Genomic DNA, 71,156 nt, shown 5'->3' on the forward strand with positions numbered 1-71,156 from the left:
TCCCTAATAGAAGCAAGTAAATTAGGTAAGAAAGGAATGAATAATGGCTTGCTACCTTACACAACCCTATGAATAGGTGAGAACCGAGCATGATAGGGCACCACAGGATCATGGCAAGAAAACTACAAGCGAGAGTAGCCAAGGAAAGAATCAAAAATAGTGCTAGACTTGTAGAGGCTTTCTATCGAGCACATAGGGGGCAGGCAGAGTGCTCACCCTGGACAAAACTACAGCGGACCAAGGAATTGTTAGAGCAGCGACTCTAGAAGTCAAGGCCATGGGCGTGAGGTCGCTAGGGCCATAGAGAACTGTGGTGCACCGATGGAGGAACGACGCTGTGATGGTGGTGGAGCGCGGCCAGGCATGGTCACGAGGTGGGCGCGAGTGCAGAGGGCATAGGCGCGCACCAGTGGAGAGGCAATGCGAGGGCATGGCGCGTTGGCGGTGGCAAGGAAGTGCGTGCATGGTGAGAGGCACAGGTGCATCGACGATGGTGGTGTGGCGGCCAGAGTGGCATAGGCATGGTGGTGGTTAGGGTAAGGGGTGAGAGTGGCGGCGTACGGAAGGCAGTCGGGCACGGGCGGTTGCCGAATAAGGAAGGAGGGGTCATGTTGGACCACTTGATAGAAAAGAGCAAGCACAGGAGCAGTTGCCGATTAGGGAAGTGCGGGCCCCATGTGTTAGCTAGACAAAAAACTTTACGTGCGAGCATTGTTGCGACCGGACGCATAGACACAAATGACCTAACGCTGCTCCTCTAGAGTCTGATCACAAACAGAGAGCTCCAGAATGCCTCCAATGTTGACCTAACGCATCTGATTTCTACCGACCGAACGCAGAACAGAGTCTGGTCATTCCCTATGTTGTTCCTTGCGTTGACCAGACATGGCTTCAACTTCTCACCAGACACGTGCGAAACACTATTCATCATTAGTTTCCTCAGTTCCTAGATGAACTGACCGGACACTCCAAAGGTGAGTCCGGTCCCTGCGTCCGGTCCTATGTCTGGTCCTAGTTTGGCAGCTATTTCTTCTTCCTCCTTCGCGACGCTTTCTCCCTATTAAGTCCCAACTTCAATAAGACCCAAATAAACACCAATTAGGACAGATATAAGAGACCTCTCTCAAACCCTCAAATTTTCAAAATATTTTTCCTTTGGCTATAATTCTTTTTAGAAAAATAGGCAACAAGAGAGGTGAGGAGTAACATGTGGCCACATAATAGAGATTTTAACCATTAGGAGCTTCAAATGCTCTCCCTATTTATGGACGAACACAGCGGATGCTCAAAAGATAACAAAAAATGATAAAGCAACACACATGCATATGCAATGCAATACGAGAAAGGTAAAGCTAGTTGCTTGTCAAGTTTGATCCAATGTTAAGCTTTTTCACACACTTTTTGGTGGTTATCATAACCATGTTAGACAAGCCCTAAGTGCATTATTAAAAATTAAACATGTTTTATAATACAAGGCAACGTAAGGGGCAACACAAGCACATTTTTTAGTGAGGTTACTTAGATCAAGCACATTGAGCTCATTCCTCAACCGACAAAACATAGCCTCATCTAGCGGTTTTGTGAAGATATCCGTCAGTTGATCCTCAGTCCTTACACCTTCTAGTGATATATCATTTTTAGCAACATGATCTCTAAGAAAGTGATGATGGATATCTATGTGCTTGGTGCAAGAATGTTGGACCGGGTTATTAGCAAGTTTTACCGCGCTCTCATTGTCACACAAAAGAGGTACCTTTTCTAGAGCTACACCATAGTCTAGAAGAGTTTGCTTCATGTAAAGGATTTGTGCACAACAAGCACCTGCAGCAATGTACTCTGCCTCGGCGGTGGATAAGGCCATAGTATTTTGCTTCTTAGAGGTCCAAGACACTAGTGATCTACCAAGCAAATGGCACCCTCCGAATGTGCTTTTTCTATCAATTTTACAACCAGCATAATCTAAATTGGAATAGCCAACTAGTTGGAATCTACCTCCTTTGGGATACCAAAGACCAATGCTTGGTGTGTGCTTAAGGTACCTAAGGATTGTTTTAATGATAACCATGTGAGCCTCCTTAGGATTAGCTTGAAATCTAGCACACATACACACACTAAACATGATGTCGGGCCTAGATGCGGTCAAATATAACAAGCTACCAATCATAGAATGGTAGAGAGTTTGATCAACCGATTTACCTCCCTCATCTAGATTGAGATGTCCATTAGATGGCATTGGTGTCTTGATTGGCTTATATTCATCCATTTAAAACCTCTTTGAGAAGATCCTTGGTATACTTTTCTTGAGAGATGAAAATCTCTTCTCTCATTTGCTTGACTTAAAAACCAAGAAATAATGTAAGCTCTCCAATCATAGACATCTCAAACTCCTTCGATATCAATTCACCAAACTCTTTGCAATAGTCTTCATTTGATGAGCCAAATATGATATCATCAACATATACTTGACAAATGAAGATCTCTCCATCAAGCTTCTTGGTGAATAGTGTGGTGTTGACCTTCCTAATGGTAAAGCCCTTTTCAATGAGGAAATCTTGAAGACGCTCATGCCTAGCTCTTGGGGCTTGCTTTAGCCCATATAGCGCCTTGGACAACCAAAAAACATGATTAGGATATCTAGGGTCTTCGAACCCAGGAAGTTGATCAACATAGACTAGTTCATTTATGAAGCTATTTAAAAATGCACTTTTAACATCCATTTGATATAATTTTATTTCATGATGATATGCATATGCAAAAAGGATACAAATGGCTTCAAGTCTTGTAACCGGTGCAAAGGTATCTCCAAAATCCAACCCTTCAACTTAAGAAAACCCCTTTGCAACTAGCCTTGCCTTATTCCTCACAATGATGCCTTGATTATCTTGCTTGTTGCAGAACACCCACTTTGTTCCAATGACTCTTGTGTCTTGTGGTTGCTCTTCAAGTGTCCAAACTTCATTACGGGTGAAGTTGTTCAATTCTTCATGCATGGCATTTATCAAATCTAGATCTTGAAGAGCTTCTTCTACATTCTTAAGCTCAATGCAAGAAACAAACGAGTGATATTCAATAAAGGAAGCAAGTTTTTTAGAGCGAGTCATTACACCCTTTGAAGGACTCCCTATAATGAGATCTTATAGATGTGCTTGAAGTATAGGGGAATTTCTTCTATCAACCAAATGAGGAGGAGGTTGTGGAGCATCAACATCTTAAGCTTGTGCCACCATTTGGTCATGAGAGACATGAGTATCTTCATTTTCTACTCTTCCATCTTTATCATCATCTTGTGGCACATTTGATGAAGAGGGTGGATCAATCACTTGTACATCATCTTTGGGCTTGATGTCTCCAACCAGAATGTTCTTCATGGCCTCCCTCAATGGTTCATCACCTACATCATCAAGATTCTCATATGCTCCTTGGGAGCCGTTAGATTCATCAAATTCCACATCATATGTTTCTTCAACCAAGCTGGTGGCATGATTAAATACTCGATATGCTTTGGACTTTGATGAGTAACCAATAAGAAAACCAATATCACAACATCTTTGGAACTTCCCTAGGTGTTGTCGCTTCTTGTAAATGTAGCATTTGCAACCAAACACTCGAAAGAATGAGATGTCCAGCTTCTTCCCATTGAGCAACTCATAAGGGGTCTTGCCAAGAAACTTTTGAAGAAATAGGAGGTTGGATGCATAGCATGCGGTGTTGATAGCTTCTGCCCATAAATCTTGTGGTGTGTTGTACTCATCAAGCATTGTTCTTGCAAGGGTGATTAGTGTCTGGTTCTTTCTTTCTACTACACTATTTTGTTGAGGAGTGTAGGTTGCGGAGACCTCATGCTTGATCCCAACTTTATCACAATATGCTTTAATATTTGTGTTGTTAAATTCTTTCCCATTGTCACTTCTTATCTTCTTGAGTTTTACTTCAAATTCATTTTGTGCTCTCTTGGCAAACTTCTTGAAACATGCGGCCACTTTGGTCTTGTCATGAAGGAAGAACACCCAAGTGTATCTAGAGTAGTCATCAACTATCACAAGACAATAGAGATTGCCTCCCAAACTCTTGTAAATTGTTGGTCCAAATAGATCCATGTGGATAAGCTCTAGCACTCTTATTGTTGACACGTAAGCTTTGTTAGATGAGTGTTTGCAACTTGCTTGCCGGCTTGACATGCACTACAAAGCTTGTCCTTCTCAAATTTCACATCCTTCAAACCTCTCATCAACTCATTTTTCATTCACTTTGTGAGTGAGCTCATTCCAACATGTGCAAGTCTTCTATGCCAAAGCCACCCAAGTGATGTTTTGGTGAATAAGCATGTCTTCAAGTTTGCATCTTTGGAGGTGAAATCCACTAGATATAGGTTGTTGTATCTAAAGCCCTTGAATATAACTTGATCATCATCTTTCTTTGACACAACCACTTCCTTCTTGGTGAACAAACATTGAAAGCTAAGATCACACAATTGACCGATGGATAGCAAGTTGAAGCTCAATGAAGCAACATATAGTACATTTAATATTGAGTGGTCATTTGATATTGCAACTTTGCCCAACCCTTGTACTTTACCCTTTGAATTGTCACCAAAAGTAATCCTTTCTTGACCATCTACTTCTTCATCTAGTGAGGTGAACATATGAGGATCATCGGTCATATGTTGAGTGCAACCACTATCAATAACCCAATGACTTCCACCGGTCTTGTAGTTCACCTACACACACAAGAGATCAAGCTTGTTGTTTAGGGACCCAAACTTGGTGAGGGGCCCTTGACTTTCTCAACTAGTGACTTAGCAACTTAAATTTGCTTAGGCCTATTCTTGTTGGGTGGACCTAAGAACATGACTTTCATCTTTTCACTAGAATCTTTTCTAAGCATGTAGTGAGCATTGAAGGCAAATGGTCTAGCATGCTTGGGCAAGGGTTGTGGTGGTAGAGTTTCACACTCATGAGCAAAGTGACCTTCTTCAAAGCATCTGTGGCAGAACCTCCTAAGTTATAGGGCCCACATGCACCTGTCACTGTCCGACGACCTTTGACATCTATGCATATGTTTCCATGAACTTAAAAAGACTGTCGGGTGTCCTCGGGGAACCCCGAATCATCCACGATTTCTGAGCAGGATCACGTTACAGAGTCATTGCAGTATTACAACATTTATTCAAATATCAAAACCAGAGTAAAATAGCGGAAGTCTTACGGTAACTTAGTTTACAACCAGTTATTTCAAACCTTACAAACTAAGTTCGATAATTATTACAAACCAAAGTAGTAGTGGAGTGGCATAATTAATATAGACATATCACACAAAATAAACATCCTGCCCAAGGATCACACATTTACTTCTCATCGTCAGAACGAACAATAGTCATGCAGCACGATCCAAAACAGATCTGCTCATGAGGCTCACCTGCAACAAGGGGTCAACGAACCCTGAGTACAAAAGTACTCAACAAGACTTAACCGAAATGAAAACTGATAAGACTCAGGAATGCAGGCTCAGGGATTCAAGGTATGGTTTTAACAATAATCAAAGTTCTTTTGCGTAAAAGCTCTTTAATAAAATTCTTTACTTCAAAGGTAAAACTTTATAAGTACCACATATGAATCTGCCATGATCCATAATGAGATCATGAACTTCATATCAATCTTTTTCGCAAACCTTTCTCAAGTTCTAGTTATTAATTCTACGATGATGAACAGTGAGTTGAGTCTCCATAACCGAGGAGCAACAACGATTCGAACCAATTAAGCCTAGCTGGGGATTCCAGACCACACGACATATGCAGGTCCCCAACCTACATATACCAACCTACCCTCGGATCCTCTAAAACAAGAACGGGTCCATGCCACCCGAGAATACAGTACTCCACCAATCCAGCCCATAGCCACGTGGGTACACGCTATTCCCGCCATCTCTCCACTCCCAGTGCGCGAGTAGCCATTCTTGTAATAGAATTGCCAAGTTCAGGCTTACCGGAGTATGTGGTTAGTACTACAAATTCTCACCTCATGCAATTCAACAACGGACGTGCCTTAATCGACACAGGCGGAGAGAACTCGCTCACAAGACCTCCATGTCTTGTGGCTCACACACACCGAGTCCGCCCGGTCTAAATTTATTACTCCACATTCCCATATCACAAGCTAACATAATTAACCAATGTTCCATTTAAAACTTGCAGGTGGCAGGTAATCACCCGACTTTCATCGTTCTACGCATAGCTAAGTAAAACTAGACATATACGAGTTTAAAACTAGTAATATGGTAAATATGGAATAACAAGGGTGGTAATGCACCAATTAAGCTCTTACTTAACTCCTAATCACTTAATGCAGTAACGGAAAGCAAAAGCAAAATTAATTTGTAAAACACAAGGTAGGGTTGTATGCATCCGGGGCTTGCCTTCGTTGACGGAAATGTCCGGCTCCTGCGACGTTTCACAAGTATTCGATCCGACCTCAACAGACGGATTAACCTCCTCAACAACTTGATTAACTACCACGCGTTCACCTTCGTTCACTACATGTAATAACAATACCATGTTTAACATGATGCGGAATACGAAACATGATGCTCGATGATGGATACAAAAATTAAGAATTTGAATACAACTTTCCTTCGTGGTAAAGTTGCAAGTCAAACAGACTAAATCTTTTTCGTAACACATACATCAATTGCCAAGGATCATTATCAACTAATGACCCAAGGTCATCACTCAATCCAAAATTTCAAACAAAACCTAAATCATTAAAGGTTACTATTTGCTTTAATGAATTAATTATTTAATTCAAAATTATGAAATAAATCAACTTATTCTAATTAAGCTAAAATTTTTTGTAATTGTTCATTACATGATAACTAGGTGGCAAAACAATTTTCATAATTTTTTGATAATTAATTAAGCCTAGAAAAATCATGAAAAGTCATTTATTAATTAATTGAGCAATTTTTATCACATCCCAAAAATACTGAAAATCAATATTTCAAATTTTTGTCATATAATATACATCATAGAGAATTCACACAAAAATTTTCATAATTTTTGGAGCTCTAAATAATTCTACACAAAAATAACAAATTATAGCACTATTCATTTAATTCTGAAAAATAGAAAAATCCATTTGAACGTTGAGTCACTGACATGGTGACCCCACCTGTCATCCCCTTCCTCCCGCTTTGACTACGGCGATGATGGCGCTGACCAGCGATATCTCACCGCCGGTGAGTCCAACGGCGATGGCCAAGATACCTACACCCTCCCCGAGACTAGGCGCATCCATTTAGAGCACAAGCTTGACTAACTATGGACTGGACCGAGCACTACATCGGCCATGGCGGCCATGACGGCGTGGCTACGCTACACCGGCGAAAGGAAGCCGAAAACGGTGAAACAGAGGGCATGGGAAGGTCCAGTAGCTCACCACGAACACGTTGGAGCAAAGAACGAGACCGGATAAGCTTTGGTGACACGGGTCGACGTTGACAGCGGTCACGGCAGAGCGATCTTCGACGACGGCGATGCTCTGGTAGCTGCGGTGGTCAAAATAAGAAATCAATGGTTCACAAAGCACTACATCATTGAGGCGAAGCCGAAGCAAGACTCAGTAAGTGCAGAGGCTCACCGTAGCGCGCTAGCCACGGCGACGCGTACTCCACGGTGGTGCTGCCGGCCGTGAGGAAGAAAAGCGCCGAACGGCGTTTCCCGATGATGGCAAGCGACCAGGGATAGATGGTTAGGTGCGCAAGGATGAGACGGAGCTAGGACAAGCTTGTCTGCGATGGTGAAGCACTACGGCATCGACACGAGCTCGCCGGAGTTATGGCCGTGGCGTCAGGAAAACAGAGCAAGAGAGCGGAGGCAAACGGCGACGGCCAAGGCTAAGTAGAGCGGCTCAGAAGCGCAAGGAAGCTACGCTGTGGCCTTCACCGTGCCAGCGCGACATCAAAGACGGCCACGACCGTGCCGGGAAGCAAACCGAAGATCGCCGGCCATGTAGCTAGGGCGGTGAGTACTATTCATCGAATTTATAGATTTGCCATTCGGTTTCAAATTCAAATTACTCCCAAATTTGTATAACAACTCAAAAATCTCCAAAAATAAAAGTTGTTCAAAATCAAAAGTTCTACAACTTTGCTTTTTATAACCAACCCCTAATTCAGTCTAGATTTTGAAATGAACTTTTGAATTTGAATAGGGAAATTTATCGAATTATGCCTTTTTGAATTACTCAAAATTTTCCTAAAAAACTTGAAAAACTCCAAAAACAAACTTTGTATAACTTGCCAAGCTCTACACTTTTGCTTTTGGGATCAACCCCAAATTATGCTTAGATTTTGAAATGGATTTTCAGGGTAGGATTTAAATGCTGAAAAGCGGGGTTTTCTCGAAAAATTCAAAAATCCAAACAAACTTTGAATTTAAATCAACCAATACAATTCAATACATACCACATGAATATAAACTTGTTTTAGTGTATGCATCTCAAAGTTTTCACCAAATGCCAACTGCTTTGCAATGCATATGATGACATGTCAGGTTTTAGTATTTTAAACACCCGAGGTGTTACAGCATCTCTTTGGCTTAGGCTTTGACTTGTATTGTTGTTGATGTTGAGCTTGAGCTTTCTTCTCTTAATTTGCCAAGAACCCAATACCACTTCTATTCATCTTCATCATGGTGTTCATAAGTAGCTCACTTTGGAGATATTGGCCTCTTTTTTACTTGCTCAAACTGGTCTTGAGATGTTCTTTCTCCAACTTGAGTTTCTTGTTTTCTTCTCTAAGTTCATCATGATTCTTCTCCATCTTGAGTCTCTTGTTCTCTTCTCTAAGCATCTCATTCTCAAGAGCCATATCATGATCATTGTCAAGATTCTCTATTATAATTGTGTTGGTGGTTGATAGTTTTTCAAGATCCTTCTTGAGCATTTCATTTTCATTCTTGAGCTTGACATAATCATCATAGTTGTCAGATTCAACCACTTTCTTGCCTTTGCTACTAGAACCTTGCTCAATGCTCTCAACAATCAAGTCATCACATGATGTGGCTATATCAATCTTACCAACATTGTTAGTAGCATCACGCGGCGGCTCATTGGACAATAACTTATGAGAAAGAACAAGATTGTCATGATTAATCTTGAGATTGGTGTACTCTTTTTTTAGCAAGTTGTAGCTAGTGGTGAGCTCATTGTGTATCCCCTCAAGTTTATCATGTTTTTCTCTAAGCTCCCTTTTAGAGGTTTTGAGCTCCTTGAGTTTGGATGACACAATTTTATTCTCTTCTTTAAGCTCATCATTAGCTTTTTCGGCTATGTCATACTTTGCTAAGAGTGAGTCATTCTTAAGTTCTAGTTTCTCATTTTTAGCTCTTATCTTTCTAATGATTTTAGTGTATTGGTTTAACAATTTGACAAGATCATCATAAGAAGGTGATTCAAATTCTTCATCACCATCACTACCATTCTCATCATCACTAGCATTGTCATCACCATTACTATCATCATCATTTTGTACCTTTCATTCACCCTTGGCCATGAGACATAGATGTGTAGAGGATGATGACGGCAGTGTTGATGGAGATAGTGAAGAACCAATCACAAGAGCGGACACCATCTCCTTCTCATTTTCACTTTCATCATCGGATGAGCCACTTGGTGATTCAGTGTCCGTGAGCCAATCACCAATAATATAGGCCTTGCCATTCTTCTTCTTCTTGTGAAATTCCTTCTTCTTGTCATCTTTCTTCTTGTATGGCTTGTCCTTCTTCTTCTCATAATCATCATCACTTGAGTCATCTTTCTTGCCCTTGTACTTCTTCTTAGACTTGTCTTTCTTGGGTTTAGGGCATTGATGAGCTAGATGACCAAGATCTCCACAATTGTAGCAATCTATTTCGGAGATGGGCTTCCTTCTACTACTAGTGAAGAATTTCTTCTTCTTGTCATCAAACTTGACACCATTCTTGTTTAGCTTCTTGAGCATCTTGGTGGTTCTTCTCACCATGAGAGCAAGGCTTGAATCATCAATCTCATCATCACTTGAGCTATCATGATCAACTTTTGCTTTGCCCCTCTTCTCTTGGCTAGCCTTGAATGCCAAATCTTTCTTATTGGTGGAAGAAGAGTCATCTTGTGGAGTGATGTGCATGTACATCTCATATGCATTGATCTTCCCCAATATTTGAGTTGGCGTAGTGATGGAAAGATCACCTTGATGAAGCACCGTCACAATATGCCCATACTTATCAATGGGGAGGACACTCAAGATCTTTCTCATAACATCGAATGGTTGCATTTGAGTGAGTCCAAACCCATTGACCTCCTCTACAAGAACATTCAAGCGTGAATATATTTCATTAGCACTTTCACTAGGAAGCATTTTAAATGAATTAAGCTTCTTCATCACAAGGTGATAGATTTCCTCACGCTCACTCTTGGTTCCCTCAAGGAGTGCACAAATGTCCGACCATAGTGAATGGGCGTCTTTGTGGTTCCGCAAACGGTTAAAGACATCCTTGCAAAGGCCTTTAAAAAGGGTGTTTCTAGCCTTTGCATTCCACTTCTCGTAGTGAACCTCATCACCTTGAAGGTTGGTGGGATCCTTAGGTTTTGGGAAGCCTTGTGAGGCGGCTCTAAGCACTCTAACATCTAAAGCCTCTAGGTATGCCTCCATGCAAATTTTCTAATAAGGAAAATCATCTTCGTCAAAGATGGGAGGGGGTCCATCCCTATGGGTCATATTGCTCTAGGCGGTTAAGCTTAATTTAAGGAGCATGAGGCTCTGATACCAATTGAAAGGATCAAGATGCCCAAGGAGAGGTGAATTGGGCTAATTCTAAATTTCTTGCAATAATTAAGCCCTACACTTAGCCCATTTCACCCTCTTGTGCATAGAAGTGTTTCTATTATTCTATTGCACAAAAGTTTTGCACACTAGATTCCAATCCTACTCTAGCATGGAAATTCTAAGAATGTAAATACATGAATTGAATTGCTCAAATATAAATGCTCAAGGTAAAGAGAGGAGAGGAACGCGGCGATGTTTTTCTGAGGTATCGGAGAGTCGCCACTCTCCACTAGTCCTCGTTGGAGCACCCGCGCAAGGGTGTAGCTCTCCCTTGATCCGTGCAAGGATCAAGTGCTCTCTATAGGCTGATTCTTCGACACTCCATCGGGGTGAATCTCCCACAACCACTCACACCATGACTTGGGTCATCCACAAGCTCCGCTAGATGATCACTAAGCTTCCAATCACCACCGACCTGTCTAGGTGATGGCGATCACCAAGAGTAACAAGCACGAACTCTCACTTGACCCAACCAAGCCTAATGAGAAGAGTGGATGCACACTTGCTACTCTCTATGCACTAATGAGGTCCTTAATCTTAGATTAGCAAATCTCAATCACCCCATTAGGCTCTTGCTCTCCCTTGCACACCGAATGGTTTCCTCAGCAACCAATGGGCAAGAGAGATAAGTTGGATGAGTAGGAGAAGTATTTATACTCCCTCATTCAAAACATGACCATTATTGTCCAACTCAGCAAAACACGAGGTGACCAGACGAGTAGGTCCTCATGACCGGACGTGCAGGTCAATACACCACAGCTGCAATTGGCCGACCTTGTCAAAGAGAGCCGTTGGAGTGACCTAACGTTGACCAATGTCCGGTCAACATCCACCGGACGCGTCTGATCAGGAATTTTGGTCTCTGGACCCTCTCTGATGTCGACCTGACGCTGTAAGCTTAGAATTTGATCGTTTACTATTCAACGTTAGATCCTTCCTAACAGCGAGGCCCCACTGCTACAGATATGACTAGGGGCATGTTCGGTTCTAAACACTTTGTAGTGTTCGGCCGCTCCTTGGCTTCTGCTGCATGCTCTAATCACTGATCGGACGCAACACCTCTGAGTTCGATCATCACCAAACCAGCGTTCGGTCAACATTTTGACCTTCTATTCACTTCCAATTCAAAATCCTTTGTGAATGAAGTTGACTCCACTTGATCTTTGGGCTATTCCTGAGCTATCTAGTGCTAAGTTTGACAAGTGTGCACCACACCTAACCCATTAGACTTAGAGGTGTCTCTAAGAAAAAACAAAGTATGGCCACACCTAACCCACAGCTACTAGTTCATACCCCCTTAATAGTATGGCCAAAGAAAAAACAAAGTCCTAAACTACTCTACGTGTCTCTCTAATGCCAAATAACACTTAGAACTAGTCCGTCCTTGACCTTGTCATCTAGCCTTTGAAAACCAAAATGATTTTCATCGACAGGGGCATGAAAACCATAATTGCTCAAACGATCATCATTACCATGACCTAACTCAAATTGCCTCTGCAAAACACACATTAGTCACAGCAATCTTGTGTCGTCATTAATCACCAAAACCCAACTAGGGGCCTAGATGCTTTCAACATCTCCTAAAGGTGCATTTGAGATTCACACCATCCCACAAACTAGCCACTGTCTTAGATTTCTCATTCACTAATATGTAAATCTCCCAGTATTAAATAGCTAAACTGGAGGGACCTAACCAATTATCTTCCCAAAACTTCACTTCCTCCCATTTCCTATTTTCCAAGATAGCCCATCTTGGTAGAGGCTGCCCAGATCATGCCTTTAAAGAATTGAGAAACACCAACAGTAGGACTATAAAAAATGTTGGTTTTTTCATACTTGTGATCCACAAACTTCCTCCAAAGTTTTTGACCATCTAAATTGTATCTCAGCAAGTTGTAGTTTGTTTCCATTTTTTCAAAGTTAAGAAAATGTTAGGCCATGTATAGCACGATCGCTTGAGGCAGCGCAATCAACAGTTCCTGGATTTTATGCCACCATGTATGTTTGGTAGGCGCTTGGCACAAAGCATCGCTACTCATGCAAACAGTCAGCGCTAGGAGATTTCGTAGTTGAAGAAGCCATAGTTACAAGGATGGATTAGTACATTATTACATGTAAGGTTACCTTTTCCCCATTGTAGATCAAGGCTCTTAGGTAATTGTTTGATTATTCTCTTTCCTTAAAAGTCCATTTAAGCGTTCATGCTTGTACGTACCCTTAGTTGCAATGGCACGGAGGAAGATCATGGCAGTGGGGGATTGGGGCTTTGGACTTTGGAGGCCGCTCCATGGAGAGAAGAAAGCAGGACCAGCCAACCAGGTATGCAAAAATAGAAAGAAAATAGTGGTGTTTCCCTTTTTCCCTGTGCCTCATGCATTTATCATTGCTCGATTGATTGACTTTGTTTATTGATTGAATTTGCACTAGCTTATATATAATACACTACTACACAAAATCTTTTGCGATGCGTTTTCAAATTGGCCTCGGAGGCGGGGGGCGGGGGCAGTTGCCCGCCTAGGTTATTCGTGGTAGGGCAGTCGACCGAACAACCGCCTTGGTTAATGCTTAACCGAGGCAGGCAATGTAAAAGAACCACCTCGGTTAATACCTATTATCCGAGGCGGTTTCCCTAACACAACCGTCGGGCAATGTAAAATAACTGCCTCGGTTAATGTCTATTAACCGAGGTGGTTGCCCTAACACAACCGCCTCGGTTAATACATTAACCGACGCGGTCACTTCCAAACAACCACCTTAGTTAACAAATCATTAACCGAGTTGGACTACTAGAAGCCACCCGCCTCGGTTATTCAGCGCCGCGTACAGACCTCGAGGCGCGGACGCACAGGAATAGGAATGGAAGTGGAAGTGGGGCCTGCATGTCGGTCGCAGTGAGAAAGCACAAATGTGTTGCACGCTGGGGTGATCCGTGTGCTACTATACGTCAACGATCTGGAAGCAGGGCTAATGGCCACTCGTGGCTCGCCACGGTCACAGTGAGAAAGCACAAATCTGAGCGGCATGGAAATAACTCTCTCTCTCTCGTTCGTCGTCCTTCTATCCCTCTCTTGTCCATCTCATCCGTCCCTCTCTCTCTCGTCTGTCTCTCGTCTCTCTCTCGTCAGTCTTCCATGCGAGCACCCTCTCCGGTCCATCCCTCCACACATGTCTCCCTCTCCGACGTGGAGGCAGCGAAGGTGGCTAGCGGTCGCACGCCCTGCGGCGGCAGAGGGGAGGACGAGAAGTGTGGCCTCGCAGTGGTTCGGTTCTCTCCGACCGCCATGACGGGGAGGAGGAGGCGCACAGGCCAGCCCCCTTCGGCGCCGATGGCCCACGGGGAGGAGGCTTGTGGGGAGGCCCGCACTGGCGGTGGTAGCGTATGGGGAGGCCCGCACCGGCGACTGCGGCGCACGAGGCGACCCCCTGGCGGTGGATCTACGGTGGTCGTGCCTCCTTGTGGATCTCGGTGGCCGCGCCTCTCCTCCGAGCACGACACGGTGGCCCCTCCCTCTCCTCCGAGCATGGCACCCCTTTCCTGTCCCTCATGTGTCGGCCACCAGATCCGCCCTCCAACCGTCCACCGGTGGCGGATCCGACCACCGACGGCTGCGGGGGCGTGGATCCTACCATGGGCAACGGTGGCACGTGGTACCGAGCTCGATGCACTTTTTTTATTTCATAAAATTATTAACCGAGGCGGGCTACTTAATTCAACTGCCTCCGTTAATAGCATTAACCGATTCGGTTGCCTTTAGGCGCCTGCCTCGGTTAATCGATTAACCGAGGCGGTTGCCTCCTTAACCGTGACCTTTCATCGGAGGTGGTTGGCTTGCCCGCCTCGGCTAAGCTATTTTGCCCGCCTTGGTTAAGATTCCTGTAGTAGTGATATAGTAGGATGTGTGATAGTCTCTTAATTCCAAATTATAAGACGTTCTGGCTTTTCATAGTTTTTGCTATATAATAGATATACGATATATCTAGATATATAGTAAAAGCAATGTATATAGAAAAAGTCAAAACATCTTATAATTTGGAATAGAAGGAGTAACGATGGATGAATATCTTTCTAGCTTTCTCGACCTGTTTTGTCAGCTGCAACGACTATTGATTTATTTATTTCCTCTATATTATTTTTACTAAATTACGTCGTTACTCATTGTACTGGATATGGAAGAACTTATAATCCATCTAAAAAACAAATTTGATTTTGTTTAATTAAAAAATGTGCAAATATTATTGTCGTCCAAATATTAAGTACTTTAAAACTTAATCACTTTCACTCTTTCATGGTTGTTTTTGTAAATTTGCGTAACACATATTCAAAACACATATAAACAATGAGTAGTAGTGCCATATCCTGAACGTGCCTGATAGACAAAAAAATCATGAAAAATAAAATATTAAATTTCACTAGACTTGACACTTTATTTTTTCAAGAAAAAATGCTTAGAAATGCTGTTCATAAGAGATAATTTATTATTTATTAACAAATTTTCGTATTGTGCAGGACACAATATGATTCTATGTTTCGCTTTATCTGAAAAAAAATCTAGGACAAAAGGATTCAAACCTCCTAATCCTGTAGGATTTCTCCTCAAGTGCTCCTCAAGGCCCACTTTTTACAGCGCACTTTTACCTAAAAACAGCTTTGGTTCCTCTACTTTTCACCAGAAAATGACTTCTTAAAAGTAAAAGGTGTTTGGTACGGCTCCACCGGCTCCTAGCACAATTTCTACAGCTTTAGCAAAGCCACTGACGCAACACTAAATGACTAAAGTTTCCCACGAGTAAATTTTTTACACTGGCCTCTTTCGCAAAAGATCTGAACATAGTCAGAAACAGAGGGCCACAAAAAAGGAATAAGTAAATGCATATCCATAGGTCCAGGCGTCCAGAAATTTTCAGGAGGACCTCTATCAAGAATAGTCCAGGGAATCTTCAGATTTCAACTTGTAAAAATTCTATACAGTGCAAGCACGCCTGGCAAAACTAACTTGACACGAGAAGCTCAAAAGCAGCCCAATCCCAATTCCCAAGTAGGGGTGGTTGGATCCAATGCAGCAAAATCAACGATTAGCACCAAGCCGATGATAGCCCTCCATGGTCAACACTCCAGAGTTCACAGCCTACCTATACCTAACGGTTGCTATCCACGACTTCAATGGTTTAGCTCATCTACTTTGAGCGCCCATTTGTTTCATCATATTCTGCAGGCTGATTCAGCATATGCGGAGGGATGGCATTGGCTATGGGCCTTATGTCGCGGTTAGTATTTAATCTCCTGTTGTTGGTCGGCAGCGGCAATTTCTTCCACATTTTGGCAATTCGCTTGTACTCCTCCAGCATGTTCACCACTTCCTCCACGAGCCTGCCAGATCACCGAGCGATCCGGTTGATTCGTGACTGGTTCATCAGCTTCGGGTTTATCCCGTCAAGTTCTAAGTAGACGGTAAGAGAGAAATGAGTTTCACAGTGCCTGTCCAGACAGTTACCCAAGAGAAAGTGTTGCACAGGCTCACCTGCATCAGTCATGGAGTCCATCATCGTCATGTACCGCTTAATCTTTGCTTGACCTTCCTTCTCCTTTCCTTTTTCAATAAACTGAGCGCTAAATCCAGGTATCATAGAGACGACCTGCAAGAGAATTGTATATCTTCCTATGTTGTTGGATAATTTCATCGAATTTAATCACATTTATAGCAATGAAAGGATAGCTAACTTGTCCAAGAGGGCCCATACTCTGGAGACTCTGGAACATCTCATACAGAAGCCTGAGTGTGAAGGTTCCTTCAACCAACTGAGGAACAATCTTCGGTGGCTGATTATTAGGCATAATAACTTCGTGGATCTTGTTCACCAAGCCAGACAAGTCACCCATACCTGACAAGTACACTGAAGTTAGGTAAACTGTAAACTGGAAAGAGGAATCACGAAGTTAGAGAGTATATTGAACATATTTTGCTGACCCAACAGACGGCTAACAAATGGATTCACTTCGAAAACCTCAAAGTCTGGAATATGTTCTCCAGTTCCAATAAATATCACAGGGCTTTTTGTAGCTGCAACCCTGAAAACAAAGAAATTGTAAATAAAAGTTCTTCAGAATCTTCACCTATTTACTCGAAAAAACAAAAACCATTACTTCATTTTAAGGGAGTGAACAAGGATTATTTTTTTAGAGTGAGCAAATATTACATGTGTAATAGTTTGAACTTTGAAATGTTTCATACATACTAAACATTTGCTCTCGAAGAAAAATGCACATTAAGGGCCTGTTTGGCAGGGCTCTGGCTCCTCTGAAACTGGCTCCGGCTCTGGCTCCTCTGGAGGAGCTGAAGCCGTTCTGGAAAACGTTTGGCAAAACGGCTCCTTCGCACTATACGCCGTGAACCCACAGCAAGGAGCCGCGCGAAGCTCATTTTTGAGGCTTCTCCTGCGCAGGCAAAAAATGGCTCCGGCTCTTGACCGGCTCCCCATGCGGAGCCCTTTCCAAAACAGGCGTTTGGCACAGCTCCTGCAGAAGCCGGAGCTGAAGCCCCTGCAGGAGCCCTGCCAAAGAGGCTCTAAACCTAACTGAAAGTAACCTAAAAGACAGACGCATTTCCTTTTGATTTTTTTTTTACCAAAACCATAGGTGAATCCCCTACCTTTTTTCTTTTTCCTTTTGCTTTTCCATTAAATGAAAGAATGATATTTCCATTAAATGAAAGATTGCTTTTCCATTTCCTTTTGAATTTAATATGTCCTGTCTGATTTTACTTGTGTGGAATTTAATATATATATAGAGAGAGAGAGAGAGAGAGCTTTTAAGTGTGCAGCTCAGTCTAAACAATCACCATTTGCATGCAAAATGACGTCTAAAATAGCATCATGTATGCAAGAGATAAAGGATACTTACGCGCTAAGTGCACCCCCGCCTTTCGCATGACCATCCATTTTTGTAACAATCACAGCACCAACCGAAGCACTCTGTTTAAACGCTTGTGCCTGATCAAATGCAGCCTGACCAATACTACCATCCATAACGAATATTACCAGGTCTGGTTTCTGCATAGAACACACAAAGGTTGGTTAAATTCTCATTAGCAGTGCAAGGCTAGATTGAATATGCTGGAGATTGAGAAAGTGGGAATACCGTAGCTTCTGAAACTATTTCTTCGAAGAGGGCAGCTTCCTGCTTGTGGCGTCCACTTGTATCAACAATAATGAGATCACACTTTTCTTTCCTGAACATGTCCACGCCCTCAACAGCAATTTTCACAGGATCTGATTCGGTGTAGCTGCAAGAGCAAATATTTCATCTATGTCAATTTTGGATGTAGGTTTCTAACCAAGAAAACTTTTAAATAAGCACCTTCCATAGAATGGTATCTTGGCTTTTGTTGCATTCTGTTTCAACTGATCAAAAGCACCAGCTCGGAATGTATCAGCACAAACCAGTGCAGGATTAAATCCCTTACGCCAATGATAATCTGCATACTTGGTGCAGGTAGTGGTTTTCCCAGAACCTACAATAATGAAATGTTACTCAGTGAAATGAAAATTTCTATGTTTGATCTTAAGAAAAGAACATGAAAACAATGATCAGCAGAAAACATTAGTCTTGGAAATAGGAAAAGAAGGAAGGAAATGTCATGTGCCAATTCACAAGTCCATACCAGTAAACAGAAAATAAAACAAGAGGGCCAATGGTCTCTTATAAAATGTCTATAACTAGTTGTACAAATGCTTGATCAAGTTTTGTAGCAAAATAAATAAATCAACATATTAAAAATCAAACTGACAATTCCTGCCAGTATAACATAACAATAAAATGTCTATAACTAGTTGTACAAATGCCTGATCAAGTTTTGTAGCAAAATAAATAAATCAACATATTAAAAATCAAAGTGACAATTCCTGTCGGAATAACATAACAATAGTTATGAAGTTGACCATGAACTTGCTTCCAGATAAGGCGATAAAGACTGCAAGGCTATGAGAAGCTATTGTGGTTAACCCTTATGACCAACAGGAGTATCAAAAATTTCAGAAAAAAATAACAAAGCGATCCAAATCACAGCCATTCATACTTTTCTAACCCCTTCATAAATTCTTCTGAACACTGTCCGAAACCTTTGAAATTGATGGATAAGTCTCATGTGTGGCTGGTCTTTGTGGGGCTATGATGCTCACATGGTCATGGTCCTTATGGCTGTTTTTCTGTTTTTTTAGGACAGCATCTTAGACTAGAGGACAGCATCTTAGAGGACAGCATCTTAGACTAGAGGACAGCATCTTAGCTAGGACAGCATATTAGCATCTTAGACTAGCATCTTGGCATATGCTTGGCTGGCTAGCAGCCTATAAATATGTAACCCCAACCCCTTGGGTTGGTATGGCATTTGTGTGAGCTTGTGTGAGAAATAGACAAGAAAATTGCCCCAACTCCTAGTGTCATCCTCTCTCGATGAGAGTAAGAATTCTCCTACTACCAAGAGTGAGAATTCAGCGACTAACAAGTGGTATCAGAGCCATAGTATCCTGTAGCCTGAGCATCTCCTGCTCATCCCCTTGCCCAGCCTCGCAACAGCCCCAGCTGAGAGTAGCAGCAGCTCCGGCCGCTCCTGTTCACTCCTCTCCCAGCTCGTCTGAAGCAGCCCTCTCCCCACGCAGCAGCCCCCCGGTAGCGCGTCATGTCCGCAGGGCAGTCTCAGCGCTCGGTCGCCTCGAGCACACGGCGTCGGCAGGAGGCCGAACTTGCCGCGGCAGAGGAACGCGAGCGAGCGGCGGCAGAGACCGCTGCGGCGGCGGCAAGGGCGTCAAGGCTAGCAGCGGCGGAGCTGGCAGCAGCCAGAGTGGAGGCGGAAGCAGCGGCGGCGGCGAATGCAGCGCGTGCGGCGGCGGCGGAGGTCGAGGCTCTGCGCGGCAGCATCGGCAGCTCCATTTCCGCTGACGACACCGCCGACGCGGACCTCGAGCTGCTAGAGAGGGAGGCAGCGCGAGCGCGGGCGGCGCAGTGGACAGCCGCGCACGTCCACGAGCGTGGCGGCAGCCCAGACAGGCGCGGACGCGCTGGCGGCGCTCCTGGAGGAGGCGCGCATGGCGGTGGCGCTCCTGGGGCAGCCGCGCACGCCCACGAGCGCGGCGGCAGCCCAGACAGGCGCGGACGCGCCGGTGGAGCTCCTGGAGGAGGCGCGCACGGCGGCGGCGCTCCTGGAGGAGGCGCGCACGGCAACGGTGGCGGACGGGTCGATGGAGAGCGCGGCCTTCACAGGCAGCGTGGCTCTCTCTCCCCGGATCGGTACCGACGGGTCGATGGAGAGCGCGGCCTTCACAGGCAGCATGGCTCTCTCTCCCCGGATCGGTACCGTGGTTACCACGGGCTCCAGGCTGTTGTCAGGGACGTCGGTCCCGGCGGTGGGTGGCCCACCCTCACCAAGACCAACTACGTCGAGTGGGCTGCGGTGATGAGGGTAAAGCTCCAGGTGCGGCACATGTGGGAGGCAGTCCGGTACGGCGACGTCGACTACGACCTAGATCGACGGGCGCTGGATGCTCTCATCGCTGCAGTCCCGCCCGAGATGCAGTTCTCGCTTACCAGCAAGCGGACTGCCAAGGAGGCTTGGGACGCCATCGCTGCGGCACGCATCGGCAGCGACCGCGCCCGCAAGTCCACACTGCAGGCACTTCGCAAGGAGTGGGAGAACCTGGCCTTCAAGCCAGGTGAGGACGTTGATGACTTTGCTCTCCGTCTCAACACTCTGTTGCAGAAGATGGTGCAGTTCGGCGACGACACCTACGGCGAGGAGAGAGCTGTCGAAAAGCTCTTCCGCTGCGTCCCCGAGAAGTACAAGCAGATGGCTCGCTCGATCGAGTCGCTGCTGGATCTCTCCACGATGTCGATCGAGGAGGCGATAGGTCGCCTCAAGGTCGTCGATAGTGATGAGCCACAGTCCCTCTCGGGGCCCATCACCACTGGCGGGAAGCTCCTTCTCACTCGGGAGCAGTGGCTTGCCAGCCAGGGTGACCGGAGGAAGGGGGAGCCTTCTTCCGCGACAGGCGGCCGCAAGCGTGGCAAGCCGCGCAAGGCGCGCAGAGACGCCCAGGCCGGGGCGCGAGGACGTGCCGAGGGTGATGCCCGCGGAGGCGCCCAGGGCGGCGCCGCCGGCAGGCACAAGCCGGCACGAGACGACACCTGCCGCAACTGCGGCCAGCTTGGCCATTGGGCCAAGGACTGTCGACAGCCACGACGCGGCCAGGCCCACGTCGCACAGGCGGAGGAGGAGGAGCCGGCTCTGTTCATGGCACATGCCAGCATCGAGCTACCTCCAGCGGCACCGGCCGCAGCGGCTCTCCTCCACCTTGACGAGCCAAAAGCACACGCCCTCCTCGGCGACAGCTCCGGCAACGACAAGACTGACGGGTGGTGCCTCGACACCGGCGCCACCCATCACATGACCGGTCGACGGCAGTTCTTCACCGAGCTTGACTCTAGCGTCCGAGGCTCCGTCAAGTTTGGGGATGCCTCCGGCGTGGAGATCAAGGGCGTCGGCTCCATCATCTTCACCGCCGTGTCTGGTGAGCACAGGCTGCTCACCGGAGTCTACTACATCCCCGCGTTGAGGAACTCCATCATCAGCTTGGGACAGCTGGATGAGAACGGTTCGCGCGTGGTGGTTGAGGACGGAGTCATGAGGATTTGGGATCGTCGCCGTCGCCTTCTTGCCAAGGTATCCAGAAGCGCAAATCGACTCTACGTCCTTAACGTGCAGGTGGCACAACCCCTCTGTCTCGCTGCTCGTCGGGACGACGAGGCGTGGCAGTGGCACGAGCGTTTCGGGCACCTTCACTTTGAGGCCCTGAAGCGGCTCAGTGCCACGGAGATGGTGCGAGGCCTGCCGTGCCTCGACCATGTGGAGCAGCTCTGCGACGTCTGCGTGTTGACGAAGCAGAGGCGACTCCCCTTTCCCCAGCGGGCGAGCTTTCGAGCCAAGGAGAGGCTCGAGCTCGTGCACGGGGACTTGTGTGGCCCGGTGACACCGGCCACACCGGGAGGACGACGCTACTTCCTGCTGCTCGTCGACGACCTCTCTCGCTACATGTGGGTGATGGTCCTCGGCAGCAAGGGAGAGGCTGCGGACGCCATCAGACGCGCGCAGGCTGCTGCGGAGGCGGAGTGCGGCCGCAAGCTGCGCGTGCTGCGCACCGACAACGGCGGCGAATTCACGGCGGCTGAATTCGCGTCGTACTGCGCTGACGAGGGCATTCAGCGCCACTACTCCGCGCCGTACAGCCCGCAGCAGAACGGCGTCGTCGAGCGGCGCAACCAGACGGTTGTGGGGATGGCTCGGGCCCTCCTCAAGCAGAGGGGGATGCCGGCTATCTTCTGGGGAGAGGCGGTGGTGACGGCCGTCTACATCCTCAACCGCTCGCCTACCAAGGCGCTCGACGGCAGGACGCCGTACGAGGCTTGGCATGGGCGCAAGCCGGCGGTCTCCCACTTGCGGGTCTTCGGCTGCCTCGCTATTCGCCAAGGAGCTTGGCCACATCAGCAAGCTCGACGACAGGAGCACTCCGGGAGTGTTCATCGGCTACGCGGAGGGCTCGAAGGCCTACCGCATCCTCGACCCGAAGACACAGCGTGTGCGCACGGCGCGCGACGTTGTGTTCGACGAAGGGCGAGGATGGGCGTGGGACAAGGCAGTGGACGACGGCTCAGCTCCGACGTACGACGACTTCACTGTCGAGTACGTCCACTTCGAGGGAGCTGGGGGAGTAGGCAGTTCTTCTTCGGCGAGCGCGTCTACCCCAGTCTCCGAGCCTCCACCGACCCCGGCACCTGCTACTCCGACAGCACCACGCTCTCCAGCCAGGACCTCGGCTGCGATGAGCTCTTCGCCGGCTCCACCACAGCCGACAACGCCACGCACTCCAGCACCGACAGGCACCACTCCGGGCACGTCTACTCCACCACCAGCTCGTGTCGAGCACGGCCCGGTTGAGCTCGCTACTCCGCTCTCTCACGACGAGGAGCGCGTCGACGCGTACCACGACGGTGAGCCGTTGCGGTACCGTACGGTGGAGAACCTTCTCGGCGACCAGCCGGTGCCGGGACTGGTGCCTCACGACCTGGAGGACCTGGAGGCGCAGTTGCACCTTGCGTGTGACGACGGCGAGCCTCGGTCGTTCGCAGAGGCCGAGAGACACGCGGCATGGCGCGCCGCGATGCAGTTGGAGATGGATGCGGTTGAGAAGAACCGCACCTGGGAGCTTGCTGACCTTCCTCGTGGTCATCGCGCGATCACCCTTAAGTGGGTGTACAAGCTGAAGAGGGATGAAGCCGGTGCCATCGTCAAGCACAAGGCTCGCTTGGTGGCACGAGGTTTCGTGCAGCAGGAGGGGGTCGACTTCGACGACGCCTTTGCTCCCGTGGCACGGATGGAGTCCGTGCGACTCCTCCTTGCGCTAGCTGCCCAGGAGGGCTGGCGTGTTCACCACATGGACGTCAAGTCGGCGTTCCTTAACGGCGACTTGAAGGAGGAGGTCTACGTGCACCAGCCGCCGGGATTTGCGATCCCCGGCAAGGAGGGCAAGGTGCTCCGCCTGCGCAAGGCCCTCTATGGCTTGCGGCAGGCACCGAGGGCGTGGAATGCCAAGTTGGATTCCACGCTAAAGGGGATGGGCTTCGAGCAAAGCCCGCACGAGGCGGCCATCTACCGACGGGGCAATGGAGGAAATGCCCTGCTGGTGGGTGTCTACGTCGACGACTTGGTGATCACCGGCACCAAGGATGCGGAGGTGGCGGCATTCAAGGAAGAGATGAAGGCCACCTTCCAGATGAGTGACCTGGGGCCTCTCTCCTTCTACCTGGGAATCGAGGTGCACCAGGATGACTCCGGGATCACGCTTCGACAGACCGCCTACGCCAAGCGCGTCGTTGAGCTAGCTGGGCTCACCGACTGCAACCCAGCTCTCACTCCGATGGAGGAGAGGCTGAAGCTGAGCCGCGACAGCACGACGGAGGAGGTGGACGCTACGCAGTACCGACGTCTTGTGGGGAGCCTTCGCTACCTCGCCCACACACGGCCGGACTTGGCATTCTCCGTCGGCTACGTTAGTCGGTTCATGCAGCGACCGACGACGGAGCACCAGCAGGCTGTGAAGAGGATCATCCGCTACGTTGCGGGGACTCTCGACCACGGCCTCTACTACCCGAGGTGCCCTGGGGCGGCACACTTCGTCGGGTACAGCGACAGCGACCACGCCGGCGACATCGACACCAGCAAGAGCACGAGCGGGATCCTCTTCTTCCTCGGCAAGTGCCTCGTTAGCTGGCAGTCGGTCAAGCAGCAGGTGGTGGCCCTGTCCAGCTGCGAGGCCGAGTACATAGCGGCCTCCACCGCTTCGACTCAGGCGCTCTGGCTCGCTCGACTGCTTGGTGATCTCCTCGGCAGAGACACTAGAGCGGTGGAGCTCAGGGTGGACAGCAAGTCCGCTCTGGCCCTGGCAAAGAACCCCGTGTTCCACGAACGCAGCAAGCACATCCGGGTGAGGTACCACTTCATCCGAGGCTGTTTGGAGGAAGGGAGCATCAAGGCGAGCTACATCAACACCAAGGACCAGCTTGCGGACCTGCTCACCAAGCCCCTTGGGAGAATCAAGTTCCTTGAGCTCTGCTCCAGGACCGGGATGGTTCAACTCTCCCACAAGACGACGCACAAGACTTAGGGGGAGAATGATGGATAAGTCTCATGTGTGGCTGGTCTTTGTGGGGCTATGATGCTCACATGGTCATGGTCCTTATGGCTGTTTTTCTGTTTTTTTAGGACAGCATCTTAGACTAGAGGACAGCATCTTAGAGGACAGCATCTTAGACTAGAGGACAGCATCTTAGCTAGGACAGCATATTAGCATCTTAGACTAGCATCTTGGCATATGCTTGGCTGGCTAGCAGGCTATAAATATGTAACCCCAACCCCTTGGGTTGGTATGGCATTTGTGTGAGCTTGTGTGAGAAATAGACAAGAAAATTGCCCCAACTCCTAGTGTCATCCTCTCTCGATGAGAGTAAGAATTCTCCTACTACCAAGAGTGAGAATTCAGCGACTAACAAGTGGTATCAGAGCCATAGTATCCTGTAGCCTGAGCATCTCCTGCTCATCCCCTTGCCCAGCCTCGCAACAGCCCCAGCTGAGAGTAGCAGCAGCTCCGGCCGCTCCTGTTCACTCCTCTCCCAGCTCGTCTGAAGCAGCCCTCTCCCCACGCAGCAGCCCCCCGGTAGCGCGTCATGTCCGCAGGGCAGTCTCAGCGCTCGGTCGCCTCGAGCACGCGGCGTCGGCAGGAGGCCGAACTTGCCGCGGCAGAGGAACGCGAGCGAGCGGCGGCAGAGACCGCTGCGGCGGCGGCAAGGGCGTCGAGGCTAGCAGCGGCGGAGCTGGCAGCAGCCAGAGTGGAGGCGGAAGCAGCGGCGGCGGCGAATGCAGCGCGTGCGGCGGCGGCGGAGGTCGAGGCTCTGCGCGGCAGCATCGGCAGCTCCATTTCCGCTGACGACACCGCCGACGCGGACCTCGAGCTGCTAGAGAGGGAGGCAGCGCGAGCGCGGGCGGCGCAGTGGACAGCCGCGCACGTCCACGAGCGTGGCGGCAGCCCAGACAGGCGCGGACGCGCTGGCGGCGCTCCTGGAGGAGGCGCGCACTGGCGGTGGCGCTCCTGGGGCAGCCGCGCACGCCCACGAGCGCGGCGGCAGCCCAGACAGGCGCGGACGCGCCGGTGGAGCTCCTGGAGGAGGCGCGCACGGCGGCGGCGCTCCTGGAGGAGGCGCGCACGGCAACGGTGGCGGACGGGTCGATGGAGAGCGCGGCCTTCACAGGCAGCGTGGCTCTCTCTCCCCGGATCGGTACCGACGGGTCGATGGAGAGCGCGGCCTTCACAGGCAGCATGGCTCTCTCTCCCCGGATCGGTACCGTGGTTACCACGGGCTCCAGGCTGTTGTCAGGGACGTCGGTCCCGGCGGTGGGTGGCCCACCCTCACCAAGACCAACTACGTCGAGTGGGCTGCGGTGATGAGGGTAAAGCTCCAGGTGCGGCACATGTGGGAGGCAGTCCGGTACGGCGACGTCGACTACGACCTAGATCGACGGGCGCTGGATGCTCTCATCGCTGCAGTCCCGCCCGAGATGCAGTTCTCGCTTACCAACAAGCGGACTGCCAAGGAGGCTTGGGACGCCATCGCTGCGGCACGCATCGGCAGCGACCGCGCCCGCAAGTCCACACTGCAGGCACTTCGCAAGGAGTGGGAGAACCTGGCCTTCAAGCCAGGTGAGGACGTTGATGACTTTGCTCTCCGTCTCAACACTCTGTTGCAGAAGATGGTGCAGTTCGGCGACGACACCTACGGCGAGGAGAGAGCTGTCGAAAAGCTCTTCCGCTGCGTCCCCGAGAAGTACAAGCAGATGGCTCGCTCGATCGAGTCGCTGCTGGATCTCTCCACGATGTCGATCGAGGAGGCGATAGGTCGCCTCAAGGTCGTCGATAGTGATGAGCCACAGTCCCTCTCGGGGCCCATCACCACTGGCGGGAAGCTCCTTCTCACTCGGGAGCAGTGGCTTGCCAGCCAGGGTGACCGGAGGAAGGGGGAGCCTTCTTCCGCGACAGGCGGCCGCAAGCGTGGCAAGCCGCGCAAGGCGCGCAGAGACGCCCAGGCCGGGGCGCGAGGACGTGCCGAGGGTGATGCCCGCGGAGGCGCCCAGGGCGGCGCCGCCGGCAAGCACAAGCCGGCACGAGACGACACCTGCCGCAACTGCGGCCAGCTTGGCCATTGGGCCAAGGACTGTCGACAGCCACGACGCGGCCAGGCCCACGTCGCACAGGCGGAGGAGGAGGAGCCGGCTCTGTTCATGGCACATGCAAGCATCGAGCTACCTCCAGCGGCACCGGCCGCAGCGGCTCTCCTCCACCTTGACGAGCCAAAAGCACACGCCCTCCTCGGCGACGGCTCCGGCAACGACAAGACTGACGGGTGGTGCCTCGACACCGGCGCCACCCATCACATGACCGGTCGACGGGAGTTCTTCACCGAGCTTGACTCTAGCGTCCGAGGCTCCGTCAAGTTTGGGGATGCCTCCGGCGTGGAGATCAAGGGCGTCGGCTCCGTCATCTTCACCACCGTGTCTGGTGAGCACAGGCTGCTCACCGGAGTCTACTACATCCCCGCGTTGAGGAACTCCATCATCAGCTTGGGACAGCTGGATGAGAACGGTTCGCGCGTGGTGGTTGAGGATGGAGTCATGAGGATTTGGGATCGTCGCCGTCGCCTTCTTGCCAAGGTATCCAGAAGCGCAAATCGACTCTACGTCCTTAACGTGCAGGTGGCACAACCCCTCTGTCTCGCTGCTCGTCGGGACGACGAGGCGTGGCAGTGGCACGAGCGTTTCGGGCACCTTCACTTTGAGGCCCTGAAGCGGCTCAGTGCCACGGAGATGGTGCGAGGCCTGCCGTGCCTCGACCATGTGGAGCAGCTCTGCGACGTCTGCGTGTTGACGAAGCAGAGGCGACTCCCCTTTCCCCAGCGGGCGAGCTTTCGAGCCAAGGAGAGGCTCGAGCTCGTGCACGGGGACTTGTGTGGCCCGGTGACACCGGCCACACCGGGAGGACGACGCTACTTCCTGCTGCTCGTCGACGACCTCTCTCGCTACATGTGGGTGATGGTCCTCGGCAGCAAGGGAGAGGCTGCGGACGCCATCAGACGCGCGCAGGCTGCTGCGGAGGCGGAGTGCGGCCGCAAGCTGCGCGTGCTGCGCACCGACAACGGCGGCGAATTCACGGCGGCTGAATTCGCGTCGTACTGCGCTGACGAGGGCATTCAGCGCCACTACTCCGCGCCGTACAGCCCGCAGCAGAACGGCGTCGTCGAGCGGCGCAACCAGACGGTTGTGGGGATGGCTCGGGCCCTCCTCAAGCAGAGGGGGATGCCGGCTATCTTCTGGGGAGAGGCGGTGGTGACGGCCGTCTACATCCTCAACCGCTCGCCTACCAAGGCGCTCGACGGCAGGACGCCGTACGAGGCTTGGCATGGGCGCAAGCCGGCGGTCTCCCACTTGCGGGTCTTCGGCTGCCTCGCATTCGCCAAGGAGCTTGGCCACATCAGCAAGCTCGACGACAGGAGCACTCCGGGAGTGTTCATCGGCTACGCGGAGGGCTCGAAGGCCTACCGCATCCTCGACCCGAAGACACAGCGTGTGCGCACGGCGCGCGACGTTGTGTTCGACGAAGGGCGAGGATGGGCGTGGGACAAGGCAGTGGACGACGGCTCAGCTCCGACGTACGACGACTTCACTGTCGAGTACGTCCACTTCGAGGGAGCTGGGGGAGTAGGCAGTTCTTCTTCGGCGAGCGCGTCTACCCCAGTCTCCGAGCCTCCACCGACCCCGGCACCTGCTACTCCGACAGCACCACGCTCTCCAGCCAGGACCTCGGCTGCGATGAGCTCTTCGCCGGCTCCACCACAGCCGACAACGCCACGCACTCCAGCACCGACAGGCACCACTCCGGGCACGTCTACTCCACCACCAGCTCGTGTCGAGCACGGCCCGGTTGAGCTCGCTACTCCGCTCTCTCACGACGAGGAGCGCGTCGACGCGTACCACGACGGTGAGCCGTTGCGGTACCGTACGGTGGAGAACCTTCTCGGCGACCAGCCGGTGCCGGGACTGGTGCCTCACGACCTGGAGGACCTGGAGGCGCAGTTGCACCTTGCGTGTGACGACGGCGAGCCTCGGTCGTTCGCAGAGGCCGAGAGACACGCGGCATGGCGCGCCGCGATGCAGTTGGAGATGGATGCGGTTGAGAAGAACCGCACCTGGGAGCTTGCTGACCTTCCTCGTGGTCATCGCGCGATCACCCTTAAGTGGGTGTACAAGCTGAAGAGGGATGAAGCCGGTGCCATCGTCAAGCACAAGGCTCGCTTGGTGGCACGAGGTTTCGTGCAGCAGGAGGGGGTCGACTTCGACGACGCCTTTGCTCCCGTGGCACGGATGGAGTCCGTGCGACTCCTCCTTGCGCTAGCTGCCCAGGAGGGCTGGCGTGTTCACCACATGGACGTCAAGTCGGCGTTCCTTAACGGCGACTTGAAGGAGGAGGTCTACGTGCACCAGCCGCCGGGATTTGCGATCCCCGGCAAGGAGGGCAAGGTGCTCCGCCTGCGCAAGGCCCTCTATGGCTTGCGGCAGGCACCGAGGGCGTGGAATGCCAAGTTGGATTCCACGCTAAAGGGGATGGGCTTCGAGCAAAGCCCGCACGAGGCGGCCATCTACCGACGGGGCAATGGAGGAAATGCCCTGCTGGTGGGTGTCTACGTCGACGACTTGGTGATCACCGGCACCAAGGATGCGGAGGTGGCGGCATTCAAGGAAGAGATGAAGGCCACCTTCCAGATGAGTGACCTGGGGCCTCTCTCCTTCTACCTGGGAATCGAGGTGCACCAGGATGACTCCGGGATCACGCTTCGACAGACCGCCTACGCCAAGCGCGTCGTTGAGCTAGCTGGGCTCACCGACTGCAACCCAGCTCTCACTCCGATGGAGGAGAGGCTGAAGCTGAGCCGCGACAGCACGACGGAGGAGGTGGACGCTACGTAGTACCGACGTCTTGTGGGGAGCCTTCGCTACCTCGCCCACACACGGCCGGACTTGGCATTCTCCGTCGGCTACGTTAGTCGGTTCATGCAGCGACCGACGACGGAGCACCAGCAGGCTGTGAAGAGGATCATCCGCTACGTTGCGGGGACTCTCGACCACGGCCTCTACTACCCGAGGTGCCCTGGGGCGGCACACTTCGTCGGGTACAGCGACAGCGACCACGCCGGCGACATCGACACCAGCAAGAGCACGAGCGGGATCCTCTTCTTCCTCGGCAAGTGCCTCGTTAGCTGGCAGTCGGTCAAGCAGCAGGTGGTGGCCCTGTCCAGCTGCGAGGCCGAGTACATAGCGGCCTCCACCGCTTCGACTCAGGCGCTCTGGCTCGCTCGACTGCTTGGTGATCTCCTCGGCAGAGACACTAGAGCGGTGGAGCTCAGGGTGGACAGCAAGTCCGCTCTGGCCCTGGCAAAGAACCCCGTGTTCCACGAACGCAGCAAGCACATCCGGGTGAGGTACCACTTCATCCGAGGCTGTTTGGAGGAAGGGAGCATCAAGGCGAGCTACATCAACACCAAGGACCAGCTTGCGGACCTGCTCACCAAGCCCCTTGGGAGAATCAAATTCCTTGAGCTCTGCTCCAGGACCGGGATGGTTCAACTCTCCCACAAGACGACGCACAAGACTTAGGGGGAGAATGATGGATAAGTCTCATGTGTGGCTGGTCTTTGTGGGGCTATGATGCTCACATGGTCATGGTCCTTATGGCTGTTTTTCTGTTTTTTTAGGACAGCATCTTAGACTAGAGGACAGCATCTTAGAGGACAGCATCTTAGACTAGAGGACAGCATCTTAGCTAGGACAGCATATTAGCATCTTAGACTAGCATCTTGGCATATGCTTGGCTGGCTAGCAGCCTATAAATATGTAACCCCAACCCCTTGGGTTGGTATGGCATTTGTGTGAGCTTGTGTGAGAAATAGACAAAAAAATTGCCCCAACTCCTAGTGTCATCCTCTCTCGATGAGAGTAAGAATTCTCCTACTACCCAGAGTGAGAATTCAGCGACTATTTAAGTGTGCAGCTCAGTCTAAACAATCACCATTTGCATGCAAAATGACGTCTAAAATAGCATCATGTATGCAAGAGATAAAGGATACTTACGCGCTAAGTGCACCCCCGCCTTTCGCATGACCATCCATTTTTGTAACAATCACAGCACCAACCGAAGCACTCTGTTTAAACGCTTGTGCCTGATCAAATGCAGCCTGACCAATACTACCATCCATAACGAATATTACCAGGTCTGGTTTCTGCATAGAACACACAAAGGTTGGTTAAATTCTCATTAGCAGTGCAAGGCTAGATTGAATATGCTGGAGATTGAGAAAGTGGGAATACCGTAGCTTCTGAAACTATTTCTTCGAAGAGGGCAGCTTCCTGCTTGTGGCGTCCACTTGTATCAACAATAATGAGATCACACTTTTCTTTCCTGAACATGTCCACGCCCTCAACAGCAATTTTCACAGGATCTGATTCGGTGTAGCTGCAAGAGCAAATATTTCATCTATGTCAATTTTGGATGTAGGTTTCTAACCAAGAAAACTTTTAAATAAGCACCTTCCATAGAATGGTATCTTGGCTTTTGTTGCATTCTGTTTCAACTGATCAAAAGCACCAGCTCGGAATGTATCAGCACAAACCAGTGCAGGATTAAATCCCTTACGCCAATGATAATCTGCATACTTGGTGCAGGTAGTGGTTTTCCCAGAACCTACAATAATGAAATGTTACTCAGTGAAATGAAAATTTCTATGTTTGATCTTAAGAAAAGAACATGAAAACAATGATCAGCAGAAAACATTAGTCTTGGAAATAGGAAAAGAAGGAAGGAAATGTCATGTGCCAATTCACAAGTCCATACCAGTAAACAGAAAATAAAACAAGAGGGCCAATGGTCTCTTATAAAATGTCTATAACTAGTTGTACAAATGCTTGATCAAGTTTTGTAGCAAAATAAATAAATCAACATATTAAAAATCAAACTGACAATTCCTGCCAGTATAACATAACAATAAAATGTCTATAACTAGTTGTACAAATGCCTGATCAAGTTTTGTAGCAAAATAAATAAATCAACATATTAAAAATCAAAGTGACAATTCCTGTCGGAATAACATAACAATAGTTATGAAGTTGACCATGAACTTGCTTCCAGATAAGGCGATAAAGACTGCAAGGCTATGAGAAGCTATTGTGGTTAACCCTTATGACCAACAGGAGTATCAAAAATTTCAGAAAAAAATAACAAAGCGATCCAAATCACAGCCATTCATACTTTTCTAACCCCTTCATAAATTCTTCTGAACACTGTCCGAAACCTTTGAAATTGATGGATAAGTCTCATGTGTGGCTGGTCTTTGTGGGGCTATGATGCTCACATGGTCATGGTCCTTATGGCTGTTTTTCTGTTTTTTTAGGACAGCATCTTAGACTAGAGGACAGCATCTTAGAGGACAGCATCTTAGACTAGAGGACAGCATCTTAGCTAGGACAGCATATTAGCATCTTAGACTAGCATCTTGGCATATGCTTGGCTGGCTAGCAGCCTATAAATATGTAACCCCAACCCCTTGGGTTGGTATGGCATTTGTGTGAGCTTGTGTGAGAAATAGACAAGAAAATTGCCCCAACTCCTAGTGTCATCCTCTCTCGATGAGAGTAAGAATTCTCCTACTACCAAGAGTGAGAATTCAGCGACTAACAAGTGGTATCAGAGCCATAGTATCCTGTAGCCTGAGCATCTCCTGCTCATCCCCTTGCCCAGCCTCGCAACAGCCCCAGCTGAGAGTAGCAGCAGCTCCGGCCGCTCCTGTTCACTCCTCTCCCAGCTCGTCTGAAGCAGCCCTCTCCCCACGCAGCAGCCCCCCGGTAGCGCGTCATGTCCGCAGGGCAGTCTCAGCGCTCGGTCGCCTCGAGCACACGGCGTCGGCAGGAGGCCGAACTTGCCGCGGCAGAGGAACGCGAGCGAGCGGCGGCAGAGACCGCTGCGGCGGCGGCAAGGGCGTCAAGGCTAGCAGCGGCGGAGCTGGCAGCAGCCAGAGTGGAGGCGGAAGCAGCGGCGGCGGCGAATGCAGCGCGTGCGGCGGCGGCGGAGGTCGAGGCTCTGCGCGGCAGCATCGGCAGCTCCATTTCCGCTGACGACACCGCCGACGCGGACCTCGAGCTGCTAGAGAGGGAGGCAGCGCGAGCGCGGGCGGCGCAGTGGACAGCCGCGCACGTCCACGAGCGTGGCGGCAGCCCAGACAGGCGCGGACGCGCTGGCGGCGCTCCTGGAGGAGGCGCGCATGGCGGTGGCGCTCCTGGGGCAGCCGCGCACGCCCACGAGCGCGGCGGCAGCCCAGACAGGCGCGGACGCGCCGGTGGAGCTCCTGGAGGAGGCGCGCACGGCGGCGGCGCTCCTGGAGGAGGCGCGCACGGCAACGGTGGCGGACGGGTCGATGGAGAGCGCGGCCTTCACAGGCAGCGTGGCTCTCTCTCCCCGGATCGGTACCGACGGGTCGATGGAGAGCGCGGCCTTCACAGGCAGCATGGCTCTCTCTCCCCGGATCGGTACCGTGGTTACCACGGGCTCCAGGCTGTTGTCAGGGACGTCGGTCCCGGCGGTGGGTGGCCCACCCTCACCAAGACCAACTACGTCGAGTGGGCTGCGGTGATGAGGGTAAAGCTCCAGGTGCGGCACATGTGGGAGGCAGTCCGGTACGGCGACGTCGACTACGACCTAGATCGACGGGCGCTGGATGCTCTCATCGCTGCAGTCCCGCCCGAGATGCAGTTCTCGCTTACCAGCAAGCGGACTGCCAAGGAGGCTTGGGACGCCATCGCTGCGGCACGCATCGGCAGCGACCGCGCCCGCAAGTCCACACTGCAGGCACTTCGCAAGGAGTGGGAGAACCTGGCCTTCAAGCCAGGTGAGGACGTTGATGACTTTGCTCTCCGTCTCAACACTCTGTTGCAGAAGATGGTGCAGTTCGGCGACGACACCTACGGCGAGGAGAGAGCTGTCGAAAAGCTCTTCCGCTGCGTCCCCGAGAAGTACAAGCAGATGGCTCGCTCGATCGAGTCGCTGCTGGATCTCTCCACGATGTCGATCGAGGAGGCGATAGGTCGCCTCAAGGTCGTCGATAGTGATGAGCCACAGTCCCTCTCGGGGCCCATCACCACTGGCGGGAAGCTCCTTCTCACTCGGGAGCAGTGGCTTGCCAGCCAGGGTGACCGGAGGAAGGGGGAGCCTTCTTCCGCGACAGGCGGCCGCAAGCGTGGCAAGCCGCGCAAGGCGCGCAGAGACGCCCAGGCCGGGGCGCGAGGACGTGCCGAGGGTGATGCCCGCGGAGGCGCCCAGGGCGGCGCCGCCGGCAGGCACAAGCCGGCACGAGACGACACCTGCCGCAACTGCGGCCAGCTTGGCCATTGGGCCAAGGACTGTCGACAGCCACGACGCGGCCAGGCCCACGTCGCACAGGCGGAGGAGGAGGAGCCGGCTCTGTTCATGGCACATGCCAGCATCGAGCTACCTCCAGCGGCACCGGCCGCAGCGGCTCTCCTCCACCTTGACGAGCCAAAAGCACACGCCCTCCTCGGCGACAGCTCCGGCAACGACAAGACTGACGGGTGGTGCCTCGACACCGGCGCCACCCATCACATGACCGGTCGACGGCAGTTCTTCACCGAGCTTGACTCTAGCGTCCGAGGCTCCGTCAAGTTTGGGGATGCCTCCGGCGTGGAGATCAAGGGCGTCGGCTCCATCATCTTCACCGCCGTGTCTGGTGAGCACAGGCTGCTCACCGGAGTCTACTACATCCCCGCGTTGAGGAACTCCATCATCAGCTTGGGACAGCTGGATGAGAACGGTTCGCGCGTGGTGGTTGAGGACGGAGTCATGAGGATTTGGGATCGTCGCCGTCGCCTTCTTGCCAAGGTATCCAGAAGCGCAAATCGACTCTACGTCCTTAACGTGCAGGTGGCACAACCCCTCTGTCTCGCTGCTCGTCGGGACGACGAGGCGTGGCAGTGGCACGAGCGTTTCGGGCACCTTCACTTTGAGGCCCTGAAGCGGCTCAGTGCCACGGAGATGGTGCGAGGCCTGCCGTGCCTCGACCATGTGGAGCAGCTCTGCGACGTCTGCGTGTTGACGAAGCAGAGGCGACTCCCCTTTCCCCAGCGGGCGAGCTTTCGAGCCAAGGAGAGGCTCGAGCTCGTGCACGGGGACTTGTGTGGCCCGGTGACACCGGCCACACCGGGAGGACGACGCTACTTCCTGCTGCTCGTCGACGACCTCTCTCGCTACATGTGGGTGATGGTCCTCGGCAGCAAGGGAGAGGCTGCGGACGCCATCAGACGCGCGCAGGCTGCTGCGGAGGCGGAGTGCGGCCGCAAGCTGCGCGTGCTGCGCACCGACAACGGCGGCGAATTCACGGCGGCTGAATTCGCGTCGTACTGCGCTGACGAGGGCATTCAGCGCCACTACTCCGCGCCGTACAGCCCGCAGCAGAACGGCGTCGTCGAGCGGCGCAACCAGACGGTTGTGGGGATGGCTCGGGCCCTCCTCAAGCAGAGGGGGATGCCGGCTATCTTCTGGGGAGAGGCGGTGGTGACGGCCGTCTACATCCTCAACCGCTCGCCTACCAAGGCGCTCGACGGCAGGACGCCGTACGAGGCTTGGCATGGGCGCAAGCCGGCGGTCTCCCACTTGCGGGTCTTCGGCTGCCTCGCTATTCGCCAAGGAGCTTGGCCACATCAGCAAGCTCGACGACAGGAGCACTCCGGGAGTGTTCATCGGCTACGCGGAGGGCTCGAAGGCCTACCGCATCCTCGACCCGAAGACACAGCGTGTGCGCACGGCGCGCGACGTTGTGTTCGACGAAGGGCGAGGATGGGCGTGGGACAAGGCAGTGGACGACGGCTCAGCTCCGACGTACGACGACTTCACTGTCGAGTACGTCCACTTCGAGGGAGCTGGGGGAGTAGGCAGTTCTTCTTCGGCGAGCGCGTCTACCCCAGTCTCCGAGCCTCCACCGACCCCGGCACCTGCTACTCCGACAGCACCACGCTCTCCAGCCAGGACCTCGGCTGCGATGAGCTCTTCGCCGGCTCCACCACAGCCGACAACGCCACGCACTCCAGCACCGACAGGCACCACTCCGGGCACGTCTACTCCACCACCAGCTCGTGTCGAGCACGGCCCGGTTGAGCTCGCTACTCCGCTCTCTCACGACGAGGAGCGCGTCGACGCGTACCACGACGGTGAGCCGTTGCGGTACCGTACGGTGGAGAACCTTCTCGGCGACCAGCCGGTGCCGGGACTGGTGCCTCACGACCTGGAGGACCTGGAGGCGCAGTTGCACCTTGCGTGTGACGACGGCGAGCCTCGGTCGTTCGCAGAGGCCGAGAGACACGCGGCATGGCGCGCCGCGATGCAGTTGGAGATGGATGCGGTTGAGAAGAACCGCACCTGGGAGCTTGCTGACCTTCCTCGTGGTCATCGCGCGATCACCCTTAAGTGGGTGTACAAGCTGAAGAGGGATGAAGCCGGTGCCATCGTCAAGCACAAGGCTCGCTTGGTGGCACGAGGTTTCGTGCAGCAGGAGGGGGTCGACTTCGACGACGCCTTTGCTCCCGTGGCACGGATGGAGTCCGTGCGACTCCTCCTTGCGCTAGCTGCCCAGGAGGGCTGGCGTGTTCACCACATGGACGTCAAGTCGGCGTTCCTTAACGGCGACTTGAAGGAGGAGGTCTACGTGCACCAGCCGCCGGGATTTGCGATCCCCGGCAAGGAGGGCAAGGTGCTCCGCCTGCGCAAGGCCCTCTATGGCTTGCGGCAGGCACCGAGGGCGTGGAATGCCAAGTTGGATTCCACGCTAAAGGGGATGGGCTTCGAGCAAAGCCCGCACGAGGCGGCCATCTACCGACGGGGCAATGGAGGAAATGCCCTGCTGGTGGGTGTCTACGTCGACGACTTGGTGATCACCGGCACCAAGGATGCGGAGGTGGCGGCATTCAAGGAAGAGATGAAGGCCACCTTCCAGATGAGTGACCTGGGGCCTCTCTCCTTCTACCTGGGAATCGAGGTGCACCAGGATGACTCCGGGATCACGCTTCGACAGACCGCCTACGCCAAGCGCGTCGTTGAGCTAGCTGGGCTCACCGACTGCAACCCAGCTCTCACTCCGATGGAGGAGAGGCTGAAGCTGAGCCGCGACAGCACGACGGAGGAGGTGGACGCTACGCAGTACCGACGTCTTGTGGGGAGCCTTCGCTACCTCGCCCACACACGGCCGGACTTGGCATTCTCCGTCGGCTACGTTAGTCGGTTCATGCAGCGACCGACGACGGAGCACCAGCAGGCTGTGAAGAGGATCATCCGCTACGTTGCGGGGACTCTCGACCACGGCCTCTACTACCCGAGGTGCCCTGGGGCGGCACACTTCGTCGGGTACAGCGACAGCGACCACGCCGGCGACATCGACACCAGCAAGAGCACGAGCGGGATCCTCTTCTTCCTCGGCAAGTGCCTCGTTAGCTGGCAGTCGGTCAAGCAGCAGGTGGTGGCCCTGTCCAGCTGCGAGGCCGAGTACATAGCGGCCTCCACCGCTTCGACTCAGGCGCTCTGGCTCGCTCGACTGCTTGGTGATCTCCTCGGCAGAGACACTAGAGCGGTGGAGCTCAGGGTGGACAGCAAGTCCGCTCTGGCCCTGGCAAAGAACCCCGTGTTCCACGAACGCAGCAAGCACATCCGGGTGAGGTACCACTTCATCCGAGGCTGTTTGGAGGAAGGGAGCATCAAGGCGAGCTACATCAACACCAAGGACCAGCTTGCGGACCTGCTCACCAAGCCCCTTGGGAGAATCAAGTTCCTTGAGCTCTGCTCCAGGACCGGGATGGTTCAACTCTCCCACAAGACGACGCACAAGACTTAGGGGGAGAATGATGGATAAGTCTCATGTGTGGCTGGTCTTTGTGGGGCTATGATGCTCACATGGTCATGGTCCTTATGGCTGTTTTTCTGTTTTTTTAGGACAGCATCTTAGACTAGAGGACAGCATCTTAGAGGACAGCATCTTAGACTAGAGGACAGCATCTTAGCTAGGACAGCATATTAGCATCTTAGACTAGCATCTTGGCATATGCTTGGCTGGCTAGCAGGCTATAAATATGTAACCCCAACCCCTTGGGTTGGTATGGCATTTGTGTGAGCTTGTGTGAGAAATAGACAAGAAAATTGCCCCAACTCCTAGTGTCATCCTCTCTCGATGAGAGTAAGAATTCTCCTACTACCAAGAGTGAGAATTCAGCGACTAACAAGTGGTATCAGAGCCATAGTATCCTGTAGCCTGAGCATCTCCTGCTCATCCCCTTGCCCAGCCTCGCAACAGCCCCAGCTGAGAGTAGCAGCAGCTCCGGCCGCTCCTGTTCACTCCTCTCCCAGCTCGTCTGAAGCAGCCCTCTCCCCACGCAGCAGCCCCCCGGTAGCGCGTCATGTCCGCAGGGCAGTCTCAGCGCTCGGTCGCCTCGAGCACGCGGCGTCGGCAGGAGGCCGAACTTGCCGCGGCAGAGGAACGCGAGCGAGCGGCGGCAGAGACCGCTGCGGCGGCGGCAAGGGCGTCGAGGCTAGCAGCGGCGGAGCTGGCAGCAGCCAGAGTGGAGGCGGAAGCAGCGGCGGCGGCGAATGCAGCGCGTGCGGCGGCGGCGGAGGTCGAGGCTCTGCGCGGCAGCATCGGCAGCTCCATTTCCGCTGACGACACCGCCGACGCGGACCTCGAGCTGCTAGAGAGGGAGGCAGCGCGAGCGCGGGCGGCGCAGTGGACAGCCGCGCACGTCCACGAGCGTGGCGGCAGCCCAGACAGGCGCGGACGCGCTGGCGGCGCTCCTGGAGGAGGCGCGCACTGGCGGTGGCGCTCCTGGGGCAGCCGCGCACGCCCACGAGCGCGGCGGCAGCCCAGACAGGCGCGGACGCGCCGGTGGAGCTCCTGGAGGAGGCGCGCACGGCGGCGGCGCTCCTGGAGGAGGCGCGCACGGCAACGGTGGCGGACGGGTCGATGGAGAGCGCGGCCTTCACAGGCAGCGTGGCTCTCTCTCCCCGGATCGGTACCGACGGGTCGATGGAGAGCGCGGCCTTCACAGGCAGCATGGCTCTCTCTCCCCGGATCGGTACCGTGGTTACCACGGGCTCCAGGCTGTTGTCAGGGACGTCGGTCCCGGCGGTGGGTGGCCCACCCTCACCAAGACCAACTACGTCGAGTGGGCTGCGGTGATGAGGGTAAAGCTCCAGGTGCGGCACATGTGGGAGGCAGTCCGGTACGGCGACGTCGACTACGACCTAGATCGACGGGCGCTGGATGCTCTCATCGCTGCAGTCCCGCCCGAGATGCAGTTCTCGCTTACCAACAAGCGGACTGCCAAGGAGGCTTGGGACGCCATCGCTGCGGCACGCATCGGCAGCGACCGCGCCCGCAAGTCCACACTGCAGGCACTTCGCAAGGAGTGGGAGAACCTGGCCTTCAAGCCAGGTGAGGACGTTGATGACTTTGCTCTCCGTCTCAACACTCTGTTGCAGAAGATGGTGCAGTTCGGCGACGACACCTACGGCGAGGAGAGAGCTGTCGAAAAGCTCTTCCGCTGCGTCCCCGAGAAGTACAAGCAGATGGCTCGCTCGATCGAGTCGCTGCTGGATCTCTCCACGATGTCGATCGAGGAGGCGATAGGTCGCCTCAAGGTCGTCGATAGTGATGAGCCACAGTCCCTCTCGGGGCCCATCACCACTGGCGGGAAGCTCCTTCTCACTCGGGAGCAGTGGCTTGCCAGCCAGGGTGACCGGAGGAAGGGGGAGCCTTCTTCCGCGACAGGCGGCCGCAAGCGTGGCAAGCCGCGCAAGGCGCGCAGAGACGCCCAGGCCGGGGCGCGAGGACGTGCCGAGGGTGATGCCCGCGGAGGCGCCCAGGGCGGCGCCGCCGGCAAGCACAAGCCGGCACGAGACGACACCTGCCGCAACTGCGGCCAGCTTGGCCATTGGGCCAAGGACTGTCGACAGCCACGACGCGGCCAGGCCCACGTCGCACAGGCGGAGGAGGAGGAGCCGGCTCTGTTCATGGCACATGCAAGCATCGAGCTACCTCCAGCGGCACCGGCCGCAGCGGCTCTCCTCCACCTTGACGAGCCAAAAGCACACGCCCTCCTCGGCGACGGCTCCGGCAACGACAAGACTGACGGGTGGTGCCTCGACACCGGCGCCACCCATCACATGACCGGTCGACGGGAGTTCTTCACCGAGCTTGACTCTAGCGTCCGAGGCTCCGTCAAGTTTGGGGATGCCTCCGGCGTGGAGATCAAGGGCGTCGGCTCCGTCATCTTCACCACCGTGTCTGGTGAGCACAGGCTGCTCACCGGAGTCTACTACATCCCCGCGTTGAGGAACTCCATCATCAGCTTGGGACAGCTGGATGAGAACGGTTCGCGCGTGGTGGTTGAGGATGGAGTCATGAGGATTTGGGATCGTCGCCGTCGCCTTCTTGCCAAGGTATCCAGAAGCGCAAATCGACTCTACGTCCTTAACGTGCAGGTGGCACAACCCCTCTGTCTCGCTGCTCGTCGGGACGACGAGGCGTGGCAGTGGCACGAGCGTTTCGGGCACCTTCACTTTGAGGCCCTGAAGCGGCTCAGTGCCACGGAGATGGTGCGAGGCCTGCCGTGCCTCGACCATGTGGAGCAGCTCTGCGACGTCTGCGTGTTGACGAAGCAGAGGCGACTCCCCTTTCCCCAGCGGGCGAGCTTTCGAGCCAAGGAGAGGCTCGAGCTCGTGCACGGGGACTTGTGTGGCCCGGTGACACCGGCCACACCGGGAGGACGACGCTACTTCCTGCTGCTCGTCGACGACCTCTCTCGCTACATGTGGGTGATGGTCCTCGGCAGCAAGGGAGAGGCTGCGGACGCCATCAGACGCGCGCAGGCTGCTGCGGAGGCGGAGTGCGGCCGCAAGCTGCGCGTGCTGCGCACCGACAACGGCGGCGAATTCACGGCGGCTGAATTCGCGTCGTACTGCGCTGACGAGGGCATTCAGCGCCACTACTCCGCGCCGTACAGCCCGCAGCAGAACGGCGTCGTCGAGCGGCGCAACCAGACGGTTGTGGGGATGGCTCGGGCCCTCCTCAAGCAGAGGGGGATGCCGGCTATCTTCTGGGGAGAGGCGGTGGTGACGGCCGTCTACATCCTCAACCGCTCGCCTACCAAGGCGCTCGACGGCAGGACGCCGTACGAGGCTTGGCATGGGCGCAAGCCGGCGGTCTCCCACTTGCGGGTCTTCGGCTGCCTCGCATTCGCCAAGGAGCTTGGCCACATCAGCAAGCTCGACGACAGGAGCACTCCGGGAGTGTTCATCGGCTACGCGGAGGGCTCGAAGGCCTACCGCATCCTCGACCCGAAGACACAGCGTGTGCGCACGGCGCGCGACGTTGTGTTCGACGAAGGGCGAGGATGGGCGTGGGACAAGGCAGTGGACGACGGCTCAGCTCCGACGTACGACGACTTCACTGTCGAGTACGTCCACTTCGAGGGAGCTGGGGGAGTAGGCAGTTCTTCTTCGGCGAGCGCGTCTACCCCAGTCTCCGAGCCTCCACCGACCCCGGCACCTGCTACTCCGACAGCACCACGCTCTCCAGCCAGGACCTCGGCTGCGATGAGCTCTTCGCCGGCTCCACCACAGCCGACAACGCCACGCACTCCAGCACCGACAGGCACCACTCCGGGCACGTCTACTCCACCACCAGCTCGTGTCGAGCACGGCCCGGTTGAGCTCGCTACTCCGCTCTCTCACGACGAGGAGCGCGTCGACGCGTACCACGACGGTGAGCCGTTGCGGTACCGTACGGTGGAGAACCTTCTCGGCGACCAGCCGGTGCCGGGACTGGTGCCTCACGACCTGGAGGACCTGGAGGCGCAGTTGCACCTTGCGTGTGACGACGGCGAGCCTCGGTCGTTCGCAGAGGCCGAGAGACACGCGGCATGGCGCGCCGCGATGCAGTTGGAGATGGATGCGGTTGAGAAGAACCGCACCTGGGAGCTTGCTGACCTTCCTCGTGGTCATCGCGCGATCACCCTTAAGTGGGTGTACAAGCTGAAGAGGGATGAAGCCGGTGCCATCGTCAAGCACAAGGCTCGCTTGGTGGCACGAGGTTTCGTGCAGCAGGAGGGGGTCGACTTCGACGACGCCTTTGCTCCCGTGGCACGGATGGAGTCCGTGCGACTCCTCCTTGCGCTAGCTGCCCAGGAGGGCTGGCGTGTTCACCACATGGACGTCAAGTCGGCGTTCCTTAACGGCGACTTGAAGGAGGAGGTCTACGTGCACCAGCCGCCGGGATTTGCGATCCCCGGCAAGGAGGGCAAGGTGCTCCGCCTGCGCAAGGCCCTCTATGGCTTGCGGCAGGCACCGAGGGCGTGGAATGCCAAGTTGGATTCCACGCTAAAGGGGATGGGCTTCGAGCAAAGCCCGCACGAGGCGGCCATCTACCGACGGGGCAATGGAGGAAATGCCCTGCTGGTGGGTGTCTACGTCGACGACTTGGTGATCACCGGCACCAAGGATGCGGAGGTGGCGGCATTCAAGGAAGAGATGAAGGCCACCTTCCAGATGAGTGACCTGGGGCCTCTCTCCTTCTACCTGGGAATCGAGGTGCACCAGGATGACTCCGGGATCACGCTTCGACAGACCGCCTACGCCAAGCGCGTCGTTGAGCTAGCTGGGCTCACCGACTGCAACCCAGCTCTCACTCCGATGGAGGAGAGGCTGAAGCTGAGCCGCGACAGCACGACGGAGGAGGTGGACGCTACGTAGTACCGACGTCTTGTGGGGAGCCTTCGCTACCTCGCCCACACACGGCCGGACTTGGCATTCTCCGTCGGCTACGTTAGTCGGTTCATGCAGCGACCGACGACGGAGCACCAGCAGGCTGTGAAGAGGATCATCCGCTACGTTGCGGGGACTCTCGACCACGGCCTCTACTACCCGAGGTGCCCTGGGGCGGCACACTTCGTCGGGTACAGCGACAGCGACCACGCCGGCGACATCGACACCAGCAAGAGCACGAGCGGGATCCTCTTCTTCCTCGGCAAGTGCCTCGTTAGCTGGCAGTCGGTCAAGCAGCAGGTGGTGGCCCTGTCCAGCTGCGAGGCCGAGTACATAGCGGCCTCCACCGCTTCGACTCAGGCGCTCTGGCTCGCTCGACTGCTTGGTGATCTCCTCGGCAGAGACACTAGAGCGGTGGAGCTCAGGGTGGACAGCAAGTCCGCTCTGGCCCTGGCAAAGAACCCCGTGTTCCACGAACGCAGCAAGCACATCCGGGTGAGGTACCACTTCATCCGAGGCTGTTTGGAGGAAGGGAGCATCAAGGCGAGCTACATCAACACCAAGGACCAGCTTGCGGACCTGCTCACCAAGCCCCTTGGGAGAATCAAATTCCTTGAGCTCTGCTCCAGGACCGGGATGGTTCAACTCTCCCACAAGACGACGCACAAGACTTAGGGGGAGAATGATGGATAAGTCTCATGTGTGGCTGGTCTTTGTGGGGCTATGATGCTCACATGGTCATGGTCCTTATGGCTGTTTTTCTGTTTTTTTAGGACAGCATCTTAGACTAGAGGACAGCATCTTAGAGGACAGCATCTTAGACTAGAGGACAGCATCTTAGCTAGGACAGCATATTAGCATCTTAGACTAGCATCTTGGCATATGCTTGGCTGGCTAGCAGCCTATAAATATGTAACCCCAACCCCTTGGGTTGGTATGGCATTTGTGTGAGCTTGTGTGAGAAATAGACAAAAAAATTGCCCCAACTCCTAGTGTCATCCTCTCTCGATGAGAGTAAGAATTCTCCTACTACCCAGAGTGAGAATTCAGCGACTACCAGAAATAACAGCCTCAAGCATTTGAATCATATATACATCTTATCATCAGAAATTAAGACACCCAATAAAAACATGAAAAAGGAAACAACTACATGACTAACATGAGTGTTTTGTTGCTTCGCGAACAAACACCTTGTGATATTTTGTCGCAGGCGTTCGGAAATAAACAATGAACACAGACAACATCTTCTACCGTAAGTCCGTAAGTTCAAACTTCCGATACAAATTTTGCTATGTAAGATGTAACGAGCAATTGGGCAGATGAATGATACTGACCCTGCAAGCCGACGAACATGACCACATTAGGCTTCCCCTTGCTGGGGGTGAAGGACGGCTTCCCGGGATCCAGCATCCTGCGTATCTCATCGACAACGGCCTGCAAGCACGCAACAGACAGAGAGATTAGCCCTCCGTCCGCCGCCCGCTCCGTAGGCTCCGATCGAATTAGGGCCTGCGACTGCGGTTGCGACTCGCGACTCGCGACTCGCGAGGGGGCGGGTCGAGGGAAGTTATTAGCGACGTGCGTGCGTACCTGCTGTATGATGCGGCGCTTGTTGGTACCGGCGGCGAGCGCGTCGAGGTTGACGATGCGCTTGATGTTGGCCTTGACGTCGCGGACCGTCTCGAAGCGGACGTCGGCCTGTAGGAGCGCGCGACAGATCTCGTTGAGGCAGTCGGCGAGCACCTTCTCGTCCACCACGGTGGCGTTGCTCATCCGCGCCAGCGCGCGGGCGATGCTCCTGCCCAGCTCCGCGAGCACCTTCTCGGCCGGTCGGTCGGACGCCCCGCGAGACCCCCCCCCCCCCCCCCCCCCCCCCCCCCACCTCTCCTCTTCGGCGGGAAGGACGGTGGGCGGACTGACGGGTCACCGAGACGAGACGAGACGATTGATCACCGACCCGGAGTCGGAGGCGCGGCGGCTCTTTTCGTGACTCGTGCGCGGCTAGCGGGCGCTGTTGTGAGGCTGCCAACGCAACGAGCGGGTTGGGGCCGTTGGATCAAGCGATCCGGCGTTTATGAACGGAAGGGATCGGGTCCACCAACGCGAGAATGTGGTTGCGTGGTTTGCGCCTTTGCGGGGTGCGGCTGTATTTATACGTAGCTACGGCGTGGGAGACGGAGAGACCTCCTGTACTGCTACGAGTCGACCAAGAAACCGATCAAGAAACGAGTCGGTTTCTGACTTCGTGTGTACCATGGTAGCCTGGGTTCCCGAATCCCGGGCGCTTGGCAGCCGAGTCCGTCTGATGATGCGAACCGAAATACCGAATGCCACCTACCTGAGGCCTTCGTTCTGTTAGGAATGAACTGCAGCAGGAATGGTCCTAGGAGGGGAACAAGTGGGATCGGTTCCGGATGTCAAGAGAAGGAAGCAAACCTGGCCGTAGATCACGTAGAATGTCCAAGACGGATCAGATTCCGTTTCAAGCCAAGCTTAACCGAACTGCAATCTTTTATGGGCGGGTTTTTGTTCAGGTTGTTCTGATCCGGACGGATTGGGTCTCCTTCCGGGCCTTCCCGTAAGAAACGAACGAGGCCTTAGGATTTTTCTGGATGCCGATGAGTTCGACAACGATAAACGAAACAAGAAAATAACACCCAAAGAAAAGAAAAGCAGAATTTAACTTTTATTTATGCACGTAATCTTCCACAGGATCAGAATTCCAGGAATCGTGCCACTGCCAGCAGGCAGTGCCACGATCATGAACCGCTCAAACATGTACGGAGTAACTAGCTAGGCCGCAGCGGCCTCTAACTTGCCACCACCAACCCGGCGGGCCGGCACGGAGGCCAGATCTCGCGGGCCGGCGTCCCCGCGCCCGCGGGTGGCCCGCTCGTACGCCTCGAGGCACCGGCGCTCGCAGCCGGGCTTTGGCGGGCCGGCGCGGCACTCGTGCAGGTAGCGGTCGCGCTCCCGCTCGGCGCCCTCCTCCCGCTGCTCCTCCCGGCGCTTGGCGCGGCCGTACTCGTCGCACTGACGCAGGCAGTACCGCCGCTCGGCCGCGCCGAACTGCCGCTGCCGCGCGCACTGCTGCCTGCACGCCGTCACCTCGGGGTCCACGCCCTCCTCGCGCTGCTCCTCCTCCGGCTCCGCTGCGCGTGCGGACACGAGGAGGACGAGGAGCACGGGCAAGGCCATGTACGTATATTTATGTTAATCCACGTGTTGAAGTAGAATTAAACTAAATTACATTCCATACTACTTCAACGGATCGGAACGAATGTACGCATCCAAACAAGGCGATAAATGAATCCATGTACAACATATACAAATAATAAAATGGCACCCTGCCTGCATCTCGCCAATTCTTTGTTTGTTCACTTCGTACAATCCTTCGGCGGTGGGCCGTCCAGAAACTAGAATTATGGATCCTTGAAAAAAATGAAAGCTGCAGGCAGCTGAAGGAGATCGACCACCTGTACGAAAATTCATGGCCATCCTACAACTCGGTCGATTGCACGCATCTTTTGGTCTCCCACTGTTTGGATGTGCGGTACCGACGACAGGTACACACTGGCGGCTAGTGTCAATCCCAGATCTCCAGGACCATTTCGGAAACTTGTCCGGCGTCCGACACGGTACGCACGGGATCGTCTGATCGGTGCCGTGCGCGCGGGCCGGGTATCTTGGCGCGCCGGGGCGGATCGACCATCCCTGTGCGCGGCGAGAATTGAAGCCTTCACGTGGAGGCGGCAGTGAGCTAGCGCCCAGGCATGCAGCAAGGCGCTGGCCGAGGGTATGGCCACCGGGCTGTCGGAGCCGCGGCGCGGAACGCGCCAAACGCCAGGGCGCGGCCACGCGTGCCTGATGCGGCCGGCCCGTGACCCCCGCCGCGGCGCGCGCGGGCACATGGACATGGCCTGCGCGGCCCCCGGCCCGGGCGAGAGAGAAATCCGGCCGGCCGGCCGGACGGCTCAACATACCACGCGTGACGCGTACGTCTCCGCCGCGCAGAGGGCGCTGTCTCAGCCTCTCAGGTGCCCGCCGCGCGGCCCGTGACCGTGCGTCGACGTCCCCGGCAGAAACGCGCGCGGCGCACGCAGCAGGTTTGGCGCGGCTCGCGATCGCGATGGCGATCGTGCGCGCGCGGCGCGGGGCTGGCCTTGGAGGCAGACCTGGTCGAGGGCGACAGAGCGAGGCGTCTGTTCACGGCACATGCACGTACGCCAACGCGCCGTGATCCCGGGCCCTTCGTATGCGGTGCGGTCGATCGGGAGCAGGTAGGGCTCCAGGCGCTGTGAAATTTAGGGTGCATGGCAGCATGCTGTGTTCTGTCGTCAGTCGTCGCCCATCCCGGTGTGCACAGAAGAGTGTTAGCAGGTGGACGAGAACGAGACCGGACAGTGTGTCACTGTGTCGTTGAGAATGTGAAAACAAGATGGCAACTATTCGTGCGCATCTACTCCTCCCTGCAGGTAAGGGTAACGGCATGCATGGCTTCCATTGCCATTTTTACTGGTGTTTCGGGCAGAGGAAACGTTCACTATACCACCTTGCTTGGAATCTGCCAAGCTGATGACCGACGATCTGCTTCAGTATCATGCTAGTAGTAGTAGCTACAACAATTCGTTGTCACTTTGCTCGCGTATCAGTAGCGTTTGGGACCTCTTTGCATTGTCTTGTCCTCTCGGTGAGAACTCCCGGGTGCAATTTGCCAATTTCCATTCGACGGACAGGGAGACATTGACGAGGCCCGGGAACATGGCGAAGAGCGACCGTCGACTGAAATCTACGGCGGCATGGCCAGTGATGGCGATGCCACCATGGCTACTGGCTACGGCAACGTCCAAGCCTATAGGCATGGGCAGGGAAGAGAAGTGCAGGCTTTGCGTTCCCGGTGAGTGATGGAAACCGGAGGAAGCAAGGGAAAACCGTTTTTTCTTGTCCATTAACCTTGCATCTTAGAGCAATTCTCTCACCCAAGCACTCCTTCAATTCAACCATTTCATGATCCAAGTATTCAGCAAAACAACCTCACCACAGAGCCTCTCATCTGGACATAATACACGAGTTGCTAGCCTGCCCAGTGCCAGCAAAGCGCAAACCATAGATTAGAGGTAACGTGAGCAAAGTTAAAAGTTCAGTAATTAGGGCCAACATACCAAGCATATGAAACCCAATTTCAGGTATAAAACCATAAACGACCTGTTACCAAGTTTTACTGCATCTTCAAATCAAGAGTACAGGCTTCTGCTGATACTCGTACCTTCATAACAGTTACAGCCATGTGAACCGCGGCAGCCATCAACGCAGATCATAGGCCTTCACCAGCTAGTGCACTGCTCAAGATACAATGGGCCTGGGCAAATCACGAAATTTCAATCATCGATCAGAGCTAAGCAATACAATCCAGAGGAAAAGACAAGCTGTCCAATTTTTCCATACAAGTAGCAACCTAGTCCAGAGGGATGAGGCCCCAATCGTTCCCCTGCTGGTATCTATTGTCCCCCTCTACCTTGCTTGCTATCGCTTTCCAGCTCTATTTCTATGCTTCTGCTGGTTCACAGACCTTGCTTTCATGAGCACTGAAGATGGACATTGAATCGGTGAGGTGTGCTTGCTGTAGCCTCAAAGAGGACTGCACCCAGGAATACATAGACAATGTCAAGGGCAACTTTGGAGGGAAATGGCTCTGTGGCTTATGCTCAGAGGCTGTAAGGGATGAACTCAGTAAACACAGGAGCAGCCAGGATGGAATTGAAGAGGCTATCAAGGCTCATATGGAATTCTGCAGGATGCCGCTGTCAAGCCCAGCTGTCCGGGTAGCTGATGGCATGAAGGAGATGCTTAGGAGGAGGTCAGGGGACAAGAGGAGGCCAACAACACCATCAAAGGCACACTCAGCATAGCAAGGTAGGTAACAACCTTCGCAGTTGAGGACTGTCAACAGAGATGCTTTCAGTCGCCTTAAGGTCAGTGCATTGATGTGAGAGCCTCTCAATCTACTAAATGTTTGTGTCCTATAAGTATATTTTTTTATATATATACAGGCAGCATGTCAAGTGTAAATATGAGCAATCTTATTAATCTGAGGTTTCATGATCATTACATGAATCAAGTGCCGTCCACATGAGATACATCTAGCTTATTTTCTGTTTTTATTTTCTTATCTTCTGCATTTGTTTCCCTTCAAATCTAGAAAATAAATTTCGTTATTTGTTTCTTTTACTCAATTTATTTATTCTGATAATTTGCTGTCAGGAGTCAATTCTTACTATTCAGTTCTAATGGTGTGAAGAGTGAACAGTAGTTTTACAAACTTTTACTTGATTATTAATCATAAGGTACTTGAAGAGTACTGGAAACAAAGGGTACTTCTTTTTTTACTAAAAGAAAGCCAACATGAGTATCAAGGAGGCCTGGATAATTACAGATGTGCATCACATGGAAAAGACAGTAGCACTAAATTACACAGGAAGATATTGAGGGCTCAAATATTCTGCAGATATGTAAATTTGGCACTATAAGCTAGAGCTCAAATGAATGAAAATCCATACTAGTAGTGCTGAGACTAAGAAGAACAAACATATTCAAACTTGCCTCAAGCTAGAAGCATACTCCTGAGATCATTAACTATAGCTAGAACAGTCCTCCTCCTGCAACCAAAGACTATTGTTATTATCATTTGCATGATTGAAAACTTGGACTCAGAAAAGGTAGCATATGGATGGCCATTCCCATTTTTCAAGTGTATGATTAAGTACTAATGACTTTCCACATTTCAAATGTTTGGAGCTTCTCATGCTGTTAACTGTATTACCAAATCGTGAATTTAGGTAGACACTAAAATGATAATTATAATTCCATACATACCATTCAAAAAGATCAGACTTTATAAATCAAATAGCTTTCTTGATTGTCTAAGAAATCAAACACATATGTTTGGTTGCTTGTGTGTACTTTCTTACGATATCAGAATCTTAATATAATCAGTGAACTTACTTAGCTCATCTAATGATATGTTAGCAGCACTGTCCCCAGATTTAACCAATCGAATCTTGCCTGCACATAGAATAGTTATCCAAACATTAGGCTTTTGTTCAATGGAGAGACAGGAAAATAAAAGGTAGATGTAAGCTACCATACAAGGACATCCTATTTCAACTGAAAAAAAACACATAGCTGTGTGATTGTTAGGACATAAAAAATGGTCATTGCCATTGAGTTACCTATGAAAACTAATTATGTAGAATACAGTCTCACTAATCAACATACTAGGAAAGAAGCTTGTGTGAATCAGCATACCATCACGTCGAACACAGATCTCAGGTATGTTTTTTACTTGATCATTAACACTGTCATTGTAGACCCTGGTTTCAATATCGCCCTCAACATAGACTGCAGAACTGACATAAGGTAAAAGAAAAAATATAAGCATCCATGGCGAAAAAGATAGATATAGTTGTATTCAAGGTAAAAAGAGGATCTTTTGATTTAAACCACATACTTCTTCACCAGCTTCTGAACAGCATAAGCACCTAGCTGGTCATTATGAACAGCTATGCGATGCCACTGAGCTGGCCTCGGCAAATCATTAGGCCCAATTACCCTCTGGTCAAACATGCCACCAGTTCCAACGGTAAAAACAGTTACTGTATGCCCATTCCTTAAAATTTTTTGCACAGGCACTTGTCCAACTTTGCCACAGATGATGGCCTAGCAAAAGCACAACAGATTATAAACGTAAAGTAGGGCTCCTCAAAAACAAAACAACAGGCAGAATTTCATATAAAAGATATAGGATATCCAATTTTTTATGTCCATACCCTATGCACGCCACGGAAATCCCAGCCCTTTTTGGGATCTACGCTTTGGGGTCGTAACTCTCTCTTTGAATCTGAATAATTATCATCATATTCCATATCACCCTTCTCATCAACATCAGAAAAAGATACGGTAGAACTCCAAACTCGTGATTGTCTGCAGAAAACTGCAGAGAGAAAGGTTTAATATATCTTGCACGTCAATGTAAATGTATATATCATATAAAATGATTGATCAGTGAACACAGTTTCCATGTTCCTATGCTAGGTGAAATCTGTGACTGTGAGGAACAATTGAACCAAATACCTACCGGTTGAAACCCTTTGCTGTTCCATGACCCTCCTCAAGCCCTTCAGCAATCCGGTGCTGACATGAGTCATGGTGAAACTACATGAACAGAGAAAATGAAGAAGATATAACCATAAACACAATAATGGGATTTTCTTGTTTCATCCATGAACTTAAAGAAAACATCAGAGCAATTTCGTTCAAGCTAACAGTGTATCATTTAAAACTTTTTATGACCTTAATGTTAACACTTAACAGTAAAAAAAAAAACATGACGAAAATGATACGTCAGAAAAAAAAAAAAACTGACCATGGACAGCGTGATCAGAATGGTGAGAAATTATTTCACAGGAGAAGGTTCAGAATAACTAACTCATAATTATATGCATCTGAGGAACACTTTGTATGTAAACTGCAGATAGCTGTCGACTGCAGTCTGCCTGCTTTGATAAAACTAGAGCGAATCGTTTGTATTCCCAGATAGCACATCTTTTCATTAACCAACTATCAAAACGTGAACTAATTATTAGGAGGTATATGACCAATAATGGGGGGACAATTCGAATACAAGGGATGGCAATTTGAGCAGAGATGACCCAGTCACTTATTTTTCCCTCCTTAATGTAGTGCAACATAAGCATTTTCTATTAAACACACAATACCAGTGTTGGACTGGACAGCATAACGTATTGCAAGACTAAACTGTTTCTGTTCTGGTTAAATAATATGCCTAGCACACTACTGTCAATTGGCCTTCCATTATTTCCTCACCTTTCTAGAGGCAATCCCTTTAAACTAAGCTAACACATAATACAGGGTTTAAGTCTCAGCACAGTACAGTATTGCTCCCCATAACAAGTAGCACGGACATGTTGTATCAAACACATCCTCCACCCATTTCCACATGTTCTCTGTTGTCCATACTCGCCCATAATCCATGTCGAGTTGTACAATTTGATCAAGGCAATCCGGTCACTCAAAAGGGGGATCATAGAAAAGATCAAAGGGCAAGGATAAGCCAATGAGGCATCAAGGCAAAGATCAAAGGACAAGGATAAGCCACACAGGCATATGAACGAACACCTCTCGTGCATGGTGCATAGAAGTTGCCTGCTGCTCCATAAGATGGGAAACACGAACCGTGCAAGCAAATTCATCAATCGGGGAACCCCATCTCCGATTACATACAGAAGCATCCAACATTTGCACGGCGGATGCCTTCGCAGCAAGCCAGAGGTGGTAACAGTTTTAGATGGGGATTGCAGTTCATACCGAGATGGAGAACGTACCGTACGGTTATAGGGAAGGGACCGTCGGAGCTGGGTTTTGGAGTGGGGGCGTCCGGCGCGGCGGGCAGAGGCGCCTCTCCGCGCTAATGGGAGAGGGAGACGGCGATCGGGAAAAACGGCGGCGCTACCATTTCCTGAGGTTCGTTTGTTTTTCTTTCGGGTCCGGGTTTTTTTTTCTTTATAAGAGCTGGGCTACGCCAAGGCAAAGGGTCCTGACTCTGAGTAGGCGCCAGCCGCAACCGCAAGTGGCCTAGGCATTCCCTCGTCGTGCGCAGGCGCACCGCGCGTACGGCGGCGCACCATTCCCCGGCGAGCAAAACCTTACCCAGGCATCGGCGCATCCCGGAGGCGGTGAGCCCGACGACAGGGAGCCTCCGCCGTGGCGATAACCCAACCAATTCCACCCCACTGCCTCCTCCTTGCCGCCGTCGGCTTGCGCCCACGCGCCCGTTCGCTGCGCCGTCGCGCACGTCAACGGCCGCACCCTCCAGCGGTTCAACGACGAAACGCCACGGAGCTACCGACGCGTCCGCCGCACGCGTAGTCACACTTCCATCTTCCTCCGCCACCCCGCAGTTGACTTCAGAGTCGGAGGGAGGCCACCGATCCATCCATGACCGTCGTGAAGCGTTACGTGTTGCACCTCTTCATCTCGCTCAAGTACGTGACGGCGAACGTGGTGGACCGGCAGTGCGGCCGCATCGTGACGACCGCGGAGCGGCCCCTGCGAGACGGGCTGGAGCGCGGCCGCGCCTGCAACGCCAAGGCGGCGGCAGCCGTCGGCGAGGTCCTCGCCATGCGCCTCAGGTGGACGGCCTCAGCCTCGCGCGGGAGCTAGCCCATATACGCCAACGCGGAGAAAGAGGTCGCGAAGAAAGTGTTCAAGAACCAAACCAAGGTCTGGGCAATGGCCATCCTCAACGCGCTGCGCAGCCACGGGGTCAAGGTCAACCTCCGCATCGACGACGAGGGCGACCACAGGCCGCACGTCTGAAACAACATCAGTTCACCAGTGTGTTCCTAGAGCTCACAGAAGTATGAAAGTTTGAGCATGTTATTGTTATGTGTTGTTTTATGCTGCTTCAGTAGCCTTTGCCCTTGACTCTCCAGTTTATTGAACTTGAACACCATAGCTTTCTGTGTGTAGCAATATCACTGCTGAAACTTCTGTGTGATCTACTACTTTGATATGAACACATACAGATATCAGGAAAAGGGGCAATTGAACTAGTAATTCAGCAAAAAAAAAACCACTCAGGATAATTGCCCTATTGGGAAGGGAATTGACAGCCAACGGTGTTTTGGTAATACTCAATAACTGATAACTTCTTAGCAAAAACACAATTAAATTACAGGGCACCTGGCTGAAGACTGAAGAGGAAAACAAAGAAAAATGTCGAAGTGATGTACTAGATGCGATGATGCAGTTGAGGATGGCTGGATGGGGAAGATGTTATCAACGTGATCTGTCACCACATTTTGAAAATGTTTGGATATTCAGTGATGCTGGGAAACCTGAAATCGAGAGCGGCGGCGAGTTTGTGGAACCAGCCGCTGAGATCCCTCGGAAAGGAGGCGGCAAGCCGGCATCTGAGCGTGCGCAGCGAACATGCAGGCGCAGGCTCCCTGCAGGGAACTCAGATTACACTGACAGCGCGCATGCTGTGCTGAATCAGAGGCCTTTTTAAATATAGGGTTTAAAGTTTTAGGGTGTCACGTCGTTTATTATAGGCTGTTTAGACATTAATAAAAAATAAATTACAGAATCAGTACGAGACGAATTTATTAAGTCTAATTAACCCGTCATTAGCACATATGTTACTGTAGCACCACATTATCAAATCATTGACTAATTAGGCTTAAAAGATTCGTCTCGCAAATTAGTCGCAAACTATATAATTAATTGTTTTTTTAGTCTATATTTAATACTCTACGTATGTGTCCAAACATTCGATGAGATAAGGAGTAAACTTTAGGGGAGGAACAAAGCCTGAGGCCCCATCGCTGGTCTGAAACTTGCTGAAAAACACTGTTCCGACTGCATTATTGTGAACAAAAAAAACATTGTTCCGACTAAAAAAGAAATCGAACAAACCGAATATAAGTGCATTATTGTGAAGGAAAAACACTATTCCAGCTAAAAAAAATTTGAACAAACCGAATATGAGGTAAGCCGAACAGGGCCTCGGTATGGAAGAGGCGGATCACAAGTTCACAACTCATGCATCTGCTGACAACTATCATGATTCTGCATAAAGTGTAGCTCTAGCGGACAGCACCATGAAGTTCGTTCAGATTCGGGAGCCATGGCTACCCTCATTCAAATTTCAGATCGTCCATTTTCTCTGCATTAACTGGCTAAATTTGATACCCATGAAGCACATTTGTCCGGAAATTCAGACTCTTTACATTTGGTTCTTTTTTTTTCCTTTCCCAAAACAAATGTTTATCCAGCTTATATTGTTTCAAATAACCTCTTAAAGCATACGACTGAAACTGGATCACACTTGTGTTTGTGTGGCCTGAGTTACCAACATAGAACTAACGATTCTGCACGTCAGACCAACAAATCGTCTGTCATCTTCAAGCAGCGTCAGCGTCCCCTGTGGATTTCTTGTACTCTGGCTTGAGCTCATGCGTTCCCTGGTTTGGTCCTCGTTTATTATACACGCACAGATCGTTCAATATCTCCTTGAGGAATTGCTGCATAGAAACAAACATAAATAATAACCACATGAGCAGTTAGAGAACAATAAAAGAAATATCTGTAGTTGCAATCTGCATATCTTAGAAGCATTTCCCCACTGACATATCAGGGAAGAGACAAGGAAATACCTCTGGCTGGTCAGTTTCTTGCACTAGTGCCTTTAGGGCCCAATTGGGTTGCCTTTCAAAAAGCTTGAATATAATGTTTTCCATCTCCGTGCGATCCCTACGAGTTCTTTTGACATCAGATGGTTTCGCTGGTGCTTGCTTCTTCTTTTCCTGGCAAGCAAAAAGTTCAACAAGTCATAAGATGTTATAATTGGCAGTGCAAGTCAAAGAGACTGACAAGACATGATTGAGACCGACAATGTGATGGAAGACCTAGAAGGAGAGTAAAATTCAACACTGCAAACTTTTTCCCAAGCAGCGACCATATTTAGGTAACACAAAAAATGTTGATCTCTCATTAAAGACGACAGCAAAATGAATAATTTCAAATGTTAAGTGGAAGACAAAACTACCTTTGAACCAGAAGGTATGAGACCAACCCGGCCAGGCATTGGTCTCATGCTCATTCCGTGGTCATTGTCAAGTACCTACCAAGTGATCAGAAAGTGTCATATTGGTAAGCCACAATATACTTCAAAAATGGCATAATATGGTAAAATAATTCAACCGTCAAAGAACTCCACCTGCACTTGTCTAGATTTAACCATATATTTTTGTGTTCTTTCACGGCATAACTTTCCATAGTTCGCCAAATTATCACTGTGAGGTTCCATGTCAAACTTATGCTCTACTTTTCCTTCGCATGAAAGTTTCCCTGCAACAAATAGGGCACTATTGGATGAACCAAAACACCAATTCAAAAAGAAAAGAAAAGAAAAAACTGCTGGGAAGTGGTAAGGTTCCTAGCTGGTTACAATCAGTAAACCTGCAAGCAAACAGTTACTAGTAACACCCACTGATGCCAGCTGGTTATTCAAAAAAGAATACTCCCTCTGGCTGTTTATATATCATGCTGCAGAATGATCACAGAAACATGATGTTTGGGCATTTGGCCTGTCCAAATTTGTCCCCACAAACTTGTATGCCAGCTCAGATTTCTACGTGGTTCTCCACATGAGGAAAGGCAAACAGGCATCTCGAACTTTCTCACGTCCCACACAAAAACTGACAGATTTCTCAAACGTCCACAGACAATACATGCCTGCAGACCAGCTGGTTCACAAAAGCTTCAGCTTAAGCAAGTGCTGCCCCTTGCACAAAATTGAAGTAGGGTAGGGCACACCGGGTCTTAGACTAAGGCAGAAATTACTCCATGGGGGAAAGAGGGAAATAGGCATCTGCCTATTGTAAGATTTCAATTTGGGCAGAGGAGATTGTGGATGGGCGGTGGCATGCAGATCTCAGGACGCCAGAGGAGGTCAACAACCATCAACAGCACGCAGTGCTTAGGAAAGGTGGATTCATGGCTGCATACAAGGGTGAGCAACTGTAGAATCATAGGTCATCAAGTGCTGGAGGCAACCGAAGCCCTAATTTGAAGGATTGTGCCTACGGACCATGGCAGTGGCGGTGTGTGTATGAGGGAGGTCGGAATCGACAGATCATGCTTGTAGGCCACAGAAGGGTGTGAAGGGAGGAAACCAATGGATCCTGGATGTAGACCAAGGCAGCGACGCTAGGTCGCGCATGGATGGAAGGGGGGGGAGGGGGGGGGGGGGGGCACTGCATTGCTACAGTGTGACATTTATCTGCTGGGAAGGGTGACCGTCTGGGAGATTAGCTTTGTGAATAGATAATGGGGCAAAAGAGTAAAAAAACACTGTCCTTAATTTATTTCTACTAGGTTGTCGGGACTCGGGAAACGACATGTATTAGCAACCAAAGCAAGCATAATATAATAATTAAATGAGTCTGGAAAGTGGAAACCGTTGGCTCAGACAAGTTTAACCGTTTAAGGGAAACTTAAGATATGGCCTTATTTTCCTATCTCTTTCCAAATAACTTTCAGACAAGATAAGTCAATATGCACTAATTATGTGGAAGTTTCTTAGCATTAGCAAAAATTTCCCTATATTAACATAATATAGGAACCAAACCTACTGTGAATCAAATGATCTAGAATTCTAGAAGTATTGTGGTAAACAAATAACCATCAAACCACATTTATTTATGTCAGACATGTAATTGCACATATGCCTAACCCTAACTGCACAAACTTATTTCAGATGACTAAATCACTATAATATACTCCCTCCATCCCAAATTATAAGACGTTTTGGCTTTTCTAGGTTCATAGTTTTTGCTATGCACTTAGATATACACAATGTCTAGATACATAATAAAAACAATGTATCTAGAAAAGCCAAAACATCTTATAATTTGGAATGGAGAGAGTAAAAGGTAATATAGAAACAGAGAGATTTTAATGAATTCCTATCCCACAAGAATGTTACAAGAATATAGCCAGAAATGTACAATGCTAAAACATATGAGGATATACTATTCTGATTGTACCAAACAAAATCACTGTGCTAAATAAAATGGCATCATTAGAACTAAGCATTAATGGATATCTGCCATGCAAGAACAAAGGCAAATCATGTCTGTCTCAGCAGTAAACTTGATTTCAATCATAGATAGAGAGGCGTGCATTTAATTTAAGCAATGTAAAGTTGACAAGCTGTGAATCTGGATCCTACCTTGGTTAGATTCGGAGAAAACACACATAGGCACGAAATCTTTGAACATATTCAAAGAGTAGCTCTTAGGTGTATTCCCAGTGTTAGTTTGAGCCAACTCCATCTTGAACTGTCATTGCAATAGCATGATTTAAGAATGATAGGCACCAAAAGCAGAGATGATGATATACATGAAACAAACACACAATGAGCAGCATTAACCACCAAGGAATCCGATTACGGCATCTGCTCTTAAAATTAGTCACCTAACAATTTGCAATCGCTTTCAACAAAAACCGATGTGTGGTATGTAGCGTATGTAGACCACAGAAACTATGCAGTCAAATGAAATAAGTACACTTGCTTGCAGTCAAATGAAATATGCACACTTACTTTGGTTGAATATCAATTTAGTTTGTCCACAATAACAAGGGATTCTTCCTCTTGTTCTTACTGTGGTCCAATGAGTCTCTACCAGCCTGTTTCGTAAGTCTCTAGTCTCTACCAGCCTGTTTCATGAGTCTCTATCTACCAGCCTGTTTCGTGCCAAATATATTCAAAACCAGTCCTCGAATCTAGAAACAACTCCAATTCCTATGCACATTTTCTCCCCAACCCTTGGAGTAACTCAAACAGGTTCACAATTTGTTCGAGCATACGCCTTCAGTGTGGCAGCCAATTACAAAGACAGGAATTTCAAAAATTCCCCATCAGTTCGATCGAGGAGATTCTAGAATCTATAGCCGAAGCACGGGGAAGGGACCAGCGGGGTGGAGGGGATTGGGGGATACTTACCTGGAGCGTAGGCTCTTCGGGGCGCTCTTCGGGGGGCTCTTCTGGTCGGAGTAGGTCGAGGGAAAGGACGACCTTGGCGACGACGGGGTTGGCGTTGGCGGGGTCGGAGGAAGAGGTGGAGGCGGCCTGCCAGGCGCGGGAGACGACCGGGGGGCATTTCATGAGCCACACGGAGCGGTCGGCCCGCGCCGTCTCCAGGTACTTGGCCTCCTCGGCCATCGTTCTTGCCGCCGCGGCGCGACTCCGATCCGCAAGGCTCTCGTGCTACTCCGGTTCGCACTGAAATCGGCGGCGCTAGGGCTCGGCGAGCGACGGACGATCTGACGCTGCGGAGGCACGGGGGATCCCCGAACACGGAGGCGTAATAAGGGGGGAGAAGAGAGGGCACGTTGCGACGCGGATAGCGTCGGTTCGGAGCGGAGGGCAGGTCAGGAGAGGCTTCCAACGGGCCCTTCCTGTCAGAACTCTATTTTCTTTTTCTGGTCTCACTTGTCGGTAATGAGACAGTTTTTTTTTTTTTAGACTGACTTGGGACTATTTGGTTAGAGGCCTCCGAGACATCCTCCAGCCCATGCATCAATCTTAGCCCAAGGCTTTCAAAATTATATATGTCTCCATATATGATTTATGATTGGGCTCAAACCAAACAGGGTTTTAGGATTTACTTGGTTTTTATGCTAAGCATTATATATACTTGCTGAACCAGTAATGTATTTAGAGCTAATTTGGAAGCTCAAATCCTCTTGGATCCCTGACTTTTTTCAGAGTGGAAAATACATGGATAAATAATTTGAATAACAATTTAGTTTTTCATGGAGGGTTTTTTCCATCCCTGGATGTGCATCCACCTTTCTTCCAAATTAGCCCTTAGTGTCAAGTGAACCTTTCTCATCATGATGACTTATATATGTGTGAGCCTACTGTCTTAGGAGAGCCAAATCGGCTCGCTCCAGCTAGCAAGTTCCTCATTGTCACCGCTGATGAGGCGAGGCAAGTTCAGCAAAGAAGCGAAAGAACCATTGTTACCCGACCTGCGGCATAATTGTATACTAGGGTGGAGATGGAACAAATACTGATACAGTTCAGATATCTATTTTTTGCCAGATACGAATACATATACAAATATTCTCGAGTGCGAATACAAAACAAATAAGTCAGATTCGAATTCACATTCGGATATCTACTCAATTTAGCTAATATTACGTATCTTCCTTTTTATTAATAGATTTGGAAGAACACAGTCATTATATGCAAATAAAGATTAAAGTAAAAGTATATAACACACATAGCACATCGTATTCATTGGCTTATACCTACATGCCCACGATTCAACATCTCGGACAATGGCATGCAGCACCTCTTGCAGGGAGTCCCTTCGCCCGTCGAAAACCATCCCGTTTCAGGAGATCCAGATCCTCCACAAAGATCACTAGCATCATGCCCATGCTCACCTCACCAACACTCAACAGTACCAAGGGTGACTAGCGTTTTTTCCATAGCGCGCGCTGCTGGCTGCGGCAGGTGTAGGAGCTCGGCGAGTCGGTGAGACGACGAGTGCACAGCTGCACAGTAGCAGTAGTGGCAACTGGCAACTGGCAACTGGGGAGCACAGGCACGGAGCCACGGACCCAGCAGCCTCGGCTACGATCTCAAGTACTAGTAGCAAGTAGCGTGAGTCTACGGATCAGAGAAGCACGTTAAGAAGCTTATAAAAATACACATCAGAACGCTTTTCCTTAAAAAGAATTAATACATACATCGGCATATGCTTCGGTATTGGTAGTATTATGGGAGTGCTCAGTTGCACTTCTAGAGCTAAGGCTACAGTTATGACAGCTTGATTTCAATTTTTCAATGGTGCTTGATGAGTGCTGGTGGTGCTTTTGCATTCACAGCGAGGTTACAGCAAGTACCACTAAGAATATAACTATGGGTTACATGCCACTTTTAGTGTTTCAAGTTTGACCAGGTTTCTAGTAAATAATATTTATATTTATGACTCTAAATTAATTTATTATGAAAATACATTTCGTAATTAATCTAATGATAATTATCTTATATTATAAATATTTATATTTTTTATCTATAATTGGTCAAAGGTGAGATAATAAAATATGGTACTGTTCCAAAATTGTATTCTTTTGGGATGGAGGGAGTATAATATACTGACCAAGAGAATCTGCTTCTGAATTGCCCTCGGGATCGAGCTAAGGGGGTGTTCGTCTACAGCGGCAGTGGCAGCGACAGCGGTTTGTTCTCACCCCATATGTTACTGTAGGTGCAGCCGCTACGGCTGCAGCTAAACACCCCCAAGATCTTTGGATCCAATTCGGACTAGATTCCGGACATGTGAGATGCCATCAACTCATCACATGCTTACTCCGTCCATTTGATAAGAATATATCAAAGCTTTTTATAAATTTAGTAAAAGCAATAGTGTCGGGGACCAATACTAGGGTACCCGAAGAGTAGGGGCTAATAGTCATCAACATTAATTCGTCTGAGCAGTTAAGACGCGACTACGGCTCCAACTGGCCCCCAGGTGCGCGGGCTCCGCCTCGACCAACCTCTGAGGAGCCTCTGGGGGCAGGCTCCGCCTCGCCCGACGCCGAGGCCATGGGCTCCGCCTCGCCCGACCCTGAGGCTACGATCTCCGCCTCGCCCAACCTTGGGGGGCAGGCTTCGTCTCGCTCAACCCCAAGGTCATGGGCTCCGCATCGCCTGACCCTGAGGTCGCAGGCTCCGCCTCGCCCGACCCTAAGGCCACGATCTCAGCCTCTCCCGGCCATGGAGGGCAGGCTCCGTCTCGCCCAACCCCAAGGTCATGGGCTCCGCCTTGCCCGACCCTAAGGCCGCAGGCTCCACCTCGCCCGACCCCGAGGCCGCGGGCTCTGCCTTGCCCTACCTCGAGGTCGCGGGCTCCGCCTCACCCAACCCTGAGGCCACGGGCTCTGCCTCACCCGACCCTGAAGTCACGGGCTCCGCCTCGCCCGGCCCTGAGACCGCGATCTTCGCCTCGTCCGACCTCGGGGGGCAGGCTCCGTCTCACCCGACCCCAAGGTCACGGGCTCCGCCTCACCCGACCTCTGGGGGCAGGCTCCGCCTCGCCCGACCCCGAGGCCACGGGCTTCGCCTCGCCCGACGCCAAGGTTGCGGGCTCCGCCTCGCTGTAAGGTCCTAATGGCTAGAGGGGGGTGAATAGCTTAAAAAATTCTACAACAACACTTAATAAACCGGTTAGACAATTATGAGGCGAAGCAAGTGTTGCGCTAGCCTACTAAAAAAGCAAGCCACCTACCACAATTCTAGTTTATATAGTTTCTATCCACACAATAGCTATGACACTACACTAAGTTAATGTGCTCTCAAAGGCTAACTAAAGAGCCGCACTAACCAAACTAACAAGCTCTCACAACTAGCTACACTAAAGAGCTTGACAACTAGTTTGCGGTAAAGTAAAGAGAGTGAGCAATTTATTTATACCGTCGTGTCGAGAAAGGAGCAAATCAATCACAAGAATGAATACCAATGAAGACCAATCACCTCGGAATCAAATAACGAACACAATGATTTTTTACCGAGGTTCACTTGCTTGCCGGCAAGCTACTCCTCGTTGTGGCGATTCACTCACTTGGAGGTTCACGCGCTAATTGACATCACACACCAAACCCTCGATAGGGTGCCGCACAACCAACACAAGATGAGGATCACACAAGCCACGAGCAATCCACTAGAGTACCTTTTGGCTCTCCGCTGGGGAAAGATCAAGAACCCCTCATAATCACCACAATCGGAGCCGGAGACAATCACCAACCTCCGCTCGACGATCCTCGCTGCTCCAAGCCATCTAGGTGGTGGCAACCACCAAGAGTAACAAGCGAATCCCACAGCGAAACACGAACACCAAGTGCCTCTGGATGCAAACACTCAAGCAATGCACTTGGATTCTCTCCCAATCTTACAAAGATGATGAATCAATGATGGAGATGAGTGGGAGGGCTTTGGCTAAGCTCACAAGGTTGCTATGTCAATGAAAATGGCCAAAGGTATGAGCTTCAACCGGCCATGAGGCTTAAATAGAAGCCCCCACAAAATAGAGCCATTGTACCCCTTCACTGGGCACAATTCGAGGTGACCGGACGCTCCAGTCGGATCGACTGGACGCTGGCCCTCAGTGTCCGGTCACGTGATACACGCCACGTGTCCCTTCTCTTTGAATGATGTTCGCCCGATCTCAACGGTCAACAGTCGACCAGACGCTGCGGAATAAGTGACCGGACGCTGAGCCTCTAGTGTTCGGTCGTTTCCAGGTAGATTCTAGAAACAAATATCTTCGACCGGACACGTCCGGTCATGCTTAACCGGACACAGCCAGCGTCCGGTCACACATTGTCTTCTTCTGTGCTGCCACGTCAGCATGACCGGACACAGCCTGCCAATGGCCGGTCGCTGAGCGACCCAGCGTCCGGTCGTTTGATCGACGCCAGCGTCTTGGCTGTTACAACTAACCAGACGCAATGGTCCCTCTGAGACCAGCATCCAGTCACTTTGTGACCAGCGAGACCAACTCCTTTTCACCTCTAGCTTCTTCACCCTTGCTTAAATGTGCCAACCACCAAGTGTATCACCTTGTGCACATATGTTAGCATATTTTCACAAACATTTTCAAGGGTGTTAGCACTCCACTAGATCCTAAATGCATATGCAATGAGTTAGAGCATCTAGTGGCACTTTGATAACCGCATTCCGATACGAGTTTCACCCCTCTTAATAGTACGGCTATCAAACCTAAATGTGATCACACTCTCTAAGTGTCTTGATCACCAAAACAAAATAGCTCTTATAATTTTTACCTTTGCCTTGAGCTTTTTGTTCTTCTCTTTCTTCTTTCCAAGTCCAAGCACTTGATTATCACCATGGCATCATCATCATCATGTTATGATCTTCATTTGCTTCACTACTTGGAGTGTGCTACCTATCTCATGATCACTTGATAAACTAGGTTAGCACTTAGGGTTTCATCAATTCACTAAAACCAAACTAGAGCTTTCAATCTCCCCCTTTTTGGTAATTGATGACAACCCTTTCACAAAGATATGAATTGAAATTCAATTGAATCCATGTTGCTTGCCTAAGCATATTTACCATGTGTAAAAGGATATGGACAAGTTTTATGAACCCCAAATGGTAGCAATTGCTCCCCCTACATATGTGCTAAGAGTTTAGATTGTAGCTTGCACATATGCTTAGATAGGAAATATAGGAGACAATGTCTACCAAATGATGCTAAGATATAAAAGATGGACCTTTGAAGCGTGATACCAATCGGAGTGCACCATTATACCATCCTTAGCACCATGGTTAGCTTGATACCACTTAGAAACACTTGGAAATGAAATCACTAGATAATCTATTCATGCTAGATTTTCATTTCATCATTCAAATCTACAACTAGCATACACCACACAAGCATGAATATTGAAATTTAAAACTTGTGCTATGCAAGCAAACATATGAAATGCACATTCAAATGCACCATACAAGTTCATAAGCTTGCTCTCCCTACTTGTGTGCTCAACATTACTTGTGTGCTCAACATTTTAATTGATCCCTTTTCTTTGTCATATTTCTCCCCTTATGTCAAGTTCTCCCCCTATCACTTGTATCTTTATTTCTCTTCCCCTTTGTGTTATCTTTTCACTATCTTTGTGCACTCTATTTCTCCCCCTTTGTCATCAATGACCACAAAGGCTTAAATTATAGATAGGTTGAGATTATCAATGTCAATTAATGGGGTGAGGATCATTTTCCCAAATTTGGTTCAATCTAGATCATTTGCCAAAGATATTGAACTCGGTTTGATCCAAGGACAAACTTCTTCACACCTCCAAATAAGGCTTATCTTGTACCATGTTGAGTTAAACACTTAGAGCTCATTTTCTAGATCAAACACTAGGTTTACAAGCCCATAAACATGTCATATGCTACCACTAGATCAAAATAAGCATAGAAGCAATAGTGGTACCATATAATCATCAAATTCATTTGATTTTCATGAATGAGCCTATTAAATGTGAAAGATGTCTAGATGCACTAAACATGTCCTTAGCAAGGATGTATGCCATGCCAATCAACTTTTACCTTGGATTGATCGAAGGAGAGGCATGTCATATGAGTGGGGGGTGCATCAACACATATTTAAGAAATCCAGTATGTTCAACTCATTCCTTAGCTTGCAAAACCTTTTCTCATCCAATGGCTTGGTGAATATATCGGCAAGTTGATCTTCGGTGCCTACACTCTCAAGGCAAATGTCCCCTTTTTGTTGGTGGTCTCTTATGAAATGGTGGCGGACATCAATGTGCTTTGTTCTTGCATGTTGAACCAGATTGTTGGTTATCTTGATTGCACTCTCATTGTCATATAGCAATGGCACTTTCTTGAACTTAATTCCAAAATCACTCAAAGTGGCCTTCATCCAAAGTACTTGTGCACAACAACTACCGGCGGATATGTATTCGGCTTCAACGATTGATAATACAACACTATTTTGCTTCTTTGATGACTATGATACAAGTGATCTTCCCAACAATTGACATGTGCCTAAGGTGCTCTTCCTTTCAACCTTGCATCCCGCATAATCCGAGTCAGAGTAACCAACTAGCTCAAACTTTGCTCCTTTGGGATACCACAAACCAACATTTTGTGTATGCTTCAAGTACATCAATATTCTCTTAGTAGCCTTCAAATGACTTTCTCTTGGTTTGGCTTGAAATCTTGCACATATGCATACACTAAACATGACATCCGGCCTTGATGCGGTCACATAGAGTAGGCTTCCAATCATAGACCGATATAATTTTTGATCCACCATATTTCCACTTACATCACTATCCAAGTTGCTATTTGTTCCCATTGGTGTGCTAATGGCTTTACTATCACTCATGCCAAACTTCTTGATCATGACCTTGATATACTTGCCTTGACTCACAAATGTACCATTTTTCAATTACTTGATTTGAAGACCAAGGAAGTAACTCAATTCTCCAATCATGGACATCTCAAACTCATTGGCCATCATCTTTCCAAATTCTTCACAAAAGTCTTGATTGGTTGATCCAAATATGATATCATCAACATATATTTGCAACACAAATAGATCTTTTCCAATCTTCTTGATGAAAAGAGTGGTGTCAACCTTGCGCATTGTGAACCCTTTAGAGAGTAGGAAATCCCTCAATCTATCATACCATGCTCTAGGTGCTTGCTTCAAGCCATACAAAGCTTTCTTCAACTTGTATACATGGTTGGGCTTCTTATCATCTTCAAAACCTATAGGTTGCTCAACATATACTTCTTCATTGATGTAGCCATTGAGAAATGCACTCTTAACATCCATTTGATAGAGCTTGATGTTGTGGGCACAAGCATAGGCTAGCAAGATTCTTATTGCTTCCAATCTAGCAACCGGGGCATATGTTTCTCCAAATTCAAGACCTTCAACTTGTGTATAGCCTTGTGCTACCAATCTTGTTTTGTTCCTTACTACTATCCCATCTTGATCTTGCTTGTTTCTAAAGACCCATTTGGTTCAAATAACATTGTGTCCCTTTAGTCTTTCTACCAACTCCCATACTTGATTTCTTGTGAAGTTATTCAATTCTTCATGCATAGCATTCACCCAATCAACATCCTTCAATGCTTCATCTATCTTCTTCGGTTCAATGGATGACACAAATTAGAAGTGCTCACAAAATGAAGCCAATCTTGATCTTGTTTGTACACCTCTTGAAATATCACTAATGATAGTGTCTAATGGATGATCTTTTGCAACATTGGTTGGTTGGAGGATTGGAACTTGATTGCTTGCACTTGCTTGATCATTGGGTTGAGATGATGTACTAGCCACTTGATCTTGTTCATTGTCATGAGATCTACTTGTACTAGCTTGATTTGTATCATCTTGCACATTTGAGTAAGAGAGCACTTGCACTTGATCATCTTCATCATCATTCACTTGCCTAGACCTCAATTCACCAATATCCATGTTCTTCATGGTATTTGAAAGTTGAATGCCTCTAACATCTTCCAAGTTCTCATTTTCTACTTGTGAACCCTTGGTTTCATTAAATTCAACATCATGAACTTCCTCAAGAGTACCACTATCCAAATTCCAAACTCTATATGTTTTTCTTGTAGTGGAATAACCAAGTAGGAATCCTTCATCACATTTCTTATCAAACTTGCCTAATCTAGTGCCTTTCTTCAAGATATAGCATTTGCAGCCAAAGACCCAAAAATATGCAATGTTGGGCTTTCTACCATTCAAGAGCTCATATGGTGTCTTCTTTTTCAATGGGTGACAATAGAGACAGTTGCTACAATAGCAAACCGTGTTGATAGCTTCGGCCTAAAAATATTGACTCACATTGTACTCACTAAGCATAGACCTTGCCATATCAATAAGTGTTCTATTCTTCCTCTCAACAAGGCTATTTGATTATGGAGTGTATTTGGCCGAGAATTGATGTCTTATTCCAAATTCATCATACAACTCATCAATTCTAGTGTTCTTGAACTCACTACCATTGTCACTTCTAACTCTCTTGATGGTTGTTTCAAACTCATTATGAATGCCTTTGATAAATGATTTTAATGTTGCAAACACATCACTTTTGTCCACTAGAAAGAATACCCATGTGTATCTAGTATAATCATCCACTATCACAAAGCCATATTTGTTACCACCAATGCTAGTGTATTGTGTTGGCCCAAACAAGTCCATGTGCAATAACTCAAATGCTTTACTAGTGCTCATCATGCTTTTCTTAGGATGGGTGTTTCCAACTTGTTTGCCGGCTTGACAAGAGCTACAAAGTTTATCCTTCTCAAACACATCTTTCAAGCCTCTAACCAAGTCATGCTTAACCAATATATTCAATTGTTTCATTCCAATATGACCAAGCCTTCTATGCCATAACCAACCCATGCTAGACTTAGTGAACAAGCATGTAGATAATCTAGCTTCACTAGCATTGAAATCAACCAAGTATAGATTCTCATATCTAAAGCCTTTGAAGATCAAGTTAGAGCCATCTACACTTATGATCTCTACATCATCTACCCTAAATATGCATTTGAATCCAAGATCACACAATTGAGCCACGGATAGCAAATTGAAGTTCAAGCTCTCTACTAGCAACACATTGGAAATGCTCATGTAATTGGATATTGCAATCTTACCAAGCCCTTTGACCTTGCATTTGCCATTATCACCAAATGTGATACTATCATAACCATCATTGCCATTGGTGTTGATTGAGTTGAACATTCTTGCATCACCGGTCATGTGTTGAGTGCACCCACTATCAAGAACCCAATGCCTTCCTCCGGCTTTGTAATTGATCTACAAAAGAAGATTAATTCTTTTTAGGTACCCAAACTTGCTTGGGTCCTTGAAGGTTAGTCACTAAGCTCTTTGGAACCCAAATGACTTTCTTCTTTGAGCCCATCCATGGTTTACCAATGAACTTAGCCATTACACCATTTGTACCCCTAGTAAGCATGTAGAAAGAATCAAGCTTAATGGAGGATATATTAACATTTTTGCTCTTGTTTTTGCATTCATGCTCTTTATGACCAACTTGCTTGCAACTAGTGCAAAACCGACCATTGTTCTTCATAAAACTAGTCTTGTGAGGAGCAAAAGCCGCCTTACCTTTCTTGAGGGTATAGCCCAATCCCTCTTTGTAGAGAGAAGCTCTTTGGATACCCAAGCACATAAGCAAGCGGTCCTCACCACCATAGGCCTTAGCCAAAGTGTGAGTGAGCTTGTTAACTTCCTTCTTGAGATTCTCATTCTCAACAATTAATGAGGTATCACAAGTGATACCATCACTACTAAATGAGGTGGAAGTAGAAGTACTACAAGAAGGGTTAGTGGGAGCAACAATAATAGGCATAGATAATAATTCATTAATTATATCACAAGTTAAGCCTATATTACAAGTTTCAACATGCTCCTTTTTTATTTTGATCATCAAGCAAAGAGGAATAAGCCTTTTCAAGCTTTTTGTGAGCCTTGCCAAGCTTCTCATGGGCTTCCTCTAGCCTCTCATGAGTAGCTTTGAGCTCATCAAGGGCTTGCTTAAGGGCTTTTACCTCCTTATTCAAGCTCTTGCATTCCCTTCTCTTAATGTCAAAGTGTTCTTTAGCATCTTCTAGCATGTCATATAATTCATCTTTAGTAGGTTCATCATCATCACTATCACTATCATTTTCATTATCATATTCATCATCACTTCCATCATCATCACAAGTTTGTACCTTAGTGGCCTTAGCCATAAAGCATGATGGAGTGTCAAAGAGAGAAGGCTTCTCATTGATAGCAATGTTTGCAAGTGCCTTCTTCTTGGCGGTCTTGTTATCATCACTATCATCATCATCACTTGAGGAAGCATCACTATCCCAAGTGACTACATATGAACCACCCTTCTTCTTCTTGAAGGTCATCTTGTCCTTCTTCTCTTTCTTTTCCTTCTTGTACTTCTTCTTGTTTTTCTTGTTGTCGTCATCATTGTCGCTATTGTATGGACATTGAGCAACAAGATGATCTTTGCTTCCACATTTGAAGCACCTTCTTGACTCTTCCTTGTTCTTGGATGAAGATTTCTTTCTTCTAGCATGGTACCCTTTCTTTATCATGAACTTGACAAATTTCTTAACAAAGAGAGCCATCTTCTCATCATCATCATCATCCCATGAGCCATCATCTTCACTTGATGTTTCTTGCTTAGCCTTGCCCTTGGATGATGTGGCCTTGAATGCCATGCTCTTCTTCTTCTCATCCTTCTTCTCATCTTTCTCCTCCTCCTTTTCTTTCTTCTCATCATCATCTCTATATGTATCATCGGTCATTATATCTCCCAACACTTGGTTTGGTGTCATGGTGTCCAAACCGCTCCTCACTAGAATAGTGACCAATGTGGCTAATCTTGAAGGCAAACATCTTAAGAACTTATGAGAGAAGTCCTTATCCTTCACCTCTTCTCCAAGTGCTTTGAGATCATTGACAAGCACTTGAAGCCTATGGAACATTTCTGGCACACTCTCATCCTCCTTCATCTTGAAGCTTGCAAACTTCTCTTTGAGAATGTATGCCTTTGCACCCTTCACTGCTTGAGTGCCCTCAAATGATTCTTCCAACTTCTTCCAAGCCTCATGAGCCATCTCAATATTCTTGATTTGTTCAAATGTTCTCTCATCAATTGCATCATGAATGGCACTTAGAGCAATGTCATTGTTTTGGAGAAGCACTTCTTCGGCCGCGGTGGGATTCTCTAGGTCACCAATCTCAATTTTGGTTTCTACCACCTTCCACACTTTTCTATTGATTGACTTGATATGTGTGGTCATCTTTGATTTCCAATACGGATAATTTGTGCCATCAAATTGGGGTGGCTTCTTGGTGTTGTTGATTTGAGCCATTTTTACACCAAAGGTTGTTAAGCCTCAAATCATGATGACCTTGGCTCCGATACCACTTGTAAGGTCCTAATGGCTAGAGGGGGGTGAATAGCCTAAAAAAATTCTACAACAACACTTAATAAACCGGTTAGACAATTATGAGGCGAAGCAAGTGTTGCGCTAGCCTACTAAAAAAGCAAGCCACCTACCACAATTCTAGTTTATATAGTTTCTATCCACACAATAGCTATGACACTACACTAAGTTAATGTGCTCTCAAAGGCTAACTAAAGAGCCACACTAACCAAACTAACAAGCTCTCACAACTAGCTACACTAAAGAGCTTGACAACTAGTTTGCGGTAAAGTAAAGAGAGTGAGTAATTTGTTTATACTGTCGTGTCGAGGAAGGAGCAAATCAATCACAAGAATGAATACCAATGAAGACCAATCAACTCGGAATCAAATGATGAACACAATGATTTTTTATCGAGGTTCACTTGCTTGCTGGCAAGCTACTCCTTGTTGTGGCGATTCACTCACTTGGAGGTTCACGTGCTAATTGGCATCACACACCAAACCCTCGATAGGGTGCCGCACAACCAACACAAGATGAGGATCACACAAGCCAAGAGCAATCCACTAGAGTACCTTTTGGCTCTCCGCCGGGGAAAGGTCAAGAACCCCTCATAATCACCACGATCGGAGCCGGAGACAAACACCAATCTCCGCTCGACGATCCTCGCTGCTCCAAGCCATCTAGGTGGTGGCAACCATCAAGAGTAACAAGCGAATCCCACAGCAAAACACGAACACCAAGTGCCTCTAGATGCAAACACTCAAGCAATGTACTTGGATTCTCTCCCAATCTTACAAAGATGATGAATCAATGATGGAGATGAGTGGGAGGGCTTTGGCTAAGCTCACAAGGTTGCTATGTCATTGAAAATGGCCAAAGATATAAGCTTCAACTGGCCATGAGGCTTAAATAGAAGCCTCCACAAAATAGAGCCATTGTACCCCTTCACTAGGCACAATTCGGGGTGACCGGACACTCCGGTCGGATCGATCGGACGCTGGCCCTCAGTGTCCGGTCACGTGATACACGCCATGTGTCCCTTCTCTTTGAATGATGTTCGCCCGATCTCAATGGTCAATAGTCGACCATACCCTGCGGCATAAGTGACCGGACGCTGAGCCTCCAGCGTCCGGTCATTTCCAGTAAGATTCTAGAAATGAATATCTTCGACCGGACACAGCCAGCGTCCGGTCATACAGTGTCTTCTTCTGTGCTGCCACGTCAGCATGACCGGACATAGCCTACCAACGGCCGGTCGTTGAGCGACCCAGCATCTGGTCATTTGACCGACGCCAGCGTCTTCGCTGTTACAACTGACCGGACGCGCTGGTCCCTCTAAGACCAGCGTCCAGTCACTTTGTGACCAGTGAGACCAACTCCTTTTCACCTCTAACTTCTTCACCCTTGCTCAAATGTGCCAACCACCAAGTGTATCACGTTGTGCACATGTGTTAGCATATTTTCACAAACATTTTCAAGGGTGTTAGCACTCCACTAGATCCTAAATGCATATGCAATGAGTTAGAGCATCTAGTGGCACTTTGATAACCGCATTCCGATACGAGTTTCACCCCTCTTAATAGTATGGCTATCAAACCTAAATGTGATCACACTCTCTAAGTGTCTTGATCACCAAAACAAAATAGCTCTTATAATT

General features: G+C 50.2%; 3 protein-coding genes and 2 pseudogenes across 4 annotated transcripts; 2 read left to right on the forward strand and 3 right to left on the reverse strand.

Moving 5' to 3' along the window:
* Positions 1-15,591: 15,591 nt before the first annotated feature.
* On the reverse strand, positions 15,592-44,200 carry LOC136511096 (signal recognition particle subunit SRP54 2-like; annotated as a pseudogene).
* A 2,684-nt stretch (positions 44,201-46,884) lies between these two features.
* LOC136513116 (single-stranded DNA-binding protein, mitochondrial-like) lies at positions 46,885-51,922 on the reverse strand. Of its 2 annotated transcripts, none has more exons than XM_066507110.1 (8): positions 51,768-51,922; positions 50,501-50,577; positions 50,193-50,356; positions 49,874-50,082; positions 49,672-49,772; positions 49,369-49,428; positions 48,967-49,019; positions 46,885-47,725 (listed from the first exon to the last, which is right to left on the reverse strand). In XM_066507110.1, exons 2-7 carry the CDS (start codon positions 50,568-50,570, stop codon positions 49,006-49,008), a joined length of 618 nt encoding a protein of 205 aa, XP_066363207.1. In that variant the 5' UTR covers positions 50,571-50,577; positions 51,768-51,922; the 3' UTR covers positions 46,885-47,725; positions 48,967-49,005. The 2 variants fall into 2 exon arrangements, with proteins under 2 accessions (XP_066363207.1, XP_066363206.1); XM_066507109.1 differs by having other exon boundaries at positions 46,888-47,725; positions 48,967-49,022; positions 51,768-51,921.
* On the forward strand, positions 47,958-48,275 carry LOC136511097 (uncharacterized). Its single transcript, XM_066505307.1, has one exon. It carries the CDS (start codon positions 47,958-47,960, stop codon positions 48,273-48,275), a length of 318 nt encoding a protein of 105 aa, XP_066361404.1.
* A 444-nt stretch (positions 51,923-52,366) lies between the features above and the next one.
* Positions 52,367-52,864, forward strand: LOC136513117 (uncharacterized; annotated as a pseudogene).
* A 1,063-nt stretch (positions 52,865-53,927) lies between these two features.
* Positions 53,928-58,214, reverse strand: LOC136512257 (uncharacterized). The gene is made up of 6 exons (XM_066506229.1): positions 57,956-58,214; positions 57,182-57,290; positions 55,166-55,296; positions 54,995-55,069; positions 54,603-54,752; positions 53,928-54,470 (listed from the first exon to the last, which is right to left on the reverse strand). The coding sequence occupies exons 1-6, from the start codon at positions 58,172-58,174 to the stop codon at positions 54,351-54,353; spliced, it is 804 nt and encodes a 267-aa protein (XP_066362326.1). The 5' UTR covers positions 58,175-58,214; the 3' UTR covers positions 53,928-54,350.
* Positions 58,215-71,156: the final 12,942 nt, after the last annotated feature.

This window comes from Miscanthus floridulus, chromosome 16, assembly GCF_019320115.1.
Source record: "Miscanthus floridulus cultivar M001 chromosome 16, ASM1932011v1, whole genome shotgun sequence".
Classification (NCBI taxonomy): Eukaryota; Viridiplantae; Streptophyta; class Magnoliopsida; order Poales; family Poaceae; genus Miscanthus; species Miscanthus floridulus.

What these genes read in the sequence shown, in the direction of transcription:
- LOC136511097 (XM_066505307.1), top strand. Translation starts at nt 47,958, where the DNA reads ATGGACATTGAATCGGTGAGGTGTGCTTGCTGTAGCCTCAAAGAGGAC.
- LOC136513116 (XM_066507109.1), bottom strand. Translation starts at nt 50,570, where the DNA reads ATGACTCATGTCAGCACCGGATTGCTGAAGGGCTTGAGGAGGGTCATG. An exon ending in ACAGCAAAGGGTTTCAACCG is followed by an intron (nt 50,357 to 50,500) that starts GTAGGTATTTGG and finishes TTCTCTCTGCAG; the next exon opens with TTTTCTGCAGACAATCACGA. An exon ending in ATTTCCGTGGCGTGCATAGG is followed by an intron (nt 50,083 to 50,192) that starts GTATGGACATAA and finishes TGCTTTTGCTAG; the next exon opens with GCCATCATCTGTGGCAAAGT.
- LOC136512257 (XM_066506229.1), bottom strand. Translation starts at nt 58,174, where the DNA reads ATGGCCGAGGAGGCCAAGTACCTGGAGACGGCGCGGGCCGACCGCTCC. An exon ending in TTTCTCCGAATCTAACCAAG is followed by an intron (nt 55,297 to 57,181) that starts GTAGGATCCAGA and finishes TATTTGTTGCAG; the next exon opens with GGAAACTTTCATGCGAAGGA. An exon ending in TTAAATCTAGACAAGTGCAG is followed by an intron (nt 55,070 to 55,165) that starts GTGGAGTTCTTT and finishes ATCACTTGGTAG; the next exon opens with GTACTTGACAATGACCACGG.